Source organism: Coenobita brevimanus, chromosome 51, assembly GCF_032717465.1.
Source record: "Coenobita brevimanus isolate Jiangsu-jjx chromosome 51, ASM3271746v2, whole genome shotgun sequence".
Classification (NCBI taxonomy): Eukaryota; Metazoa; Arthropoda; class Malacostraca; order Decapoda; family Coenobitidae; genus Coenobita; species Coenobita brevimanus.
Genome location: NC_137004.1, coordinates 750,392 through 822,480, shown reverse-complemented (window position 1 = coordinate 822,480; position 72,089 = coordinate 750,392). Strand labels below are relative to the sequence as shown.

Here is a 72,089-nt window from a genome sequence, read left to right as displayed (position 1 = left end):
ACGATGAAATCCCAGACGTAGCATCAAAGAGCAACACCCGCGCCTTACAATGGGTTTAAGGCCCAACCTTTGACCCTTCCCTCTGCTCTTGACTCCTGACTATCTGTTCGTACAAGAGTTTAAGTTGACCTTGCCCTGTGACCCTGACCTGTGACCAGTCATTCTGGATATAAAATGAGCTAATTCTTGGCTAACCTTAAACTCTTCCACCAAGTCTGGTCGAAACTGAATAAAAACGTTGACCTTGCCCTGTGACATTTACCTTTAACCAATATTTCTCTGAACTGAATCACTTCATCCTTTCTTGTCTCAACCCGTCCACCAAGTTCAGTCAAAATCAGAAAAAAAAAAAAAAACTTTGAACTGCTGTTGCCTTTGACCCATGACCTTGGGGTGGGGGGTAATTTTAATCACTTGGTACTCTGACGGGCGTCAATCATTTATGCCAAACTGGTGCAATTCCAGCCAAGATTATTCCATAATCATGACAGCAGACATACTGACAGACGCACCAAAAACCTCGAATTTTCCAGCACGGCAACTAATAGTTATTATTACATGAAGTGCAAGTAAGGGAGAGGACAAAATCATCCCTTTGCAAATGTTCTTCCTGCAGAAACGTGAAAGGATCTTAACTGTTAGTAAACCTGGATCATAAAACCACACTCAGCCTTCACTATCTTATACACTCTGCTTCAGTATAAACCTGCAGATATTACGCACTTCATATCGGCAACATTATAGTGACTGCCTTTCTCTCTTCTGATGCCATATACCAGGGAAGTAATCGTGAACGTTAACAGATTATTGGTGTATATTTATCTTATTTCATACCAGCCACTTACCCCGGTATATTACTGCATGAGAGACGTATAGTAAATGGCAAAATGTTAATGTGACACCTTGCCTTGAAATCGGATCCTTTATTGCATCTTGTTTCACTCACCAGCATGCTTCCTTCAGCTTGGTTTCCACCTGTGCTTTACTCTATCTTTCATCTTCCTACAGTACCACTAATGATGATGATGATGATGATGATGGTCATCATCATCATCATCATCATCATCAGCCTGAGTCCAAGGTCTAGTGAGATAGTGCCTGCGTCAGTCCACTGCAGGAGGAAGGCCTCTCTTATCGTTATCAGCACCCCTGACACATTGCTTGTTAGTCTATTGTATTCACTCCTAGGAAATCTCCAAATTTCATCTTTCCATCTTTTTTTTCTGCCTCTTCCTCACTCTCTCACTGAGTTGCCGCTCACTCAATCTGGCTGACCTGTTATCTGTTCCATGAATGACATGACCTGCCCACATCTACTTATGCTTCCTTATTGTAGGGATAATATCCTCTACTTTTGTCTGTTCCCTTACCCAGGAAGCTGTCTTTGTTACTCCATGTGACACCTATCATTATTCTTTCCCTTACTGCAAGAGCACCATTAAGTTTACGTTTTGAGGATCGTGTTAAACTCCAGGCTTCCCAATCCATTACTTACAATAGGAAGGGCATACTGTTTTTTTTTTTTTTTTTTTCATCTTTTGACATAGAGGCAGTCGTTTGTCCGTTCTGTAGTTACTTGATATATCAAAAGTTTTCCTTGCGATTCCTAGTTGTCGTTTGTTTTTGTAGTCAAGATGTGAAACTTTATGAAATGCGTGCCACAGTTGTGTGTGTGTGTGTGTGTGTGTATATATATATATATATATATATATATATATATATATATATATATATATATATATATATATATATATATATACATATATATATATATATATATATATATATATATATATATATATATATATATATATATATATATATATATATATATATATATATATATATATATTTTACACATTTCAGTTCCGCATCTCCTGTTTTACTGGAAGAGACCAAATATGTAAAACGGAACTTTCGTCTTTTTTGTAGTCTTTTAAAATCTATTCTCAGACACCCCTGCTCAGATCAACTATCATTTTCTTCTTGCTCTTCCCCTAAATCGTAGTAAAGATTGTCTCGTCAGCAGATCTAAGAACTCTTAATCAGTTACCGCTGAGGCCATCTCCCTGGCCATTGTAATCTAAGTGTCTGTCAGCGTCCTCTGTCATGACCTGAATAACATAACTTGGTCGAGATTGTGTTTTGTCTCTTTGTGATATTTTTAAAATATTCTTTTGGAGTTGTCTGATAACAGTGATGTCTTTTTAAGTATCTTCTGGTGCATTAACGCAAGTTTCTTTCCCTAGAAATGCTCTTATCACTGCAGCTGTTTGAACTGGGTCAAACGCTTTCTCAGAACCAATAACTGCCGTGCACAAAGGTTTTGTTTAGTCTGAAGTTTCCTCAGTTACTTCGTAGTACCTCTGTATTAGATTAAACTTCGGATAACAGGGCCGTAATTTCTGGGGAGGGCTAGGGGGCATAGTCCCCCCAGTGTTTTCTGAATATTAATTTGTCAAAACTTCAGCTAAGATTGATGGCTTATAAGGCTGAACTTGAAAATAGAAAGGAAGAAAAACTTTGGGTAGTTTTGTTGAAAATTCAAACAAATCTACGTGTGCTTGATTGAATATTTCTAAAGTTGATCCAAACTGATCATAAACTAAATTGCAGTTGTACTTAGATGTTGATTATTTTATAATTTCGAAAAGAATAAAGTCAGGGCGGTATATTTCAACCTGAATCCTACCTCAGGCGTGGTAAGGGTGCAACAGAGTGCAACAAAAATATAAAATGGCCAAATTATTAAACTGAGTCACAGTTTGAGTTGAAAGTTCAGACTGGCAAAAAGTGAAGCCTTTTATTTAAACACCCACCTTCATCATTAAACATACATGCCTCATTAAACATCAGCTTTTAGGTAGAATCAAACTGAAAAATATCGGATGGTCTGCAAACTTAAGCATTTCAATTTAATTTCAAGTTTGTAGTACGGAGTTATAGACATTTGGTCTAGCCCTCACAAAATTATGTTGAAACTTACAGGCCTGAATAACCTCACATATTTCTTATTTCACGCCAAGAACGTGAAAAATCTTCATTATGTCTTTCCCTAAAGTCTAACATGTTTTAACTAAATCTAAACAAATACTCAAGTAATTCCGTACACAAAGAATTAGTAAAGAAAAACGAATAAATATTGATTCTGGTGGGAAACTTGTCATTAGCCTTTAAAGGAAAGGAAACCACACCAGAGCTAAACGAAATTTGTCTGGGAGTAGCAAAAGTAAAATATCTTAAAGTTCTCACATCTTGGAATGATTAATAATGACAGCAAAAAATATAAAGCATATTTACTACTGTGCAGGAATATAAATCGTTCATCTCCGATAGTTCACACCATCAGTGGGATTTTAACGGCGGTTCTGTGCTTGGGTCGCTTCCCCTTTTTGCAGTCTGTCCACATCTTCAACCCCCCTTCCCAACATTACTGCCACCATCTGACATTTCCTTTTTTTTTGTCTCAGTTAATGCCGTTGTCTTTGTTGTTGTGATCCAAGGCTCATCTGGACGTGAACCCAATGAAATGCAAGTTGAAGCTTCCCATTCTCCTTTTAGGGGTACTGGAAGGTAGTTGAGGGACGTTTAGCTTACTGGGCACTGGAGTTGTTCTGTTTGGTGTCACACCCTGAAAACGTCGATATCCCACAGCTACTCATTTAAAACTGAAAGTAAAGGATTCTGCGTGAGTCGTTATCGTTCATTTCGTAACTCAAATTCATATAACAACTCGGTAGGACACAAAACAATTTGCATGAATTTTGAAACTGATTCTTGCTGTAAATTTTTGAAAGCAAGGCCGGGTGTCAGATACGACAATGCAGATCCTCACGATAGAGTGGAAAAAGCATCCTTATAGATACCCTTGATTCTGAATCACACACACACACACACACACACACACACACACACACACACACACACACACACACTGACATATAAACAAACACAAGAGTATTCATAAACACACAACATGTGCCATAAACACCATCACAGTCGTAAACCTCACCACATGGTAAGCGTCAGACACGTGAAAGTATTGTCATGAACTCCACCAGATAGTCATAAACAGCAGTACACGGCCATGACCATAAACTCCATCATATGGTTATATAACAGCAGCACATGGTCATATAACACCACCACATGGTCATAAAACACCACCACATGGTCATATAACACCACTACATGGTCATAAAACTCCACCACACGGTCATAAAACACCACTACATAGTAAAAAAAAAAAGCACATCATAATAAAACACCACCACATGCTCATAAAACATCACATGGTCATAAAACACCACCACACGGTCATAAAACACCACCACATGGTCATAAAACACCGCCACATGATCCTGGTGGCTAAAACGACATGGTCATGAAACACTTTCAGATGGTCCTAAACACCACCAACTGGTCATAAAACAGTACCTCATGCAGTCACTATAGCACACATCTTCGAAATCTTCTGAATTACAATTTCTTGTCACGAAACGCACCAAATCACACTCTTAACTTACACAGGTACCAGTAGTTAATATTGTTTTGCTTTACATTATCATATATAACTTGGTGAAAGAAACAAGTATGTGACTGCCAGAGACGGGAAACTCATCTGCAGACGTGACGAGCGACGGGCACTTGTAGGTTTTGGAATTGTAGTGTCAGTGAGAGGACAGATTAATGCACTGACTGGGAATGGAAGTCGAGTTTTTGATTATCAGCCTTTGATAACCAGGATGTGATTCATCCTTCGATTTGAGCAGAGACAGAATTTTAGTCATTGGAAATAGTTGTCTCTCTCTCTCTCTCTCTCTCTCTCTCTCTCTTGCTCAGGCCGTTTTCTTTTCCTCTGAGCCCTTGCCTTCCCTCTCGAACGACCTCGATCGACTGTTTGACTGACCCAAACCTGGTAGATGGACTTTAATATTAGTAAATGCAAAGTGCTAAACATTGGAAACAGAAATGAAAATGCCAGTTACACCAAGAACAGTATTCTACTTGATAATGTCAGTCGTGAAAAAGACTTAGGAATTATAATAACAAATGATCTTAAACCGAGTAAACAGTGTACGGAGGTTGTTAAGAAAGCCAAGAAATTAATCGGATTCATTGGTAGAGTGTTCGAATATAAATCAGATAATATCATCCTCACCTTATATATTTCTCTAGTTCTCCCACACTTGGAGTATTGTGTCCAGTTCTGGTCGCCTTATTATAAAGAAGAAAATTATTGAGAAACTTGAAAGATACAACGAAGGGTGACCAAAATGGTACCTAGATTGAGAAACAGACACTACGAGGAGCGTTTAAAAGCCCTGAATCTCTTTACCCTAACTAAACGCAGATTACGAGGAGATTTAATTCAAGTATTTAAAATATTCAAAAGACACGATAACATGGCTGTCGATAAATGCTCCGCAGTTGATCATTCGAATTATACTAGAGGCAATGGGCATGAAGCTAAACATTTATTCTTTAACGGAGTTGTAAATATATGAAACAAATTGCCCCCCAGTGTAGTAAACTGTGATAGAGTACTAACCTTTATAGGTCGTTTGGATAAGTATGTCTTCTAACCCCCAGATTAATATATCTACTCCTGAATAAAACACTTCCGTGTATTTTTTTTTCCAGATCCCGGAGGATGTAACACGCAGAACAACATTGATAAATACTGTTTACTTCCTTTTCAGGCATACTGTATAGTTTAAATTAAAATTTCCTTTTCCTCTTTAATATGAAATTTCCATGACAGTTTATCTATGATGCATGGGGATCCTTCTCACTGTTTCCTGCCGGCTTCGACTGTAGGGTTTGGTGGGTGGGGGGGGGGAGCCTTCCTGCTTTTCTATCTTTGTCCTCAACTGGTAAAATAGTTTTGTTAGTTACAACCTTCCCTATACCAAGCAGCCAAGAAAGGACCAACAGGTTTGTTGCTGTTTGCTTTCCTTTGTACTCCCACCCCCTTGATAATGCTCGCGCTTCCTCAGAGGTGTGCTCCCAGAATGAGATTCATTGGATTAAATGGTGAGAAAATGACTCTTAGATGAAACATTCATAGCAACCTAACCCACCATGCGTGGGCAGTATTGTACAGATATGGAACAATTACAAACATATAAGTTTGTAACTTAAAGGAATGCGCTCAGTCAACAATCCTCCAGACCACGAATCCCAACCGTTTTTCAGTTTTAGGTGCAACCAGTTTGGAGTAATTTGGAGTTAAATCCCACCTCTATCCCCTCTCCTTCCTTTCTTCCGACTTGCTGCAAACCTCACAACATTTTGGGTTATTTCCTTGTCTGTTGAATCTCAACCTTTTCCATATTCTTATCACTTCTCTTAGCCCCTTCATAAAGGCAGACATTTCAGCTATTTTATTTTAACACCTTCAGACTTACTGATGCAACTTAGTAGTGATCTCTTGTTCTCTAAGGGTTAATGACACCAGCTTAACGTAGTTATGTTGACTGCTCTTCAAAGCTCTAACATCATATAGTGTTTCTTAGGATTATTGGGAGTTTATATGTTCTTGGGTAAAAGAGCCAGACTGAGACAATTCTCCGTCACACATACCATTTCTTATAAATTAGCATTATTTCCATAATCTATACTGCTGTAACCATTTACTACCTCCCTATCTCCCACACTGCGTCTCTCATTCGGATAAATTACTTTCAGACTACCGACAAGTTTTCATCGAAGTCACGAGGAGAAAAATATGAAGAGGTGTTTCCAGTTACCTTCCACAACAACAACACTATCAAAGTCTTCAAGCCAGCTGCCGAGAGTGACAGTCCTCTATTGGTGACCTCCAAGGACCAGGGTACCATAGAAAACGAGTGTAAAATCGTAACAACCAAAGAAAATGACTCGGTATCGCAGGAGGAACTTAAATTGTTCATAAACTTTTGCATTGATATTGACAGTGCTGATGCATTGGGTATCCCTTGCCATGCAGACAGAAAAATATACAAAGTGCGTGACCGATTCATTCATTTTGGTAGTAAAAGCTTTAATAAGATGCTAATATACAATCTAGTCAAATCTGTAATGTCCGAGAGCAGAAGGCATTACTCCCATTCCCTACCGTCGAGTGAAAAATACCTATCCCGTATAGTACAAAGCCGAGTTATAGCCGTTTTGCAAGAAAAAAAGGACACAGGGCGTCTGAATCAGTCCGGACTACAAGTGTTTCGCAATAGTTCCCTCCTCAGTGCCACAGAGAACGAGTCTTACCAAAATCAGATTCAGGCCCGAAGGCTCGTGGACAGTGTAGTGGCCGCGGAGGTGAGAGCTGAAGACAAACAGTGGCATGATTTTAGCCGTGAGGAGGATGAGCTGAAAGAGGCTATAGCTACTGAAATATTTGATGATCTCATATGTGACACTACCGATTTCTTGACTCTGATCTTGACACGAAAGATGACAAAATAGGCTGTGCCCTATTAGCATCATCCTGTAGGAATACTGAAATGAGCAAACAAACCTGCTTTATATCGCAGTCAAATGATGTTTTCTGAAACTGTTTATGTGATTGTAATCCAGTAATGTAAAGTACTTTATACAGAAAGTAACTTATTTATGTTAAATATGCAAGTAAAGAAGCAGATTACTGTAATATACTGTACATGTACAATCAAGGATGCATTGAGATGCAAAGTAAATTGTATATTTGTGAAGACATTAATATAGACACATTATTAGAACGTTAATTCTGACTGTTTCTGTCTCCGTCATGTCCCATGGCATCCACTTAACAAATCTACAATAAGATGGAGGGAGGTAATTGGCAGAAAGTAAGCAAAGGAGAGGAAAATAATAAACTAAAGCTTACTAAAAGGTGAGGTAGAGGTAATTTTTTCTTCAGGGTTGACCATACTTTTCCAGTGCATTTCTTACGTGAAAAGTTGCATGACCAGTGTATCAACGGTGTCAGGGAAATCAAAACAGATACTAACAGCACGCACTTCAGTTTGAAATTTGCTTAACAGGGGTCCCCAAACTGGCAATCATGGCCTCTTAGGGGGCCATGGCGCATTTTTCGGGGGCCATGGGTTAATTTCGGCATCTGGAGTCTCTAGCAACAGAATTTCATAAGGACAATACTGAGGCTAGATCAATGAGGTGATGAGAGAAGTAAAAACACGAGTAATGGAGAGCGGGATGGCGTTGGTAATGAATGGTGATGGATGGAATATCTCAAATTTGTTGTATGCTGATGATGCAGTACTGCTTGCAAGTACCGGACAAGAATTTGGTAGGTTAGTGGAGAGTTTTGCTGATGTCTGTGAGCGTCGTGCCTTGAGAGTAAATGTAGAAAAGAGTAAAGTGATGGTTATTGAGAGAGAAGGTGACTCTCAGTGCGATGTTACAGTGAATGGAGTGAGACTGGAATTGGTGAGAGAGTTCAAATACCTGGGTACAGTGATAGAAAAGAGAGAAAAATGTGCAAAAGAAGTTGAAAGTAGAGTGACACAAGGAAGAAAAGTAGTTGGTGCAATGAAGGCCTTGATAAGAAACAGAGGCTTGAATGTTGCAGCTGCACGAGGCTTACATGAAGGAGTGTTAGTGCCAACTTTACCATAATGGATGTGAGACTATGGTGTGGCATGAAAATGAAAAGTCAAGAGTAAGAGCAGTGGAGATGGGACTGCTGAGGAATGTATGTGGAGCACAGAGGGTGGATAGGATACGAAATAATATGAATCGTGAAAGATGTGGAGTGAGGAAGTCTGTGGACACCAGAATCGAAGAGTGTACTGAGATGATATGGTCATGTGGAGAGAATGGATAACAACTGAGTGGTGAAAAAAGTATATCTGAGCGAATTTGAAGGAGGGAGGAGGCGAGGTAGGCCAAGGAGAAGGTGGAGAGATATGGTGGATGAGTGTGTGAGGAGGAATGGTTTGGAAATCGGTGAGGCTAGGGAACTGACAATAGATCGAGCTGACTGGATGAGTGTTGTGAGAAGAAGTGCATGATCAGGGATTTGGCACCCCTTTTTAAAGTGGCAGCGTCTGGATAGACTCAGTCGGATACGTTTATGTGAAGCTACAGAACATGGTGAATGTTTTTGGTGTATCCGATAGACCCAGGATTCCTGGGGCTTGAATGATGATTGAATGGAAGCGTGGCCCACTGGAATGGGCAAATTTGGGCTGTCTGGACATTGCTACTCCTCACCCTGCCCTAGGGTGGGAAAGGAGGTTCGGATGATGATGATGATGATGATGATGATGATTATGACTTACTTACTTTCTTATTAATTAATCGCCATTATTTTTAAAGGAATATTACCACTCAGTGCAAGCCCCACCATCCAGGCCCATAGCCAGACTTTTCGGAGGTGAGGGGGTCGTGTTCTGCTGGATCTGGTCTTGCACAACAGCCGGCGGGTGAAAGGTCTGCTGCATGCTTGCTATGGGGGTCTGGGTGTATGCATATGCGACGTTGAGAAGCAGCACGAAACTTCTGGACAACGAAGAGTGACCCTTTTCGCACTGATTTAAAAAAAGGGAACGTGAAAAATGAACCTTTAGGCAGTTCGAGAGTTGTCCGACCCTCTGGACTCCCCTACCCCCTGGCTACGGGCCTGCCGCCCTGGGGAAGGTTGTCGCTGAGGGCCAGGCAGGAAGGGTACATGAGTGTACATGCATATATTATGTACAGTCGCCAAACTTTCCACCTGGGCCACCCCGCCACGAGAGGTGGGTAAGGGGTGCTGGCAACAGTGTAGGTTATCTGTTTGTTCGTGTGTACATGCTTGATGAAAGTTCGGATCATCACCTCTCGTTTTCCTTAGTGAACCTCAGTCAAAGTTCATCCCAGTAATCAGTCGACAATTTTTAGGCGATAGAATTTCAAAGGAGCTTCTTGAAAGTGTTGGATAATGCAAGTATTGAAAACAATAAGTAAACTAATTCAAAAGACCGCATCTTTACATATATTATATATTTAAAAACGTATTCTTTTTCATTATTACATGATAAACCCATGGCTAAAAAATGTCTACTGCATATTGGGGGGGAAGAACCGTCGTGTGACCGGCCCTTATGGTTGAAAAGTAGATATCTGTGTCTGACTGTTCGTTTTGCATTTAGCCAGTCCTGGGCCGATCTCGATTAAACCTATTGAAATACCATTCTTGATCCGAGAGATGATTAGACAAGTTAGGTCATTAATCGTTACAGGATTACTCATTGGGAGGATATTAATTTAAACTAAGTAGGAGAGTTAGGAGCTGTAGATGTCGGAGGTTGAAACTCGTTCGTTGAGGCAGAATACTGCCTCGAGTCAGCTAGTCATGAGTCAACCTTTCGTTAACAATAGAAAACCTAAGCATCTCATCACTTAATCATTACGTGGATCTCTGTGCTTGCAGTGCAAACACGGCAATTGTTTTAATAGTTGATATATATTAAATATTTGAAACAGTACTGTGGGTGACGTGGTAGTTAACGCTTCTGCCAGGCGATCCGTGTGACGTGGTTCCACCCCCGTCAGGAAAGATGGGTTTCTCCTATTAAACACCAAACCCTTGTGTTATGACCTAGGTCTTGGTAGCAGCCAGTCAACAACCAACATCACATATCCTCGCACTCCGGACCTCGGTGACGGGGGCTAAAGCGAGGTTCGCGGGATAAAAAAAAAAAAAAAAAAAAGTGTTCCAGCCTGTAATGATAATTTCATGTTCGTTATGTTGCATTTACCAATCACATAAGTAATATCACAGGCAATGGTGATATAAATGTCCAAACAATTCATGAATCAATAAAATTGAGCTTAAAATGACTGGAAGCTTTTACATACTGTGGTGAAGAGATGGTGTCTTCATCTTGCTATAATGTGAGATAATGTTGTTCGGTGAATAATCGATGAGCGTGTAAATGTGTGACCGCACACATAAGCGGCACCGCTCACAATCAGTTTTCCTTTCAATGTGTAATTCAGTCATACGTTAGACGAATGGACTATAAAGATGTGCTGTAATGATCATAGTCATATGAAAAATGGTACGGTAAATCATTATCATAGCTGATATAATAACCACATTCGACAAAAGTATGCATAAATTCTCTGCCTGCTGAGGTGACAGTATTTTAATCTCCTACCTCTTCGTGGTGCACCACAGAACACATGAAAACATCTGCCTGAAGTACTACCAACGAGGAAATAAGCAACCGTTAACAGTGTCTGAACATCATCCTAATGTTTATTGGTCAGTGTCATTCATGATGTGAATATGGCAGGCAATCTTACTTGTAACTGTATGTAGATGTTAGGTAAATGCATTCATCTTCAACCTATACTGATAATGGTATCAAGTGATAACCCTATGAAATGGAATTACTGATATAATGAGAGAGTGTGAGAGAAAGGCTTGGAGTGATTCCAGTATTTAGTGCATTAACATGTTATTGTAACAATGTAAAAACAACATAGAAAATAACATGTTTAGTATTGTTAAAAAATGTAAATATTTGGTAGATTGCCAATGGATCTCAAAAACTAGTTCGGCAGTTATTGTCACTGGCGGTATGAATAACGTAACCCCCTCCCCTCAACGTCCTGCACCTGCCCTGGACTTCACTATGCCAAGCTCCCCCCTTAAGCAGCTCTCCCACCGGCTCGACCAGTTGCAGGAAACCGGTCGCATGGAATTGTTGCATGTCACAGGTTGCACGGACCAAGGCCAAATATGTATAGTATAATATATATTATTGTATTATAAATAAAAGTTTATATTTATATAAGAATATTATTTATATTACTTTATTATAAAATTTATATAGTCATATATCTTTGGCCTTGGTCAGCGCGACCTGTGGCACACAACAATTTTCCATGCGACCAGTTTCATGCAACTGGCTGAGCCGATGGGAGAGCCGCCTTACTCCTGAGACATTTTTCTCACCACCTAACTCCGTACCCAGCCATCTAAGGGATGAACTCTGACTCTGACAGAGGTTCACTATGGACGAAGAGAGTTGATGATCCGAACTTTCGTCGAGCATGTACACACGAACAAACATATACACTGTTGCCAGCACCCGTTACCCACCTCTCGCGGCTAGGTGGCACAGGTGGAAAGTTTGGCGACTGTACATACGGGGCCGTTATTATAATGCTGACTAGTTACAAACACAGTAAGGACACACCACTTGACATAAAAAAGGTTGACAAACACAGCAGTAAAATATGCAAATTACATTGATCCTTATGTAAAGGCATGTTAGAAAAAATGCATTATGTACCCGTGTATGTACTCTGTCTGTCTGTCTGTTTGTCTGTCTGTCTGTCTGTCTGTCTCTCTCTCTATGTATATATAGATAGATAGATAGAAAGAAAGATAGATATAGATATATTCCGTTAGGAAAAGGTAAAGGTACTGGTAGGGCCACACGCCATGAGGCTTTTGGTCGATGTGCTCATATCCATAACCTAGGCCTTTTAGCCTGTGGTGGGGTTTTCACCCAATATCATGGGGTACAAAGCCACTGTATCACACAGGTTACCACAGTCCCCCCCCCCCAGGTATTATCCTAAGTGCTCATTTTACCCACCAACCCATTAAGGGTGGATGGACACCTGAGATTGGTGAGGCCCGCTGCTGGCACAGGATTCCAACCCCGGCGCTAATACGGTAGCTTTTCAGCCATGGTTTTCAGTCAGCAACGCTAACCGTTCAGCCACAGCTGTGGTTTTCCGGGAGAAAAAGAGAGTAACCTGAGGAACTGAAATGGGTAAGAAAAAAACATGGATATCAACACAGATCCAGATCTCAACGAAAAGAGACTGACAAATGCTGATGGTGTTGTGGTTAAATTATATGGGAGAGTATTTATTAACCGCTTACCAAGAGCAGCAGCAACCGTAGGGGCGCCCTACAAATGAGCGGCGGAACAGTAATGAGAGTAGTATAAAAGAGCGACAAAATATACTATTAAAAGAGCGGACGACCTGACTGCCTCATTATCCCCCCCATCTCCCTACCTGTCACCAATCCAGCCAAACTTACAAAGCCGAAACAAACTCCGAAACAAACAAAGCCAGTCAAACTCGTCTGTTACTTCCATACAACCTGTCATTGTGTCTGGTAATTCCACACAGTAAAGTCGTGCCAACATGGAGTTCACCGTTACGGAAACTAACAAGGGAAAAAAGTGTATAATTTATGAAGGCTACAAGTTTAGAGTCAACACAACATTAAGTGATGGAAGTTTTTCGTGGCGGTGTACAAATGGGAAGTGTAAAGCACGAGTGAAAACAGACTGTGAAATAGATAGCATTGTCCCAGTGCAGTTGCAACACAATCATGAAAAAGATGAGAGAAAACTTGAACGACAGCAATTACGTACAACAGTGAAAAGAAAAGCAAGTGATGACATGACAGCAAGGCCGGCAAAAATAATTAGGACAGAACTTTGTAAAGTTACGGAAAACAATCTGCAATCTGGTGATCTGAAATGTCTGGCACAATCAATATACCGTGAAAGAATAAAACAATATCCTGTTTTGCCTAAAAATCATGAGGAAGTCTATCAAGCTCTCGAGTCCATGAATACCACCACCAGCAAAGGCGAAGAGTTTGTGTTGGAAAATAACCCAGACGCTCAATTGATGTAAAACATGGTCGCTCTTTTAATAGTAAATCTGTCGCTCTTTCGAGAAAATTTTGTCGCTCTTTTAACATATAGATTCGCTCTTTTGTAAAACTCCGAACCGTAGGCTACCTCCGTAACGGTAGAGATATGCCAACACTTCCTAAGTTAACTCCTTTCCTACCGACACACACACACACCCACCCACACACACCCACCCACCCACACCCACCCACCCACCCACACACACACACACACACACACACACACACACACACACACACATATTTCTCTCTCTCTCTCTCTCACTCACACACACACACACACACACACACACACACACACACACACACACACACAGCCCTGGTATTAAAGGTTAACTGGCCTGGCTCCAGTGTGGGTTACATAAAACACACACACACACACACACACACACACCTAGTTCTCTCTCTCTCTCTCTCTCTCTCACTCTCACACACACACACACACACACACACACACACACACACACACAGCCCTGGTATTAAAGGTTAACTGGCCTGGCTCCAGTGTGGGTTACATAAAACACACACACACACACACACACACACACATACACAGCCCTGGTATTAAAGGTTAACTGGCCTGGCTCCAGTATGGGTTACACACACACACACACACACACACACACACAGGTATAGGCGAGGATGACACTTGCCAGCTCTTATAGTAGCTTGTATGAACACTGGGGAGTACGTCATGCTGGCCTGGCGTGGGTCTTACACACTGTTCCCCCCATCACAAGCGTAGGGCCCCGAGGCTAGGCTACGCGGGTCAAACACTAGGGGAACGAATAATCAACCGTTCGTCCCGGTGTAACATTGGGAAATAGACCCCAACCATTTCTGAATTTATCAGTAGGTGTATCGGAACTAGAAAAAAAATCATAAATTCTTTTCCTTTTTTTTTAATCAACTCGCTTAAAGGCAGCCCTCGGCGGCCTCTGCCCGAAGTCAAGTCACTGCCTAACTCGGGAACCGGTGGCCCGATTGGACTGGATTTTTTTTTTTTCTTCAAGTTAGGGCATTTTAACGGTACCTTACTCTAACAAAAAACGCTATATGCGCCGGTTTTTGCTGTGTAACGGTAACAAACAAACAGAAAACGGATCATTATAATATAGATAGATTGCTTCATGATTAACTCTTTCATCATCACTAACCCCGTAGGAATCTTTTTATGTCTACCGCCAGACGATATTATATTGACTCACGCTGTCTGACGATGTACTACAGTATGGAAATCACCATCGCGCCTAAAAGACTCTACTACTGCAGCACCAGGACTGCGGTTGCATACAGTTCTTGCGGTCTCCATGGGATTATTTTGAGTGGAGTGGAGACGTTTTAAACTAAAATATGGTCTGTTGATAGAAACTAACACTACAAATGTCGTCGTCCTCCTGTGAGAGTTCATACCTGCCTTCATTAGTATGGCTGCCTCAGGTACTGTTTCACTTGGCACCTCTGCTCTGGTCTTTCAAGGTTTGTGAGGCACATAACGAAGCCATACCTCGTCAGCTTACATCATGACGGTACTGCCGAGGTTTTGTTCTGCTGGTTTGTTCCCCACTACTGAGGATTTGTTCTGCTGGTTTATTCCCCACTGCCGAGGATTTGTTCTGCTGGTTTGTTCCCCACTGCTGAGGATTTATTCTGCTGGTTTATTCCCCACTGCCGAGGATTTGTTCTGCTGGTTTGTTCCCCACTGCCGAGGATTTATTCTGCTGGTTTATTCCCCACTGCTGAGGATTTATTCTGCTGGTTTGTTCCCCACTGCTGAGGATTTGTTCTGCTGGTTTGTCTTTCTTCACTGTTGATAATTTGTTTTGCTATAGGCTGTCCACTCTTAAATCGACAGAGACATTCCTCATATTGCATTTTACCTCACACAGCTCACTGGCAGAATCAGACACTATTGTACTACGGCTCTACATCCTTTCCACCGCACTTCTTCGTGACTGGAGCCCCGTTCTAGTATGAACATCTCACAGGTCATCCTTCAAAACAGAGAGAGGATGATTTTAGTCCAGAGAATGGTTCTGCTTCCCCACTGCTGAAGACTGGGTCGGCTGGTTTCTTTCTCTTCACTGTGGAGGATTTGTTCTACTGATCTGTTCTTCACTGCACAGGATTTATCTACTGGTCTGTTTGTCCCCAGTGATGATTATATAATTTTTTTCATTACTGAGAACTTAGTTTGCTGATTTACTTGTTCTTCTCCGCTGATGAGGATTTGTTCAGATTGTTTGTTCTTCTCCAGTTAGTAGTGTCTTGTCTTTTCACGGCAGTACTGCTGGGGATCTGTTTAACCAATCTGTTCACTCTGACAATTAATAACCACTGAATAAAATCATTTATACTATTAATACGTTGATGCCAGTTCCAAGTGATATTGTTCAACCTGGGAAAAGTCTTTATCATTGAAAGGATTAATGAAGACCGTTCAACCTTTCCATCTAACAATGTCTCCCCAACCTAAATATAAGGGCCTGACTGAAGCAAGAATAATTACGGAAGCACGTAATGAAGTGCTTAAATCTTGGGCCGCCGTATGTTTCGTGAACAGAATGAAACCGTTTGACATTAGCCTGATAAGCCATATAATTCTTAATTCTCCAGTAAAACGTTAATTGTGATAGTTTTTTAAGAATTCGTGGCCAAGGTTTGTCGTGAGCATAGTAAAATCGCTGGACCTTAACAGAATTATAATGATAACCAGGTAATTATCAGCTAAAGGGTGAACTGCTTTACGATCACGTAAGCAGAGATTCGGTCCACCATTGGTTTTATTTATTCATTTATTTATTTTTATCTCGTGATGATAAAACCATAGAAGTGCACTACCAATTGTTCCTTAGTAGCAAACGCTGCAGCTGTCTGTCTCAGTGTAATACTTGAAGCCCTTCATCCTGACGACGAAATGAAGCCTATATTATTTTTCCTGCTGGCAGACAAATATTCGTTACAACTTCGAACTTAAATATCTAGAATTTAAAAGTCTTCATAATTTTCATTTCCACCTCTATATGTGTATGTCTATATCTATCTATCTTTATTAGTCTATCTATCTATCTCTAACTACCTACTTACCTAGCTATTTTACATCAAACTTGACTGTTGTGGAACAGTGCCCCTCACAGGAAACACTCTTGGTCTTGGGGGACTTTTATGCAGTTACTGGCACAGACAGTGAGGGTTTCCATGGTCTGGAACCAGGAATTCCAATAGTTCTTACCTTCTGGATTTCGCAAAATCCAGTAAGTTAATAATTGCAAAATCCTGGTTCCAGCGGCGAAATCTCCACCGATGGGTTTGGTATCCAAAATACCGGAGGGGTTGCTAAGGAGATTGATTACATTCTTGTTAGTAGGCTACTCGTTGGAGGATCCTTCAGAACTGTAAGGCTTTCAGGAGTGCAGAGTTCTTTGGTACTGATCACAGACTTGTTATTGCTACTCTAAGGCTACAAATCAAAACTGAGAGGTTCTCAAGATGCCACCAAAAAAGGTTCCATTTGGAGAAACTCAGGGATGAGGAGTATCCATGTAATAACTGAAATGAACCTTAACAAATTAATCGTTGGTCTGACCGAGATTCGATGTCAGGACCTCGCGCTTCAAATGCACGCACATTACCACTGAGCCAAAAGGAGAATCCCCTGCTTTACCTCAGGGCAACACGGGCTATTATAGATTCCATTACATCCATGTGAGTATGTTGTGGCAGTCTCAAATCGGTTTGAAGTGCTCAATACTGTTAAGGATCCTGTTGAACGATGGGATACCTTTAAGCGTCCTACCCTGGCAGCAGCTGATGAGTGTATTGAAGACCACCCAAGATCAAGGAGGGGATTCATCTCGCAGGGTACACTGACGACGACTGAGGAGAATCGTGCTACCAGACTGGCTGGGGATCGGGAACACCACGGACTTCTGTCTCAATGGGCACGAATTTCACTAAGAAGGGACAAGGAGAGGCATGTCAGGGAAATCGCTGAGGTAGAAGGCTGTTTTCATAAAAATGACCTTCATCTCACCTACTGAGCCCTGAAGAAGCTCCATTCCAGACCCATCTCTCAGGTTTACTCTGTTTGGACGGCAGATGGACAACTGGCGTCAAGGGCAGGTGAGTATAGAGCTCGTCGGGCTGAATACTTTGAGCAGCTGTAGGCTATATGGCTGAACCTCCCAGTGGACAGCTTCTGTCAGCTAGTGTACAACAACTAACTGGTGTCCCACCAACTGACGAAGCTGTGCCTTCTCTAGATGAAATCAAGAAGGCAGTGGATACGTTGAAAAGTGGTAGAGCAGCTGGTGTTTGTGACATCCCAGTAGAATGGGGACGGAACCATGATCAGAGGGTTACATGCAGTCATAGAAGCCGTTTGGCAGACTGGTATAATTCCTCCTGACTGACAAAGGATTTGGTCACCCTTATCTGGAAAGGAAAAGGAGACAAGGGTGACTGTAGTAACTACCGCGGTATTACACTGCTCAGTGTGCCAGGCAAAGTTCTTGCTCACATCTGGGACCATTTGCTAAAGTTTCAAAGGCCTGAGCAAGCCTGTTTCACGCCCAAGAAGTCTACTCTGGACCATATCCTAGCCCCTCGAGTTCATGTGGGGACGTGTCATGAGTTTCGACAAGGTCTGCTGGTAGCCTATGTGGATCTCAAGAAGGAATTTGACTCAGTAAACTGGGAGGTACTATGGGAACTCCTGCGACTCTGTGAGATCCCCACAGGGATAATCTGATTGACTGCTGGTTTGAGTGCTGTCAAGTGTGTGTGTGTGTGGGGGGGGGGGGACATCCGACTTCTCCCGAGTAAGTTCTGGTGTAAGACAGGATGTGTCCTTGCTCCCACACTTTTCAACACAAGTATGGATTGGGTACTGGACCAGGCTGTGAGTCGAAGTCACTGTGGGGTAACAACTGGCAGTTTCAGAGTTACTGACCTTCATTTTGCTGATGACGCAGTTATCCTAGCAGAGTTGCTGGAGGCACTACTGAGTGTCCTCGAGGAATTTCACGAGAATGCAAAGCCACTGAGAGTAAATGTCTCTTGGGTCAAGACCAAGTCCAGGCATTTGGTGACTTGTTGGATGAAGCGGTTAAGTCTGTCCAAGCATGTTGTGAGGGTATGGAAGTCTTGGAGGTTTCAATTATCTTGGCAGTATGGTCCATAACAATGGTAGATCAGACAGTGAGAACTCTTGTCGTATTGGTCTGGTCTACGGTGTTATGGATTCACTCAGTTTGTATTCGGCGCTGTCGTTATTTGTGTAAAATTACGAATGTTTGCATCTACAAGGCGCTAATGCTCCTTGTCTTACTATAATTTATGGCTGAGAGACATGGACACTTAACAGTGACTTGAAGCGGCGAATTGACTCCTTTGGTACTGTTTTCGCAGGATCATGGGATATCACTGGTACAGCCGGGTGCATAATGAGTGACTGCTCTGTGAGACTGAATCGAGGCCTATTACCCACATAATACATCAACGCCAGCTCCGGCTATATGGGTATGTGGCCCGCCTTCCTGAGGCTGATCCTGCTTACAGGGTGATCTCTGGACGAGTTAACCCAGGGTGAAAGAGGCCAAGGGGAAGGCCACACAACTCATGGCTGGAGCAGGTTGATCACTCCTGGCGGGAGATACTTAAAGGTGGAGGAGTTGCTGCCTGGAGAGCTGCACAGAGGGACCCACTTAGGTGGAGTCGGAGGGCAAGTGAGGCTATGCGCCCCGCGGAGTCTGCTCCTTCTTGAACTTGATAATTTTCATATCCATCTCTGCATCTATATGTCTATATCTGTCTTCAATAGCCTTTCTATCTATTCCAACCTACCTACCTACCTACCTATCTGTTTATCTATCTATTTATAAAAGAAAACTATTTTCCTGTTGAGCATATTATTTTTTAATGTATCTGCTCGCTGTTGCTTATTACTAGTATCATTTTTTTTTCTTTGGAGTGTTTATGAAGTATATATATTTTTGAAGTCAGGAAAAAAAATTGAGCCATGAATTATTGCTAACATAATTATATTTCATAATCTTGCTATTCATTTGCTCGTTCAACACAATGAAATAATCAGCAATAAATTCCTTTGCAATCCTTCTTACCGGCTGAAAAGAATGATCATTAAGTAATGCAGTATATCAAGTGCCCAGACTGCCACTTTTACTTTCCACAACCTTGGTCTGAATGTCATAAAAAGTATTTTGTGTTGATAGTCCACGAGATAAAGCCCTCCTCTCAAAAAAGGAAAAACATATGATAACTGAGTTGCTCGGTCAGTGGGTAACGAGCAATAAAACGCTGAGAGCCCGTGAGGTAAACACCTGATAGAATAACAGATAATGATACAAGGTGACCCACATTCTGCTGTGTATTTCTCCTTACTACTTATACCTTGTTTATTCTCTCCTGAACTCCTCTTAATCCCTTCCATATGGTGTCGTTATTCTCATTTTGTTTGTGTCACCTCTTGCCATGATCAACCCAAGGCCAACTTTTCAAACAGGATGGGCTGAGTAACTATACACTTCATTAAGCCCCTCACTACCAGCACACTCTCGTAGCCTGAATAAAGCTCTTAGGTAACGACATTCTCTCTCTCTCTCTCTCTCTCTCTCTCAATAAGGGATATATTTTACATTATGAACCTCCTGGGCTGAGGGAGTTGAATCGTTCATTAATTTGTTACCATGATGTACGGTACTATAAATGATTCTTATACGCTGCTGGTACCACACACACACACACACACACACACACACACACACACACATTTCTCTCTCTCTCTCTCTCTCTCTCACACACACACACACACACACACACACACACACACACACACACACACATTTCTCTCTCTCTCTCTCTCACACACACACACACACACACACACACATTTCTCTCTCTCTCTCTCTCTCTCTCTCTCTCTCTCTCTCTCTCTCTCACTCACACACACACACACACACACACACACACAACTTCCCTGTGCGTGTGTCTTTGTGTGGCAACGCTGTGGTTTGTTCGTTGTGGGTAAATTGGGGAAGAATGTACTAAGGATCATTGCTAAAAATCTTGACATCAGCAAGTGTTAACCATATTAGTTATATTTCTCCTTGCTGTACACTTTAAACTGGTGGCCGTGTGTGTGAAGTTAGAAGGTATGGATAAGCACAATTATAAACAACTTAAAAGTCTCTAAATACGGAACACAATGCTTCGCAGGCGCCAGAGAGAGAGAGAGAGAGAGAGAGTCTATGAATGTATATACAACTACTGAATGTATGTGTCTCTGGATCTGTCTACGTGAGTTGTGAGTTTTTTTCATACTATCTGGTAATAATCCTTCATTTTCCTGCCGTCTTGCCGCTGGAGGAGCTGGTGTTTTACTTCTTTGTTCTGGCTCTGGATATAAACTAAAGTCACTAGTCCGTTCCCTGAGGTCCGAAGTCCTTCTCTCTGTCACCGACCTTCACATATCACCGTTTACCCTCCGTCCAACGCCTGTACATGTCACTACCCGCCATCTGGTTAGGAATGTCTGAATGTTGGCTGGTGTGGCGGTATTATCGGGTGTGTTACGTGGAAAAAATCAGTGAAGACTGTTTACGAAACATAGTTCGACAGACTCTTAAAACAACATCCCACTGCTACTATACCCTTCCCTCCCTGTCCACGACACCAACAACCTACTTTTCACCATTCGCCTCCTCTCTGTAAGTGTATTTGTAACTGAGAGACAGAGAGAGAGAGAGAGAGAGAGAGAGAGAGGTGCATAACGATGGCAGCACATACCTTGCCACTTGATTCCCCATTTACCTTCCCAGTGGAGGTAACTTGCCAGCTGGCGCGTTTGCTCTCTCCCTCTCTCTCTCTTTCTGTTGTCGAGTGCTTCGCTGAAGAGTGGGAAAGTAGAACGACAGAATGGGAGAGAGAGAAGAGATTAGATATTTGGATTATCTTGACAGTCTTTTCATTACTCATTCTGTTGGACATTTTCAGGGTCCTGCTCCTGTTTTCACTCTCAACTGGGACAGGATAACAGAACTACCCCCCATCATGACGGGGTTATTGTTGGAAGCAGTACCATTCTTACACCTCTACACTCACTCTCAGATAATAACTCGTCTGACGTAAGCACGAGTACGAGACGAAAGTTGGTCCGACCATGAATGTATAGTAACTCCCAATTTTCTCCTTTCAGCACTAGAATTGTCCCAGCCACCAGTGTTATTTCCAATATTCTCTTGTCCTCCATGTCATTTATCTGAGAACATAAGGAAGTGAGAATATGTCGACCCCCTGGGGGTTGGGTTTTTTTTCAAGAATACTCCGCCAGTATCCCTGCTTGTCGTAAAAGGAGACTAAAAGGGTTGGCGGAGGGTTAGTGCCCATCCCCGGAAAACAACTAATTAAAAAAACAAACAATAAGCCTCGGACAAGGACTGACTAAACGATGACGACCCAGGACCGGACAAAGGACTTGGTAATAGCTACGTGGAATGTAAGAGGAGCGAATGATGAGGTGAAAGAGAGAGAGATTGTCCAGGTGCTTGAGGGTGCAAGAGTGGATGTATGTGGAATGACTGAAACAAAATGGAGAGGAGAAAGTGTGAGAGAATGGGAGTATGGATGGGGTATATGTGCAGGAGTAGGTGAAAATGAGAGGGCAAAGGAAGGAGTATGTATAGTTCTGAGTAAAAGATGGAAGAAGAGCATAAGAGAGTATGGATCAGTTGGGTCAAGGATTGTGTGGGTAAAGTTGAAAGTTGGAATAAAATGTGGGCGATTGTGTGTGTGTGTGTGTGTGTGTATGCACCAATGCAAGATCGTGCTAGCAGAGTGAGAGAAGAGTTCTGGACAAATGTGGAAGTGTGCATGCAAAAGTTTGGAAGGAATGTGAGAGTGTTTTTGATCGGTGATATGAATGATAAAGTTGGGAATGTGAAGGTGGATGGAATAGTTGGTGAGTGGGGTGTGCCTGCTGCGATAGATGAGAATGGGAGTGCGTTAGTGGACATTTGTGCTGGGAGGGGGTTGGTGATAGCCAATACCCTCTTCAGGCATAAAATGATCCACAGGTATATATGGCGAGTGATGAGAAGGGTGGCTGGTGAACTGAATGAAAGGAAGGCAATGATTGATTATGTGTGTGTGGATAACAGGATGCGAAGATGTGTAATGGATACAAGAGCTTATAGAGGTTGGGGGAGTGGACTTTCTGACCACTACTTGGTGGTGGCCAGAATTAGGATACAAGTAAGATGGAGGAATAGAAGAAGGGAAAGACGAGAGGAAGGAGTAGTTGCAAGGAGGGTGGAAAGGTTACGAGAGGATGAGAAAAAGGCAGAGTATAAGAGAGAAGTGGAGGAACGATTGGACAAATATGAATTGGAGCAGATGGGAGACGTGGAAGGTGTGTGTAGGATATTTACAGAAGAAATATGTGCAGCATGTGATGTGGTGTGTGGAAGGAAGAGAAGACGGAGGGGGGTGCAAGGAACAGCGTGGTGGACTGAAGAGGTGAGACAGGCTGTGGCACAAAAGAAGAAAGCATACAATGAATGGATGAGAAATAGGGGCGTGGAAGAAGTTGAGAGGAGGAAGAGAGAGTTATATGTAGAAAGAAAGAGAGAGGTGAAAAGATTAGTAAGAGAGAGTAAGAAGAGAGTGGATGAGGAATTTGGAAGGAATTTGAGTGTAAAGTGGAGGGACTGTAAGAAAATGTTCTGGAAAGAGGTGAAGAGAGTAAGACAGGGTGGAAGTGAGGTTAGCAGGGGAGTGAAAGATAAAAATGGTAGATTACTAGTGGAGAAGGGAGAAAGAGTGAGCAGATGGAGAGAACACTTTAAGGAATTGTTGAACATAGATAGTGAAAGTAATGCGAGTATAAGTGGCTGGGGAATGACTGGGAGAAGGAGGGAGGTGAGAAGACAGGAAGAAATCAGTAGGATAGAAGTTGTGGAAGCAATGAAGAAAGTTAAATTGGGGAAAGCCCCAGGAATTGATGGAGTGTGTGGTGAAATGCTGAAGCATGGGGGAAAGATAGTAGTAGAATGGATGTCAAAGATGTGCAGATTGGCCTGGGAGGAAAGTACAGTAGAGTCCCGGAGGATTGCAAGTCAGGTAGCCTATAATTATTCCCTTGTACAAAGGAAAAGGGGAAAAAAGGAGTGTGTGGTAATCACAGGGGCATTTGTCTTCTTAGTATAATAGGAAAAGTGTATGGTAGGATACTTATTGACAGAGTTAGAGAAAGAACAGAGGAATTAGTTGGAGAAGAACAGGGAGGCTTTAGGAAGGCAAGAGGTTGTGTAGATCAGATATTCATTCTTAGATCTTTAGTGGAAAAGTTTCTAGAGAAGGGAAAGAAGTTGTATGCGGCTTTCATGGATTTGGAGAAAGCATATGACAGGGTGGATAGACAAGGATTGTGGAAAGTATTAAGAATATATGGAGTAGATGGAAAGTTGTTGAATGCTGTGAAGAGTATGTATGATGGTGCTAAGGCTGCAGTGCATGTGGATGGTGAACTAAGTGAATTATTCTCTTTGGAGGTTGGGTTGAAACAGGGATGTGTCATGTCTCCATGGTTGTTCAATCTGTTCATGGATGGGGTAATAAAAGAGGTACAAGGTAGGGTAGTGGATGTTGGAGTGGCCCTGGTGAGAGAGGATAGTGTTTGGAAACTCCCTGTACTGTTGTTTGCAGATGATACTGTGTTGTTGAGTGAAGACGAAGGGGAGCTGCAAGGCTTGGTGGATGAGTTTGGGAGAGTGTGCAAGAAACTGAATCTAAAGGTGAATGTAGGGAAGAGTAAAGTGATGGTCTTTGAGAGAGGTGAAGTCAGTGAATGTACAGCGAGGTTGGATGGTGAGGAATTGGAAAATGTGAGTACGTTTAAGTACTCGGGTAGTGTGATGAGTAAGGATGGAGGTTTGGAGGGTGAAGTGCTTGAAAGGGTACAGCAGGGAAGAAAGGTTGCTGGTTCCTTGACAGCAGTGATAAGAAGCAGGGAAGTAAGCATGGAAGTGAAAAAGTTACTACATGACAGTATTGTGATACCAACTCTAACGTATGGTAGTAAAGCTTGGACGTTGTTGGAAGGACACAAGTAAGAGCAGTGGAAATGAGTTATTTAAGAGGAGCCTGTGGAGTCACATGGAGAGACAGGCTGACAAATGAGGATATAAAGGAGCGTTGTGGTGTGGATGTGGATGTGATAGGAAGTGTTATGAGGAACACACTGAGGTGGTTTGTCCATGTGGAGAGGATGGAGGGTGAAAGACTGACGAAGAGAGTGTATGTGAGTGAGGTGGAGGGGGGAAGAGGGAGGGGGAGGCCGAGGATGAGATGGAGGGATGGGGTGGAGAGGTATATGAGAGAGGGGGGTTTGAGTTGGGAGCAGGGCAGTGAAATGGCTGGGGACAGGGCGACGTGGAGGCGATTTGTTTGTGGCCACCCCAAACAGGATTGAGGCGTCTGGGAATAGATAGATAGACAGATATTCTCACGATTAATATAGGCTAATTTATATCTCAGCCTGTTTCCGTCTCCTTCTGCTGTTGTTTAAAGGTTTGTGAGGGAAGATGCCTCACATCCTAAGAGACGACGTGGTGGTATGACTGCAGGGAAACTAATGGTACGGCCTTTTATTTCCATGTGTTAGGCCTTTAGGGTGACCAACACACAACTGGCATTCAAGCGAGGGTATGGCCTAATTTTGTCGTCATGGTGAACGGACGATAGCCAGGTACTTCACTGGACACTGGAAATGTGCCGGACGGAAAAGGAAGTTCCACAGGAAATAACCTGGGCACTTGTATTCAGTATTTTTCATTATTAATACCGATTAACTGTATTATGTTCAATGCTTTTCACTAGTGTCGTTTGATTCCCCATCTTGATGTTCTGCAGTAGCATCTGAGAACAAACTAAGAGAAAGTGTAAGAAAATTGGTTGGTCAAAACTATTTTAGAATTATTTTGTTGTCCTTATTTTAAGCGTTAACTTAATTTTTTTATTCCTCCAGTCTGAGGACGTCATTGTTATATTATTCCAAGTCACCTTCAGAATAAATATGTTCAGAGTAATGTACATTAGCACCAGTCTCGATCCATAGTAACTGTTTTATCACTAATCATATTACAGTTTCACTCTCATCACTTATAATTTTGTAACCTTACGGATTAATTTCATCCCATTGCTAAAAATGTAGGCTATGCATGCACTCCCCTCCCCCCTTCGCCGGCGTAGCCTCTGTCGGACCGGTTGAGTGACACAGGGACTTAGGACAGGGGAGCACCGGCGCCCTTCTTGCCACGGGTTGATCTCTCTGTGATCCGACCCTCCGTGATCCTCCTGGGGTGGTGGTGAGGCGGAGGCTCGGTGGTAGGGTGAGGGGTGGCGGCGGATATTTCACCAATATTAGTCACTTCGTCACTTTACCTCTTCCATATTCAGTATATCTTTGTATGTGTATTGTAAGGAGTTCAAATTAGGACAATAGATGTGTTAAGGTATAGTGCCGAGTTTTTATGCCCTGTTCCTTGTGAGTGTTCTACTTCCGGTCTAGAAAGAGGACCCCGCTCAGTCGCTGGTGTCTTTAGGACGAGAGGTCGGACTAAAAACACCCAGCATAACAATAACCTGCGCATACCCAATCAGCAGCCTAAGAATTGATGTGTCATACATATTGTGAGATAGTCTGTTTGTTCTTGAGAATAAGATTTGTGAATATACGTGTTAGCTGTTGCCCCGAGTCTTTATGCCCGGTTCCTCCTGTATTTGTGGTCTAGCCTCGTTTTAGAAAAGAACCCAGCGACAAGCCAGGCGTTTCTAGGACGGGAAGCCGCCCTAGAAACACCCAGCATAACAATCTGTATAGTACAGAATAGGTTAACTGGTTTTGTCATCATATTTACCACTACGGAACTTTAAATTCTGGCGCCTTTGAATAATTTCAATGCGGACTCAATAATGGAAAAAATTATCATTACGTTGAGTATATAGTCACTGAACTTGATTTACGAATATAATTAATTTATTACTCAATGGCAACATAAATACTATTGTAACAACTTCAGCTAAAAAAACATGTACTATAACCATTTGGATATCTCTTCGGCACAGTGTTGACAACTTGACATCAAAAACAACTTCCTTGAAGCTCAGCTGAGTCAGCTCAGCGGCCTCAGCCTTGAGTTGACTCGAGGCCAGCCCCAGTGACCGACTGATCATCACGGGGGTAGTGGAGGTTGCATCCCAGGCTGAGCAGTGCGGCTGAGCGGCATCGGCCAGTAGGGTACCGGGCTCTGCGAGGTGTAGCTGGCGAGTTGTGTTGGTTATTTTGTGCTCAGTATCGAGATCTTCAACATGTCTTTGTTAATTGATTCCCTTATCCACTTCTGCAACTTGACCACGATTGGTCTGTGTGGATTCAACAAGATTCCACAGATTATGTCGATCATCAGGGCCAAATCTACCAAAGGGTTGAGCCTGGCAAGTTTATTACTGGAGCTAACTAGGTGAGTGCTTTCATGTTTCCTTCAGAAGCATCTACTTTGCTCCTCTCGTTACTGTTACCAGTACATGGTGTTGCTCGTCATACAGTGTTGATTATTTTTCAATCAGTGGTGATGCAAGGCAGTGCTCAGTACTACAGGTAGAGATAATATACCATTGATCTCAACTCAGTACAAGCTTTTATTTACTGCTTGCCAACGTACAGTTCTGTCAAGTCAGACTAGATAGTCATTTACACCCTGGGTTCTCAGATGAGGGGGATTTTCCCTTGGGAGAGAAATTTGGACATTCCAGTGGAAGGGAGGGGATGAACATTAAGGCCATATTAGCCTTTTTGTGGTGGTAGGTGATGGCAACCATAAACCACTCACTTGATGTGATGCTGCCTACTTCTTACTTCACCATTTTTCTTTTTGTATCCTCCTTCTTCCCGTTTCTTCAGTTTTTCCTGTCATGTTATATTACTCCCTTCTCCTTTTCAGGTGGCATTACATTGACAAGCCTAGTGGTGCTGGGTGGTATCCATTTGACCAACCCATAGTGTTCCCTATGTGTCAGCCAGTGGGTTGGTGGAGGTTTAGTGTCCGTCCCCGTATAACAAACTCAAAGACAAACAGGCACCCCTAATGGCATTGTGGTGTCTGACTGTGAATAGATAGTATTGTTGATGGACAGACTGCAGGAGAGGGTTTCTCACCATAACAAATGATTATGAGAGGGATTGTCCATAATTGTCATTTAATTTATGACACCCAGATTCTGTGTAAAAATGATTTATATTACTAAAGATTGTATAATTCATTCATGACACCCAGAGTCTGCAAAACATATTACACAAGAACATGGAGTTAGGTTTATTGATGGTGATGGCGTCAAATGGAAGGCGGTGAGTTGATTCAAACTCATTCATCGTCAGATTGTTCAGGCTCATTAGGTTAGGGTAAATTAGGTTTGGTTGAAATAGGTTAGGTTGGGATAGCAGGGACGAACAACGAGTGATGAACTGACTTAGCAGCTGAAGGAGCCTAAAACTCTGACATGATGGGTGGCAGCTTACCACGGTTTGGATGTATAACTTTATTTTTTTTGTTTGATAGTCGATATCCTTAAAATTATGCATTTCCACAATTTTTAAAGCTTTCACAATGATAATTATACATTACTGAGAAAAAAGTAACAGTTGTAAACTTTGTGCATGGGAGCCCACCTACAGTTTCACCTTGTTGATTATGTATTTGATAGATTTTATGATCAAATTCCTTTTTTTTTTTCTCCTAATTTGTTTTGGGATAATGTTTACACTCCCATGTTACTGGATTCGCAAGAAATATTAACAAGAATCTGGTTAGTACTTGGATGGGTGACCGCCTGGGAACACCAGATGCTGTTGGCATCCCTACGTCAAGTGGGGTTGGTGGAGGATTAGTGCCCCTCCCTGTAAAACAATTAACTCTAAGCCCTTGGCCACCCTGTCTGGGATACATGGCGTCTGGCAATGAATGAATGAATGAATGTGTTGCTCGGTTCTGTCAACTTCAGTAACGTTTCTTCCACAAATAAAAAATAAGTGTGATATTGTGGGGCTCTAATGTATGCCTGTGTTGGTGGTTTGCGTATGTTCCATCCAGTAAATACAGTGTGTCTTTCTTTTTTGTGTCATTCTGGTGCATTATGATCCTGGTTCAGCCAATCAGAAGTGTGGAAATGGGTGTCCCAGGTTTTCAAATTTGAAATCATTTTCAAGATGGACTCTGCTTGTGACTAAGAATAAAAATGGAAATTGGTCTCGGGTAGGTTAAGTGGTGTTTGGGTAGGTTAATGCCTAAAGTGGCTTGAAATTCACCAGTTTCTTTACACTCCCTTAAAAAGATCTAGGTTGGAGTAAACATTTACAAAACCATAGCACCACAATAAAGACGCATCAATAGCTTGCATATTTTTTATTTATGGAAGAAATGTCACTGAAGAAAGTTGACTTAGAACTGTGCATCATATTGATTTTTGTAATTATTTTGTAGGAATGTGTTATGGTTTTGTAAACATTTACCATGCTTTGTAAGAATAAGGTCCAAATTCTAGTCCTGCAATGATTATCACCGGGTACTTTGTAAAAGTATGAACAATCTATCTATCTATCTCTCTATTGCCAGATGCCATAATCCCATAAGGGGTGGCCATTTGACTTTGAGTTATTTGTTTTTTTGGGAGGGGCACTAACCCTCCACCAACCCACTTGTTGACACGTAGGGAGCACGTATGAGTTGGTTATACTGTATGGTTACCCTCCAAAATATTCCCAAGTCTTTGAAAAAATCTCCACAGTACCACTAGACTTTTTGGCATTATTTGTTTAAAGGTAGACTACTGCTAAATGTAGGCCGATAATTCTTGAAACCAGAGTGACTAAAAAATAACTCCATGGGGGGGAGGGTGAAATTTTCCCCTTTAGGAGTTGGGATGTTTTGGGGGACATCAAAGACTTTCTAACTAGCCAAAGTAGGAAAAGGCTTAGAAAAATCTGGGAACTTGTGGGTTGCACAGATTGCACTGCATCATCATATGGACCTACACCCACTCCACTCAATTTAGTTGAGTTTCACAGATTGCATTGCATTATCACATAGACCTACATTTTCTCCACTCAGTTTAGTAATCTTATCTTACCTGGTTATCTTATCTGGTGGGCTTCCTGAACCCTGAGCCTGCCCAAAGGAAGGGCCCACAGAAAATATGAAATGAGTAAGAAAGAGCAAAGCAAAGATATAGGCTGAAAGGTGCACCATATGCAGCTAAGAAGTAACTACTTGCAGAAGAGTGCAGTGGGGGGGGGGGAGGCAGGGGCAGATAGCAAGAGAGAAAAAATATCATCACAACAGTTAATGGAACTGGAACATGGAGTCGCCGAGATGGGAAGTGAGAGCTACATTAAAAGAAGCTAGGTCCTGAATAGGAACAACAGAGTCAGGCAGGGAATTCCAGAGAGATACACATCTGATACTGAAGAATAGAGTTGTACACCATGGAGCACAATACAGTGGACTTAATCCCGTGTGGTCTAGCGGCATATGCATCACTAGAGCATGAGGACAGGAAGCACTGAGAGGCCACAAGCTTAGGAACAGCACTACAGCAATATGTGAGGCATGGGAGGCCACAAGTCACAGCGCTAGGGTTTTGCCACCATGTGGTCATGAGCAGAGCACACAGATACTCCTTCGTTATATGAGATCCACAGAAGAGAATGAGAGAGTGATGGTAGGCTTGGTGTGCCTGATGGGCCACTCCCACAACACATTTTTGATTGGCTGGCACATTTTAGGGTTTTCCCGGGCACCAATTGGGTCCTGTGTCTGAGCCGGATGATATGCCTTACCACTGGATATTGCATAGGACTGCTCATTGCTTCCCCTTTCGATGCCAGATATTGTTTTAATAGAGCCGAACAAATAGTGACGGATATTGCGTTGGGTGGGTTATTGCAGCGATGGAGAATTGAGAGCAGGGTTGGCATGTTTTAAATCAAGTGATTTAAAACATGCTTTAAATTAGCAATTTTTGACACTTTAAACATGTCATAAATGTCAAAAATGCATAGTTTCACAAGCAGTTTTATTTACTTACTCATTTATTTCACATGGTGGCAGAGTTTTGCAGGGCAAATTGATCAAAATGCACTAAGTACAGCACAACTACTGTTGTTGACCCTTCTGCATGGGTTGAGCGAATCTTCTCAACATTTGGTCTTGTCCATACAAATACAGTAAACTATGTGAAATGTTCTTGGAAATGAAAAGGCAGGAAAGTTGGTCACAGTTTTCAAACATGTAAACCAGTGAAGTTAGTGCAGTGATGTAAATAGCAAACTAAAGAGAGTTCATTGTAATACATAAACATACCGTAGCTGTTATGATTGTACAGTTATTGGGAGAGAAAAAAAGACTCACTGATAAAATAATTCCAAAATGTTTCAAGGATTAAGAAAAATTACAGTACCATAGATTTAACATTTATTTCTTTCTTTTTAAAATCTTCAGGAATAGCAGCAGATAATTTTATATGGTTAATTTTATCTTAGCTTACAAAATGAATGGGAATTAATACTATATTAAGACAAATTTGGCAGTACTATATATTGCCTGATTACTGCTCCATCAAATCAGGCATACTGTCTTCTTTCACTCTATCTTCTAATGAGCAGCTGCGAGAACTAATGATTGTAGTACAGTAATTCTTTCATTTCTTCCTGTCAGATTGTACTGAATACAAAGAAAACTCATTACATTTTAGTTTTATTTATCCTTATCTGACATTTATACTGTAGCCATGATATTGTGGGGCAGTGTGAAATAGAGCTTTATGTAGCGGTAAATTTTCATGGGTTTTCATATGAACAGTATTTGATTTTTATTTTTGTAAATTTGTGGCTTTCTGAATTTGTGACATTTATGACATTTAGGCTAAGACATTTATTACATGATTTAAATCATTGTCTTGTCATAAATTGTTTAGCTATGACAAGGTTTTTCCAACCCTGATTGAGAGAGTGCTATATGTATGAAGATTGTTCACAGAGGTCATTGTCATACATAGCTACTGTAGCCAGAGTTCAGGTTAACGAGACTTTATATAGTGAGGGTTTACTGAATAATGATAGGGTTGTTGTTAGTGCAGGCTTCAGCACAGATTTGTGTGCTTCTTTTGTCAAGATGTTCTTTAATAGGGAAGACTCTGGTTTCAAAGTGTACATGGGCTGTGGAAGTGGGATATGTTCAGCCGTAAATGATGCATAGAGCATTGTTCTGTGTGGTCATCAGAGTGTTGTGTTGTTGTTGATCATCCCCAGTCTGTCTGGTTGAGGAGACCATCAGCTGCTGGCAAGCAACCGCTCCTTCAGGGTCGTCCCGTGCAGTGGACTCATGGTCCATTGGGACTGATGGTTTTTCACTAAAGCGAGGAATGAGGATTGATGTGGAGGTTTGGTTCCTGGATGGATGTCACATTAATGTCTCCGCCCAGTTAACAGGGGCACCATAGCAGGCTCTACTTAACCCCATTGTATGGTTATATGGTTGCCACTTGGCATTGTAAATAGTTTCTGGGTTGTAGGAAACCAGAAGGCTTGTCACTCAGTGTAGAGCCACCTGAAGTGGAAAGAAAAGTAATAAAAGTTACAGAAAGGAGAAGGAGGAGAGAAAGAGAGAGAGAAGGGAAGGGAAGGAAGAAGTAAGTAGCACTACATTATGTGAGTGGATAATGGTCTCCACCACCTACCACTAAGTATCGTAGTAGGTGTTAGATAGGATGGGGGCACATGCCCATTCCCTGTAATTTCCATGACAGTATTGAGTGTGGGGTCACTGCCTCTTGATTTCTTGTATATATATGGTTCTTCAAGGTGAGTCCATTGTCATAGGTCACTGCTATAATTTTGGTGGAGGAAGTGTTTGTACAGTACATTATTATGAAAGTTGTGTGTTGACAAGGTGCTTAAGGTATTTTTGGTACGGTACAGTGTCAGTTTATTGAGAAAAGGTGTGTCTGTAGCTTAGTGGCCAGAAGCGTTTAGGCCCTTATAACAGTTTTCCCAAACTGTACTTGGTTAGTGTATTGATTTATGGGGCAGTTCTAGAAGTTGCATTATATGAGATGTTAGTGTACCCTGTTGAACTTTTTTTTTATTGTAGTAGTATTTATGTACCTTTGTGCCATGTTGTGCTGTTCAAAAGTAATGTTTTTGTGTTGCTGATGTAAATTAAGTCTGTACTATTATGCTTATTTTTGTTTACCCTTTTTCTTCACCAGCTATACTATCATGCTGAGCTACAATGTGTACTCTGGCTATGCTCTCAGCTCCTACTTTGAGTACACACTCTTGGTCACGCAAGATGTGGTGATGCTGGCAGTGTTCCTGTCCTTCACTGCCAGACTTACACCAACTGTTATCGTTCCTGCATCTGCCGCATTATACTTTGCTTATTCCATAGCATCTGGCATCTTACCTCATGCTCTTATAACAACATTGGTGGTAAGTAGTTTCATCTTGAGCGTTGCTTTGCTATAGTCTGAATGTGTTTGTTTTTTCTGTAATTAGTTTAAGCTCTTTATCAAGTCCACAATTTCTACTCTGTATTATTATCAGTGTGTTCATTGTGCGGTACCAGCCACAAGCATGAAGTTACAGGTTATAATGTATGCCCAAAGCCATCAGAACCAAGTCAGAGGCAGTATGAGGACATGTATCCCCATCTTATCATTCATACCATATTGTATCATTTACTGTATATAGGCCCCAATTTGCTGGCATGCATCAGCCTTGATCACATAATGGTTGCTGTCCAGTCTGCTCTGTTTCTGGCAACCTCTCTATTACGTCCCTTATCCCTGAGGTCACACTCTATGACCTTGTCCCAGGTCGTTTTTGGTCTGCCTCACACATCTCTGCTCTCATCTCTGTGCCCAGTTGTCATTTTCCATCCTTTCAACATGCCCAGACCATCTCAGTCTACCCCCTAACAACACCAGTGCACTCAAGTCCCATCCTTTCTCTGAGCTCCTCATTTGCAATCCTGCCCACACCCCCCCCAATTCACCTCGCATTTTAGGACATGCAACACATCCATCTCATCATTGTGATTCATGCACATTTGTGGCTACACATATCCTTTTCCTTTACTGCCCAGGTTTTGCTAGCATTCAGCACTTCTGACATGCTGCATACAAAGCTCCCTAAGCATGGAGGGAGCCCCCACTGTGGTGGGAGAGGAAATAGCTCTGGGCTTCCTCCACCCACTCCTTACCCTAGAATGGTGAAGGAAGGTAGTGGTGGACAGTGAGGATACTGAAGTTGCCTGGAGATAGCATTATAACTGGTTGTTGAATGAGGGGTTTGAGTGGAACAGGAAAGGTTTGGAGTCAGCAGATCCAGAGTTTGGTCTTTGGCATTTGTTTGTGTTACTGTGAGCAGGGCACTAGGCAGGATGCAGTTGGGGAAGGCAGCAGGTGTATCTGGGTTGACTGCTGAAACAGTGAAGGCCTCAGGAGATATAGATGTGGGTTTAGTTAATGATTTGATAAATACGATTATATATGAGTGTGTTGTCTCAGTAGACTGGCTGAAGAGTGTGATTGTGAATGTGTACAAGGGGAAGGGTGATGCCCTAGAAAGAGGATTTTATAGAGGCATATAAGTTTTGGACCAGATAACGAAGGTAATGGAGAGAGTCCTAGGAGGTATGATAGGGAAAGAATGAATGAGGATGAGATGCTCTGTAGATTTATGCCAGTCAAGGGATCTTTGATGCCATATTCATTGGCTGCCAGTTTCTGGAATAATATGTAGGAAAGAAATGGGAAAGTACGTAGGAAAGGAAAAGAAGCTGTGCTTTGTTTTTGTTGATTTGGAAGCCTTTGACAGAGTCCCTAGGGAGGTGGTAAAGTGGGCTGTGAGAAAGCTTGGAATCAGGGAGTGGCAGGTTAGAGTGGTTATGGTTATGTATGTGGGTGCTTGCAACCAGGTGAAAGTGATTGGAGATGAGTGATGAGAATTTTTATGAAAGTTGGCGATGAGTGATGAGTTTTTTGTGAAAGTTGGCATGCATCAGGGGTCAGTCTTGAGCCTCTTATACTGTAGTTTGTCATTATGCATGACGGTCTCTTGCATGACGTCAGAAATAGGCTTTCATAAGAGATGTAGTATGTTGATGACTTGGTGTTGATTGCAGAGAATGAAAGGGAGATGGAGGAAAGAATTAGGAAGTGCAGAGATGGAATGAGGCACAAGGGTTTGAGAGTAAATGTGGATATATCTAGGGCTGGTGGCCGTACTATCAGAGCAGAGGGAGAGTGGGTGTGTGTGGTTAGCCACAGGGGTGTGGGTAGCAGCTCCATCTTGTGCGGGATTTGCGATAACCGGGTGCATAAGAGATGCAGTGGTATTAGAAGTAGGCTATGAGATAGTACAGTACTAATTTTATGATCAGTACAAGGAAAATAAAAAGAAATATAGATGGAGGCATTCACCATCCACTCACTCGATGTAGTGTTGCCCTTGGGTGACTTCCCCTTCCTCTCTTCCTTTCTTCCTTCCTCTTTTGTCTTTACATCCTTCATTCTTTCCTCTTCCTTCTGCCTACAGGTGACTTTACACTCTCTCTCCTGTCTTTCTTTCCATCATTGTTTCCTCTTCTTCTGCCTATGAGTGACTCTACACTAAGTGACAAGCCAAATTTTTTCCTGTACACCAGGAAACCATGTACTACGCCGGGTGGTAACCATACAACCAAATTGTGGCGCCTGTTGGTTTAGTGGGTAATTTAGGCACTCCAGTTGGATTGAGCCTATGCAGGTTTATATCCAAAGAGTGGTTGGGGTTTATTGCTCACGTAATGCCACTCAGGGATGAATGAGGCTGATCACTCTCATCTTAAATGTTAGGACCATGCCTAGCCCCAGGCTCCTATGCTCCCTATGGGGCAACATAGGATTGGATAATGGATGGATGGTTCCAGCACTGACCTTTGTGGAACTCTGCTAGTCACTTCCCTCCATGATGAGTAATTACCCCTTAGTACTGTTCACATTTCCCTGATTCTGAGAAAATCCTGCATCCAACTGTACAGATTACCTTGGATTCCTCCTTGATGGTACAGTTTCCATAAAAGTCTTTGGTGCGGTACTCTTTCAAACGCTTTCTTAAAATCTTAAACAGATACTGTCCACCCATCCCTCTCTTTTCTGTAATGTTTCTGCAGCTCTGTTTCAGTAACTTAATAAGATTTGTAACACATGATCTTCCTTTTCTAAAACTGAACTCTCATTCTGTTACATTGTATTTTTCCGGATGGTTTTCCCAAATTTTTCTTATTAGCTTTTCTAGTTGGTGGTAGGTGGGGGCGCTTATCATCCACTCACTCAATGTAGTGCTGCTCTCGGGTGGCTGCCTTTTCCTCTCTTTCTTCCTTCTTTCCTCTTATGTTGTTCTTTCGTTCATTCTTTCTTCTTCCTTCTGTCTGGGTGACTTTACACTGAGTGACAAGCCAGTTTTTTTCCTGCACACCAGGAAACCATTTACTCCGCTGGGTGGTAACCATATAACCAAACTATGGCAGCTGGTGGTTTAGTGGGTAATGAAGACGTTCCAACTGGATTGAACCTGTGTTGGTTCATATCCAGTGGGTGGTTGCACACAGGATGTGTGAGGCTAGTCACTGTCATCTTAAATGTCAGGACCAACTTGCCTAACCCCGGGCTTCTATGCTTCTCATGGGGAAACGCAGGGTTGGATGATGGATAGATGAATGGAGCTTTTCTAGTACCATGCTTACAGCACTGGTCAGGGATACTGGTCTGTAGCTGAGTGGATTCTGTCTTTTTCCTTTCTTGAATAGGGGAACAATGTTTGCTTTCTTCCAGATATCAGGTATATAGTTTACTTGAGTTAAGGATTTCTTGAATATTAAATATATTGGTCTGCTTAACTCTTCTGCACATTCATGTAGCACCCAACCTGAAATTTTGTCAGGAGCATTTGCTTTTCCTTTGTCAAATTTACTTAACTCTTCCTGTAACTCTTGTTCCAGTATTTGTATATCTGGTAATATGTGTAGGCATGCATTTTCCTTATCCCTCTCAGAATTACTTTCTTCTGTAAAAACTGATTGGATGTTTTTATATCATCCTTCACAAATATCTTTTTCTTGGATATAAGTTATCCCCTCATCCATGATGGACTGTATTTTATCTTTAACTTTGGTTTTGCTCCGGTTGTCGCTGTATAAAAAGCATTTGTTGATCACTACTTTTATTTATAGTGTCTTCCTTTAACTGCATTTGAGCTTATCTATTCATCCTTGTATAATAATTCTTGCCGGTTTATAGTTGTTATATGCGCTCTCACTGTTGTGTCTTCTGTATGTATTCCACAACAAATCTCTTTTCTCTTTTGACATTTTACATTCTGTGTTAAACCACTTCTTTATCCCTGTTTCTTTGCCTTTGTGCTGAGGGATATAATTTTGGACTCCTGTTTCATAAAATTCACAGAATTTTATATATATATATATATATATTCATTCATTAATATATATATATTTTTATGCGAGGAAGAAGGAACCAAAGGCTATGAGCCCACAGTAACAGTTCCCTCCAAGAGAAAAACAAAATACAATAGAGAGCCAAATTCAAGATACGATCATTTTGAGATGCCTGGACACACCGCGTTTGAAAGACTGGAGATCATAGGCAGCAGGAAATACAGACAGAGGGAGACAGTTCCAGAGCTGACCTGTTGCATAAATGAAAGACTGGGAGTAACGGTTAACTCTTGCATTAGAGAGTTGGACAGAAAAGGGATGAGAGTTTGCTGCCAGACGGGTGCTACGCGCCCGTCGTAGAGGTGGAGGAATGCAAGCAGACAGTTCAACATCAAACCCCCCAAATAAATGATAAATAAAAATTATCCTTCCCTCCTCTCCTCTCCTCTTACCTCCAATCCCCTCCCTCCCCTCCCCTCCCCTTCCCTTCCCTTCCCTTCCCTTCCCTTCCCTTCCCTTCACCTAACCTCCCCTTCCCTTTCCCCTCGCCCCTTCCCTCTCCGCTGAGCTGTCAAATCTAGCAAGGGAAATTGGTCATGAACCCCCCAATAAAAATATGATAAATAGTATAAATTATCCTTCCCTTCTCTCCCCTCTTCATACCTTCAATTCCCTCCCTCCCCTCTTCTCTCCTCTCCTTCCCTCCCCTCCCCACCCCTCCGAGCTGTCAAATCTAGTTTTCGTTTCGTTTCATTTCGTTTTGAAGGCTCCAACATGCTTCCATGCATCGGCATAAAATAAAATGTCTTTTTCAAGTGGGTTTCGACTAAAGACAGCTAAAATAATTGTGGCGTGGATATCTGTATGCAGACACCAATAAATTACAGGTAATGATTCAAAAACATGTGCCATAAAGCGTAAAAAATACGCAAAATATTCGAGGCCGGGGAGGTGCTAGGGGGTGCGGGTAGGGGGTGGGGAGGTGGGGGGAGCTGGTAAGGCCAGGAGGGGGTGGATGGGGATGGAGGGACACAAAGGAAGGGCCAAAGTGGAGTACAGGGACATGGAGGGAGGGTAGGGGGGAAATACCCTCCCCCCAGTTGACTGGGGGGGGGGGATGGGAGGGATCCACATGGGAGGGGGGGATGCATGAGGAGGGGGTGGGAGGGGTTGTAGTGGTGGTAAGAATGGTGGGAGGTAGGGTAGTAACAAAATAGTGGAGTAGAGGGACATGGCGAGAGGGAGGTGGGGGGTACACCTCCCACTGCCTGGTTACGGGCCTGGGTCCCCCCTCCGGTGTGTCCAACACCTAGTTCTGATTGGTTAGAAGCCATCTACATCACAGCTGGGGTGGAGCCAGCTGCTGCCAGTTTTTTGTGGACGTTGTACAATCGGTGTTGCTCGTCCTCTTAAGAAATTGCGCAAAAAGCCCGATCGATGAGATTAGCACTTAAGGGTAATATTCAGCTCAATCCTGCATCGTACTTGAACATGCTTGGGGTTTCATTCACTCGGGACTTATCTTGGAAAGATCATATTAGATCCCTTGTAAAATCTGCTTCCAAGAGATTAGGTATACTAAGCCGACTCCTTACCTTCTTTACCCCTGCACAGTTGTTGACTTTATACACGGGTTTTATTCACCTGTGTAGAGTACAACTCTCATGTGTGGGAAGGCTCCCCACATAAAACTCTTCTCAATAGGATGGAGTCAAAGGCTTTTTGTCTCATTAACTCTCCTTCTCTTACTGCCTTCCTTCAACCTCTGTCTCTTCGCCGCACTGGTGCATCTTTATCTCTTTTCTGTCGCTACTTCAATGGTCACTGCTCCTCTGACCTGTTTGCTTGCATCCTTCCACCACTACGGTGGGCACATAGCACCCGTCTAGCAACAAACTCTCATCCCTTTTCTCTCCAACTCTTTAATCCAAGAGTTAACACAGCCCTTCCTTTATGCAACAGGTCAGCTCTGGAACTGTCTCCCTCTGTCTGTATTTCCTACTTCCTATGATCTCCTGTCTTTCAAACGCAGTGTGTCCAGGCATCTCAGAATGAATGGATCTTGATTTTGGCTCTCTTTTGGATTGCTGTTGTTTTTTTCTTGGGGGTAACGGTATTGCAGACTCCTGGCCTTTGGTTCCTTCTTTCTTGCATTAAAAAAAAAAAGTAGTAGTTGTTCCATAGGCAGTCTGGCCGAACAGCCCCGAGTCCCTAAGGAAGACAGCGGCCAAGACCGAGCTTTCCCAAAGAGCTCTCAAGGAGTGTATGTTGTGTTGTGCAATACAGTCTTCCATAATGTGCTTAATAGTATGGGATGCTGTGTTGCATCCTGGACAGGCATGAGTGACGGATTACCCAGCCTCTTCAGATAACACAAGGGCTGGATGATGCCCATATTTCAGCCTAGCCAGGTGGACCCGGTCTTCATGAGGGAGATACGATTCAGAAAGGTGGATATCAGGAGGCTGTGCATGCAGCTGTGTGTTGTCTTTAGGTGACTGAATGGAGTGGCGAGTGATTTGAGTATGGATATGCTTCTGGAAGCTGGTCTGTCTGAGGCAGGCAAGGGGGGAGAGATGACAGTATTTGTGTATGATATCATGTGCTGGGTGTTGTTTTGACGTTCCTTGGTGTGTGTGGATGTGCTGCCATGTAGTGTAGTGGATGGTGTGGCTTTGTGGAGGCTGCAACAAGAATTTGGGTGCTTCTCATGTCTAGATGATCTTTGACTTTGAGGACTTTGGTTTCTTGGTGTAGATGGCCTGTGGGTGTAGTAGCTGTGCAGCCTGTGATTATTTTTAGGGCCTTGTTCTGTATGGTCTGTAGAGTGTTGTAGTGTGTTTTAGTGAGGTTAGACACCCAAGCAGGGCTTGCATAATTCATCACTGAATGTATATATTGTTTGTGTACTGTGGTAGTGGTTTCTATGTTGTGTCCAAATGTTGTATGGGCAAGTGACCTTAAGGCATTGAGTCTTGGTGTTAATTTATCTTTAATGTTTTGATGTGTTGTTTAAGTGACATTGATGTATTGTATGTTACACCAAGGATTTTGTGTGTGTGTGTGTGTGTGTGTGAGGTAGGGGAGTGTTGTTTATGGCGAGATGTGGAATGTGACTGAGTTCTGCTGTCTAGTTTGTGAGAAGGGTCACTGTAGATTTGGCTGGGGCTATTTTGAGCCTGTTTGTGGTGAACCATTCGTGTAGTATATTGAGGTAAGGTTGGAGGATGTGTGCAGCTGTGTTTGCATATTGGTGTGTATAAGTGGTGTGTGGGGTGTGGGTATGTCGTGCATGTATAGGTTAAACAGAGTAGGTGGGTATGTCGTGCATTATAGGTTAAAGAGAGTAGGGGATAAAACAGATAATTGGGGGAAGTTGTTGGTGAAGTCTCTGATGTTCGATGACTGACCAGCAAATGTTACATGTGCACATCTGCTTGCTTAATAGTTTGCCAGCCATCATTTTGTGTTATTATGCATTTTTGTGTTGAATATTTTGTTTGTGAGGTTGTGGTGGGGGATGGCATCAAAAGCTTTGCTAATGTCTAGTGTGACTACGGTAGGAGTGTTCTGTGTGGTGGCCTAGCTGAATTGATGCCATCAAAAACTCTGTGTGTAAGATGTGTAAGAAGAGTGTTTGTGGAGTGTAGTGACCTAAAATCATGTTGTGATAGGGCTAGGGGGATGTGAGGTGTAACTATTTGTAATACCAGTCATTCAGTGACTTTGGAGGGGGTGCAGAGGAGTGTGATGGGGCAGTGTGAGGATGGTAATGTGGGGTCTTTGTTGGGTTTGGGGATAGTGATGATACTGCCATGCTTCCAGATGTTGGGTATTATGTTGTGTGAGTAGCTGTAGTTTGATATGTTGGTGAGGGCTTGTATGCCTTATGGTCCAAGGTGTTTAAGGTGTATGCCTTGTGGTTCAAGGTATTTAGGGTATATGCCTTGTGTTCCAAGGTGTTTAAGGTGTATGCCTTGTGGTCCAAGGTGTTTAAAGTGTATGTTGCTTATGTTGTCTGGTCCACAGGCAAATGAGTGCTTAAGGTTGCTAATGATGTGCTTCGTCTGATACGTGAAAGGTGCGAATTCTGGGTCTGTGGAGAGTTGTCTCTTGTGTCGGATGACATGTCGGTCATCGCGATGGGGATTTTGGTGGCTGACTTGTGAAAATTGATTGATGAGAATGTTTAATTGTTGTCTGTTTGAGGGAATGGTGTCTGTTGTTGTGATGGCAGTGTGTCATTGTGTAGTGTTGCTGTTGGAGAGTGTGATGTTTAGTATTTTGTATAGAGTTGCTGGTGTTTGTTTTGTGATCAAGTGTTTGAAGATAATTATTCCAATGTAGTGTTTGCTGTTCTGGTATTTTATTGTTTATTTGAGTGTGAGTTCTTGTATTTGTTGTAAGGTGTATTGTGTATGGGGTGTTGGGGAGTGTCAAGGTGTGTCGCATTGACTGATGATGCTTTGAATTTCTGGTGTGAAGTTGGGGTTGTGTCTGTTGCCTCTAGGGATGTGTCTTTTGTCTTCATTTTGAATGATTACATTGAATGTATGCACAGTAATGTCGATGTTTGTGATGGATGTACTGTTTAATGTTTCAAAGTGTTGTTCTGTTTCAGTTGTGAAGGCCTCCAAGTTGGCTGTCTTAGAATTAGTGTATGTGTGTCTGCGTCCAGCTAGGGTGATTCTGGTTTTGGTATTGTTCTGTATGGTCTGCAGTGTTTGTAGTGGGTGTTAGATAGGATGGTGGCCCATGGCTGGGAGGCATAGGACATCACTGATCCAATGTATTGTAGTGTAAGGAGAGTGTTTCTACTGTATTTGTTTCCCAGAGTCAGTCCCTATACTGTAATTGCCCTGAGTAAGTTGAGATTGGAAGGTAAATTTGACCAATTACTAAGGAGACCCATTCCTTCCACACAAGTAGGCTGACCACGTTTCATGTAACCATGATGAAGTGTTTGAGTTGTGGGAGTGGCCAGGTTCTAGTAGATGAAAACATGTTGGCTGTAGTACAGTAGTATTTATCCCCATCTTCATTAATACCTTAAAAGAGCAGGGAGGAGGCATTTTAGATGTTTAAGATTATTTGTAATAGCATGGGCATCTTGTTTAGACCTTGATTCACTGTTTTTTGCTCAGTTCCATGCTCGAGGGTTATGCTTGTGTGGCAAGTTACTAAGCATGTGCTGTAATTTCTTTTTAAATTTAACCCCTTCATCATGAGCTTAACCCCTTAACCACTTTGTGACAAGCTTAACCCTATAACCTTTACCACGAGCGTCTTCCCCCCAGCACCATATCCGAGTAGTAGTAGTAGTAGTAGGAGGGGCTAGGAATCTTTAGACAGGCCTCTGCAATCCCCACTAAAGCATTGGCTCTTGACATCCTGGGTATGTCCTCATATGCTTCTTGCCTGGAAACGATGTACAGGGTATGTCATCATGGCAAAGGGGTTCATGGTAATACCTCCCTGGGTGGTTGATGAAGGTATAATGTGGCATGCAGTTACCAGTAATGATAATTATGTACTATGTAGTGATGCTGCAAAATGAAGTATTCATTTTTTTCCTTAGATTGATGTTTAATTATTGTTGGTGTAGTGTAATTTGATTTGGTGTGAGTAAGTGGATATTTGTTAATCGTGCCTCATTTACGGCAGGGTCTGACCACCCCTATTGCAGCCAGCAGCAAGGTGATGGCGCTGGTGACCATCCTGCGCAATAAGAACTCAGCAGCAGTATCTGTCACATCATGGACCATCTCCACTTATACCTCTCTCAGTAAGTTCTGATGTTTTATGAAGTGTAGCACTTGGGTTTTTGTATATCATATCCCCATGACACTATATTTCTGTTGCATATCTTTAAGAAATTGGTAGTGTAGGATGAACATTATATGTTTAAGAGGAAATTGATCATCGTAATATCAAGCATGGGGCTGTGGCCAAGCCACAAGCCTCAAGGTCAAGGCTGTGGCTTTTAGAAATCAGCAGACCTCTAGGGAGAGGCTGAGACTGACCTTTCTGAGTAGATCTCAAGGCTGAGGCTCATTTTTTTTTTTAGCATGCCTCAAGGCAGAACCTGATACTGACTCACTTCATCTGGCCTCAAGGCTCAGGCTAAAGATGACAATTTTCAGTAGGTCTTGAGGTCATGGTCAAGGCCAGGGCCTTTTATGGGAGGCCTGATGAGGCCTACATTTAAATGTATATATTATGCCATTGCTGCTGTTATAAGCTGTTTTTCCAACCCTTTTAAAGCAAAGTTTTATAGACTGTTAAGAAGGCTAGTGTGTATGTTTTTCTTCTTCATTGGCATAACTAAAATAGCATGCAGCAAATAACTTGTCATTCCACCGTGAATCACGTTGTTTAGTGCCTCTGGTAATTATTTCGTTGTCCCTGTTCAATACCCAGTCAAGTACAGGCATACCTCGCCATACAATTACCTGCTATACGATACCTTGCCATAGTGATGTAAAAAAATTATCACTGCTCCCCTTCTATCAATGTCCAGTCCCTGGTTGTCTGATGATTTCATTTAAAATTGATTCTGGTGATATTTTACTTAAATTTTGTGTTTAGGTTGATTTCTAAATTGTTTTTAGACTTACATTAATGTGTTTTAGTCATAGGTGAAGTGAACACTGTCATTTTTGGGTACAGTTTACTAAGTTTGATTTTTTTCCAGACATTTTTGATGATTTCCAGATATCATTTTTGGGTTTAGGTGAGTTATAAACTGCTTTTAGGCTAAGTTTAGCTTGTTTTAAAGCGGTTTGGGGGTTTAGGTGGGCTAGAAACTTGTTTTTGGACTTGTTTGAGTGGGTTTTGGACTTGGTTGGGGGTATCCCAAGGCTCTCCAGTGCATCCCTGATGAATGATACCCTGACTCGACGATGAGTATTCCCCAGTGCATCCCATCATTATAATGAGGATGTCCTGTGTGTATATATATATATATATATATATATATATATATATACAGTAATCCCACCACTATCCGACGTAATAGAGCCAAAGGCATGTCCGGAGAGTGGTCCTGTCCGGATAGTGGGCACCAGCCTCCTGGACTTGTACTTATGGACCCTAACTCAGAAAAATACCTATACAACTCCCTTTGGACATGCATAGCACCTATTTAAGACCCAAATCACACCAATAAGGGACATAAAAGACTGAAATAAATGTAAAAGAACCATAAAATGAGGTTTTTGAGGTAGGTTTATACCATATTAAACATTCAGGGTACTTACAAGTCCCTGGCTCCTGGACTGGTAGTTATGGACCCTAACCTAGCCTAACTCAGAAAGACACTTCCGTACTGCACATGCATAGCACCTAAGACACTACATATTCACACCAATAAGGGACATAAAAGAGTGAAATGAGGTGTTTGAGGTAAGTACAGTATGGAAAATACAGTACAGTACAGTATGAAACATTCTGCCTACTTACAGCAAGTCCATGCCATCTCGATGAATAACCGCCTCCTCTCAGACTCTGACAGTAAGAAGGATTTCTTGAAGCACCTGCAGTACACTGTTCATGAAGTCTTGCACTTAACTTTGTCATTCTACTCAGAAGTCCATTCTCTTCACACTGCACACTCTTGTCGTACTTATCCTCCATTGTATCTTAATAAGTGTTGCACTCAGCACTTTAAGTCTTTCCACTCATAAAACCAATTTCAAAACAAATCACACAAGTTTATTTACGTTAAATTTAGTCCAAAAATTGTTTGTCTTTTCACTCAAATTTCTGATTTCTTAATAATACTGTATGCACTGTTTTTCTTTCACTGCACAACACTAAATTCCCATGTGGTGTAGTTGAGAAGTTCTTGCCATTTAATCACTGTCAGAGTCTGAGAGTATCGCTGGGAGGTGACCTAGGGGTGCGTCGCTGGGTCGTGGTGATGGCATACCCACTGCAGACGACTCAGAAGATAGACGCAAACTCACGTTGAGCGGTGACTCCACCGTGGCCGATGTGCTGGGCTGTGGCTCGGAGCATGAGGGCCTGTCTTGAGGAGGCAATGGAGTGGGGCCAGGGCTCGGCACAGCGGGGGTCAAAGGCCTGAAAAAGCTGTCAATCATTGATTGACACAAGGAACGACGATTCTGATGATTTATGATGCGCTGCCTGAAAGCGCGCACTTCCTCCACAAGTCCCAAGGGCCCCATCTCCCTGTCGCAGTCTGGGTGTTCCAGGTAGTCCAGAACGAACTCTAGGTGTTCCCAGAGTGCGCTAAGCTTGGGGATGGCTGGAATTGTGTCATGCTCAGAGGAGTCCGCATCATCGTCGCCGTCCTCGTCGGAATCTTCAAGCTGGATACTGACACCTGCAACTGAAGATGCGATCTCGATATCAGACAGGGTCTGATACCCAGGATTGCCCTCGTCGTCATCCAACCACTTGCGCACTTGGTCCACATCAACATCGTTGCCGTGCGTATGTAGACGTGCATGGAAGTCATCTATGGCGAAACCTAGGAAATCCTGCTCCACATCCATTCTGAGAAGCAGACGAGACCAACCATTTTGTAGAGTCTTGACAGGGATTTCCTTCCATGCACTGGCCCAGTTGTAAATGGCAGACTTGATGTTGTAGTGGCGAAGGTTTTCCAAAGTCCGCTGGCCTCGCGTGTCCCGTCCCTCCCTGCGCTCGTCCTCGTCCTCGAGAACAACCATCACCTCGTCCAGGAACTTCCTTCGGTATAGGCACTTCATTGCCATGATTACTGCTTGGTCCATTGGTTGGATGAGAGCAGTAGTATTAGGTGGCAGAAACATGCACCTAATGCGGCCATTCTCAGCCACCAAGTCCTTGTCGCACGGGTGGGCAGGTGCATTGTCGAGGAGAAGGAGGGCCTTTACCTGGTCGCGTGGGATTACCAGTTTCTCCGTCTGGTAATTTATGACCTCCTTGACGAAATGGTGGTGGAACCAGTCTTTGAAGATGTGGGCTATGAACCATGCCTTCAAGGAATGGTACCAGACGACAGGAAGGACATCCATCACCCCACGAAGACACTGAGGTTGCTTTGCACGGCCAACAATAATGGGCTTAAGCCGGTGCATGCCGTTAGCATTGGCACAACACAAAGCAGATAGCCATTGCTTGGAGAGCTTGCAGCCAGGTACACGCTTCTCCGTCTTCTCAGCTAGAGTGTTTGTAGGCAAAGAGTGATAGAATAAACCAGTTTCGTCAGCGTTGTAGACTTGACCGAGAGTGAGGCCCTCCCTGTCGATCAAGCCCTTCACCTTGTGCCGAAACTCCTCTACTCCATCCTCATTAACGTCCAAAGCTTTGCCATGAGACTTATGGTTGGTAAGGCCATGTCATAACTTGAACACGAAGAGCCAACCCTCGGATGCCTAGAAGTCTAGGGCGTTGTGAAGCCTTGCAAACTTCTCAGCAGCAGCCTTCAGCTCCGTACCACGTACCAGCACACCAGCAGCACGTTGCTGTCGATACCAAATCAACATGTAGCGGTCAACTTCAGCAAACTTGGGAGTAAACATCATCTTCCTCTCCACGTTGCGTTTGCATTTCGATGAGAAGTCAGCTGTGTACTGCATGAGTTTGTCTCGGGATCTCTTAATATCAAACAAAGTAGATCGGACCAGGTTGAACTCACGGAGGATGCGTGACGAAGACCATCCCACATCTACTTCCTCCAGTATCTCCTGCTTCTTCTCCAGAGTCAAAACCACTCTCTTCCTCTTCTCAGGCGGCAGGGCCATCATCACACATACGAAGGAGAGGCGCGAGAGCAGCAGGAGTGCCTGCAGCATGTAAGGCACCACCACAAAAGCGAGCAGGTGGGCAGCCATGACGACGAGCGTTCACTCACGACAAGAGACGGGTGGAAAGTGGGGAGGATGCAGGGGTGCTCTAGCGGACGTCGGAGGAATGACGCACCACAACAAAGCTGTCCCGTGCTGCGCGCGCTAAGTTCAAATTACGGGCGGGATTTTTTTTTTTTTTTTTTTTCTTCGAAATTTTTGCGGTTTTCGGACCATTTTGGGAATATTGGATCCCGGGACGATTATGTCCGGTAAGTGGGGATGTCCGGAAAGTGGGCGTCCAGAAAGTAGAGGGATTACTGTATATATATATATATATATATACTGGTATATATGTATGTGTGTATATATATATAGAGAGAGAGAGAGAGATCAGATATTCATTCATAGATCTTTAGTGGAAAAGTTTCAAGAGAAGGGAAAGAAGTTGTATGTGGCTTTCATGGATTTGGAGAAAACATATGACAGGGTGGATACACAAGGACTGTGGAAAGTATTAATATATAGAGTAGATGGGAAGTTGCTGAAGGCAGTGAGGAGTATGTATGAGAGTGCTTAGGCTGCAATGCGTGTGGATAGTGAACTAAGTAATTTTTTCTGTTTGAAGGTTGGATTGAAACAAGGATGTGTCATGTCTCCATGGTTGTTCAATCTGTATAAGGATGGGGTTGTAAAAGAGATACAAGGTAGGGCAGTGAATGTTGGAGCAGCCCTAGTGAGAGAGGGCAGTGTGTGGAAACTCCCTGTACTGTTGTTTGCAGATGATACTGTGTTGTTAAATGAAGATGAATGGGAGCTGCAAGGCTTGGTGGATGAGTTTGGGAGAGTGTGTAAGAAACGGAATCTAAAAGTGGATGTAGGGAAGAGTAAAGTTATGGTCTTTGAGAGAGGTGAAGTCAGTGAATGTACAGTTGCCCCAAACCTATCAAAGCCTTAGTCAGTTGCCCCAAACCTCCCCATTCTGAACCAATCAATGTGACCAGATGGCACTACATTAGGGCAGACTGGGATGGATTTAGAAATCATCTTGCTGATACTCCATGGCAGTCTCTCTTCTCTGCTGACATCAGTTCTGTCCAGTCTTACATTAATGACCTATTACAGACTGTTAGGGAATTCTTCATACCCAGAGGACAGTTTACTAAAAGACTGGACTCCATAAAATGGTTCAACAGCAATTGTCCCAGAGCAAGAATCCAAAAGTCTTGAGCATATAACTCATACTTTAGGTTAAAAACTACAGAATCCCATAGTCAATTTAAAATTGCCAGAAACCATGCAAGAGCAGTAATAAATCTTGCAAAGTCAAATTTTCCTCACAACTAAGCATCCAGACTATTAAATAATCTTAATGACTATAGAATATTCTGGTCAACTCAGGGTTCTTTCAGTCATAACATTAACAGGTCATCACCCATTGTTTCACTAAAGTCTCCAGATGGAAACACTATAAATGACCCTCGTGGAAAGTGAACATCCTTGCTAGTGCGTTTACCACAAATTATACCTTAGAGGAAGTCAGTCAGAACGCTCCTATACTAGAACTTGACTGTCCCGAAGTTGTTCCACTGTAGATACAAACTAGATTAGTAAAATCCATCCTAGACAATTTACCAACCAACAGAGCCTGAGGTCCTGGTGGAACTTCTCCAATAGTTTTGAAAAAACTATTGGAGAAGTTGTTCTTACTAACTTGAAGAACTTGTTCTTACTAAATTATTCACACTATGTAGTTGTACTTTTTCTTACTGTAATTCTTGGAAAGAAACCAATATCCATCCAATTCCCAAGAAAGGAAGTTCCTCTGATCCGTTTGATTACACACTAATAGCTATCACATCTCTTGGTAAAGTGTGTGGCTGTGACAGAAATTTCACCCAACTGCATTTCCATATGTGAATTTTGTACCCCGTCAGTCACTTCTCTTCCACTCCTTCCCTCGCACTGATATTATGTTCTGTTTGATTTTGATAAGATTCTTGTTTACCTGATGTCAGTTATAATCACAGATTTGAATTTAGCCCTTGTGGCATCAGATCCACAGCTGTTTTATGAGTTCTGCGCACCCAATGACATTGTAGTGTCCGATGTTTTGGCAGTCTTAGTTTTATCATCACATGTTATGCTATGTACCGTAATATGTAATTCATGTGTTTTTGTCTTCTTGCAGCCCGTCTTTTCACCATATATGTGGAATCTGCTGATCCTGCACTCCTGTTGAACTTTGGTACCTCTACCTTTTTAAATACGTGTGTACTCCTGGCAGCCATTATATTTAAACCAAAGGCAAAGAAAGAATAAGGATGAAATAGGTATGAGTTAGTACTTAGCACTTTACTACATATGGTTGTTAAATGCAATTAGTTTGTAAGTCTAATAATTTTTTAAAACACAAATACAGTATTTTTGTTTTTTCTGGATAAATGTGCCATTGTTAGATCCTTTCTAGTTCTGATGTGAAAGTTGTGAAGGGCTGCATGCTTTGTAGGAATATGACAGTTGGGATAGACAGTATGAAATCACAAGGCAGCTATTTTTTTTTTTTGTTAGTATATCTCTCCTAAGCTGAGTAAAATCCTCTGATGGTAGCTGTTAAAAACAGCAGATGTCGTCAGACTTAAAACTTTTTAATGCTCCTTGGTCAGCTTACTTGAAAAGTGACATTAAATTTTGTGTACAGGTATATGTTTTGTCCCCAAAGGGGAGTACTGTATATATATATATATATATATATATATATATATATATATGAGGCACGCGTGCGAGTTTGTACCAAGTGACATTTTTTTTAAAAGCCAGAAAGCGCGTTTAAAGTTTGCGAATATTGAAACAATCATAACTCCTTTGTTTTTAAGGCTAGAGCCTTCATTCAAAGACCAAAATGAAGGGTAAAGAATGCCGAATATGCCCATGTTGTTAGTCATTGAAAATAATATACACAAATATACGATATATGTATATTTTTTTTCGAAATGCTGAAAATCGGTGATTTTTAGTATACAACTTCAACGAAGTATAACTTCGTTAATAATAATGCTAGAGACTCCATTAAAAAAACATAGTAAAGAGAAAAGGATGCAGATTATGAATATATAAACAGATTTTGGATAAACCAATTAATGCAAGAGAAAACACCTGATTTCCAAGTGCGACAGAATTTTCACTCAAAGTTCATGGTCAGAAACCCATTCAGTACATAGTTGTTAATGGACATAAAGACATCAAATATGCACTAGGGGGTGGTGATAATGCACTAGGCCACCACGTGCATTATCACCACCCCCAGTGCCCTCAGGTAGTGTCACACATCCACCATTATCACCAGCGTCATCACTACTATCACCACCATCACCACCAACCCCATCACTTTCACCACGACGAACTATGACACCAAAAGCCCTATCACCATCGCCAGCATCCTCACATAATGCCACACTAGCTGCACCATTATCACCATCATCACTATGACTATCACCGCTCTCTAAAGCAGCCACACTGACACCACATGCTTTATCCCCAAGACTAGGGCGAGCTTTGTGGGTGTAAAAAAACAGCCACTTTAAAAGACTTGGAGCCTTCATTAGGGCCACTCTCTTGCATCCCTGAAGGCCCAGCGGTAGGGTCATCAACATACTCACTATCAGAAGACATTAAGAGCACAATAAATACATTAAAAAAAAAGGGGGGGGGAAAGTGTAGCTTTTGTACGCGGAGAATGACACTCGAGGCAAAACTAGGCCTTCGCAGTACCACCAACAGCATGCGCTGGAAACGCTGAAAATAGCACGTAACCACCTCATTAGCATAAGAGTTTCTGGGTTAATGAGAAACAATATTGACCTTATTTAACATGTCTGAGCATTGGCAAAATTTACTTAATAATCTGGTACATAAATTGAACTTATATTCATGACAGTTGTTAGATGTTAACAATAACTAACAATGTATAACAAGTGGATTGGCAGTGACTCACCCTGTCGGTGTCGCTTGGTACAGACTCGCCCGCGCTGGTGGTCTGTCACTCATCCTCACCTCACAAATCGATTTCAGTGTTGTATTTTGGAGGACTCTCAACCTTATGTCTAGTTCAAAATTGTACCAAGCGACATGCCTGTGATATAAAAGAAGGGTCAAAATAGTGATATAACATGAATATATATATATATATATATATATATATATATACACAGTAGATGCTCGTTTGAACAGACTAATTCTGCCAACCTTTATTCCATTATGTCAGATTTTCCGATAATTGAGTTTGTAATCAAAGCTCACTATGAGGGAAACTTTTTCCGGTATTTTGAGGTACTTTCTGCTAATTCCCTGAAGCAAGTCGGGTTCCTGACTATGTGCACCCTAACCTAGCAAAATATGCTAAATCTCAATGGTACACATCAGTCTGAACCCAGAATTAACCTGTACTATACTTAGGGGGGAGAGGAACACCCCTCTCGCTGGCCGATTTTGAACTTTTATCTTCCTGGCTAAATGGGCTTAATACATCAATATAAGATCCCTGGCACTAATAAAAGTAATCACTGAAGCCAGAAAGTTTGTTGAACCGAGTTGGGTTGGTGCCACTCAACCTCTGAAATCTTTGAGGTTACTGAGAGCAGAGCAGCTGTGAGCCTGTGAAAACTGTCACTTGCCCCCGCACTCCTAAGACAGTGTTGTAAGCATAGCAGAAAAATGTCTGAAGTTAGTGAGGGACATTACTACCTTCCATTTTACTTTGGTTGCTTGCAATGACTTCTCAATGCTGTAGGACGTAGATCGACATGACTGGCATTTTAGAGGGGGACGTATATCTATGGCCGTAGGGCGGTGTGGGTTAATACCCCCCCTTAAATGCATCATTGTGTACATAGATAGATAGAGCCAAGATTTCGGGGGCATGAATGATGAGTGAATGGAAGTGTGGCCCTTTGGATTGGGCAGACTTGGGCTGTGTGGACATTGCTACTCTCACCCTGCCCTAAGGTGGGAATGGAGATCCGGATGATGATGAAACGATGATGTATACATGTAAACAGTGATACATACAGTACTGACTATGCACACATAAAGAATAAGGTGAGGATATTACTGTGCCAAATATTGTAGTACTGTATAGTAAATAGGGATAGTAAACTACAGTAAGGCTTACCTCCAAAAGTAGGGTTTCAGCACCTGCTGCAAAAATATGCCTGACACAGGTAGCTATACTGGCTCCCCCAAACTGTGTCAGGCCTGGGTGTGGTTTAGTCAGTCAGAGTCACCCTCCATCAGCACTCGAGGTGGTATAGGGGTGACAGGGGGGCTGGGGAGCATCAGGGATGGCACTCCATCTTCTTAATTATTTCCAATTTCTGGCCAAGAGAAAGCCTCACTTTCTCCTTCTTTTACTGAATCTTAGGTATGGTTCATAAAAGCTTTGGTTCACTGAAAAAAAAAAAAGAAAAAAAGAAAAAAAAGAACAAGAACAAGAACAAGAACAAGACAAAGAGGAAGTCCAGAGTACTAAGGCAAAGCCGCATATACTCGAAGCAGTTATTTACCCTTGGGGAATCATGTAAAGACTGCATTCTTGGCAGGGACATGTGGCAGCACAGCACACCATCAGTCAGGGGAGTGTTTCCAGTATGGGCTCAATGACGTGCTTAATTTACGGGACTTTTTCCGGTAATTAGGTGGTTTTTGGAACGGAAAAAAAAGATTCTGTTATCTCGGGCTTCCACTAAATCGGTGTTAGTTAAATCAAGCATCTACTAGATGTGTGTGTGTGTGTGTGTGTGTGTGTGTGTATATATATATATACGTATATATATATATATGTATATATATATATGTATATATATATATATGTATATATATATATATGTATATATGTATGTGTATATATATCCTGTCTTTAATTTTAAAAATCCACAATGCCATACTATCACCACAGCGAAATCTGTCATAATTGTAGGTTTAAGAATCTTTCTTGAGTCATTGTTATCTACAAGAATATTTACATTTGAATATGGTAGTATCCTGTATGTTGTAGGCTATTGTTATGAAAGCCTCTGGGAAGTGTAGTCTTCAAATGATAAGGTTTCATGCCATCATCATTATTTTTTATTTCACATCTGTTTTCCATGTAGCGTGGGTCAGATGGCTTCACCTGGTGGCAGTTCACATTGTTTTTGTCTGTGCCAGCTTTCTAGTAGTACCTCGGTCTGTAAGGTTAGCGCTTACCACCTCGTTGCAGGATCTCTGTCTGTTTCTTTCAACAGCCTGGTATGTCAGTCCTTCAACACTACCTCATCCAGCTCCCCTGGTTTACCCTCATGATATGTCCAGACCATTTGTGTCTCCTGTTTACTTTCTTTCTGATATTTTCCACTTTCAGTAGTTTTACCCACTCTTTTGAGGATGTACCATCATCCAATTTTATTCCACTTGGGCAGAGAAGGAAGAGGATTTTCATCGACTCAAACTTACAGAAATGACAGTGGTTAGGTGGATGTGCAATGTGTCCTTGAATGTGAGGACTTGGGGGGATAGGCTTATGAAGGCAGAGCTAAGAGGAAGGATGGGACTGGAGAGTATTGGTGTGGTGATAAGTAGGGGTAGATTGAGATAGTTTGAGCATATGGAGAGGAGGAAGGGTGACAGTTGGGTGCAGAAAATGAGAATTGTGAATGTTGGGGGTAGGGTTGCAAGAGGCAGACCGAAAAAGACCTGGACAGAGGTCATAGATGTGACCTCAGGGATAAGAGACCGAATAGGGAGGCTGCAAGAGATCAAGCAGCATGGAGAGCCCCCATCAGGGAACCAAGGCTGACATTTACAAGCATGTTGGAGCCTTTATAAACAAAACGAAACGACAAAATCGTCCCCACACAAACATCAGCAGACCCTCTTCTGCCTCCAGGTGCTCCCACACAGCACTTATAGCAGAACAGTATATCACAAGCCCCACTAACCCCCCAACATCCACCTGACCTCATCAGCCTCCAGATATTCCTACACAACACCTTTATCGAAACACTGTATTACAAGTCCCCCTTCCCCCAACATCCATCTGTCAGAGTTACCTTTAAGTAGAACTCACTGGGTTTACCTAGCAAGACTTGGATGAAGACATCACCTAGCCCTCCTAAATTAATAGATCTGGGTTGGATGTTATCACAGATGACGCATGTCCTGCTTACAGAGTGGACCCAGATAACACAGTATACATAACACTGCATGACACATGCTACACTGTGATGCAAGCAAAACATTAATGGCATAGGAAACATATGAGACAACCTCATGTGGGTTGTTGTATATTTGTGTTTGATGGGTCTTGTTGTTCAGGTGGACCAAAGTTAAGGAACAGCAACAACACCACGTAACCACTGGATCATTTTCATGTCTCATTTCTCTTAATTATCCTCTCTTACTCTCCAGGTTTCACTTCCATACGATAAGACACTCCTTACAAGTGCCAAATACTTTTGCTGTTGTTGATGATGAGAACATGTGAGATATCAGGATAGGAAGACTTTCACCATGTTGGTTGTTGCATATTTGTGGTTGATGGGTCTGCATGTTCTGGTGGACCAAAGTTAAGCAACAACAACAACAACATCAACTCCACATAACCATTGGATCATTTTCATGTCTCATTTCTCGTTAATATCCTCTCTTACTCTCCAGGTTTTGCTTCCATACGATATGACACTCTTTTTTAGGTGCCAAATACTTTCCCTGTTGTTGATGATGAGAACATGCAAGATATCAGGGTGGGTAGAATTTCCCTGAACCTTTTCTCTCTGTTTTGCATCTTTGCAGTAATGCTGCTTGGCACCCTCCCCTGCACTGATGACATCCCCAAAGTAGTAGAATTTTTCCACAATCTCCATTAATTTAAATATCATCATGGGTCATATTGGTGTAGCATTAATTGGTGTGGCTATGCCCCCATATCTCCTCACACAAGAAATACATCACCATGCTGAAGCTGCTACTCACTTCTGTAAATCTCTTATGTACCTACTAGATTGCATCCAGTATAAAATATAATTTTCCTATCCACTCTTCATACATACATCACATGACAAGTTTGCAGAATCCATAATTAGTTGATGCCAGACCCACAGATCATGATTTTTATTTTCTTAGTGTTTACTCCGAGATCTTTTGACTAAAAATTTGAAAGGCTTTTGCGCATTTGAAAATCAGACTTAGTTATTTAAGTATGATATGCATATTGTTTATGTATGATAAAATATCAGATGTCAGTTTAAAGTTATTTTAAAGTACAGTACACTGAGTATCGGGTAGTAATAGTGATGAAAAAAAAAATGAGCATAACTACAGTATTTTAAATCCATGGTGAGGTATCATACCTCACAGCTTTAAGCCGTGGATTGCGCAGTTACACCTTTTTTTATCCCACCTCGTGGTGTTCAAAAAATGGAAAAAAAAAATTCTTTTTGGTTTATTATAAACTTCAGTATAAACATCCAGGGCATCATCTGGTGAAAAAAAAAAAGTACTGTATATATATTTTTCTCTCTCTCTCTCTCTCTCTCTCTCTCTCTCTCCGTCTTTGCACGGTTGGAAGTTGGTCGGATTGAAAAAGGAGTTAATTAATTGCCTAGGCTACTTACATAGGTTAGGCTGCCCCTACCAGAGCCATTACATTAGCCTAGAGAGGTCAGCCACCTAAATTATTGGGATTGTCTCAAACACCTTGGCCTATAGCCTAGCCTAGGCTACTCACAACAAAGGAGGAGAGAGAGAGATACACAGCAATATAGGCCTACACATGGAAAATTTTTAAGAAACTTGTAGCCCACCTAACCCCACAAACCAAGAAATCCTCCCCTACACAGTTCACTCAACATGTGATAGAAAAACACTCCCAACCCAAGCTCCGGAAAGCATAAAGACACTCAAACATAAGTAGCTAAAATAAATAGGCTGCCTTTGTGGCAGCAGCGAGGCTGTCCTTGGTGTGGGACTTCACTTTCTAGCAAACATATTTATGCGGCATTTTCTTCTGCTTGCTGGGTGACTCATGAGGTAAGCTGCCATTCGGATTCATTCATCCATCCCTCATCCAATCCTTCGTTGCCCCATGGGGAGCGGAGGAGCCTGGGGTTAGGCAAGTTGGTGAGAATATCAAATTATTTTTTAATGATCAGAAACAGAGGAGAATGGTAATATGTCGTGAAACGTGTATTTTTTTTTTTCCTTGAATGAATGGTGAAAGTTTTCGATAAATAGTTTCATTTCTCAGACACCATTTTTATGCACAGTGGATCAAAACTTCACATGACCTTGTTAAGTCGACATTCCTCTAAAACCTGAAACCAACAGAAGCCGAATCCCTGCAATAATTTCGGAGATATGGGCCTTTGAATTGGGATTACTGAATTGGCGTCGTGGCGAAATTACCCCCATTTTACCCCATCATGAGGGTCTTCCACTTGATATGAAAGGTTAAAATAACAGTGAAACTGAATTATTATGAACACCTGTGCCATTTCTGTTACTGAAACTGAATTATTAGGAGGAAGGTGTGCCATTTCAGAATGTTGAAACTGAAATACCTGTATGAGAACATCAGCTGTTTTGCCATTACAAAATGTTAAAAATCATAAGTTCAGTCCAGAAGGAGTGTTTGTTCAGAACCAGTCAATACTGTATTTGGTAAACATAACAAGTCTTCCACTTTATCTTGGAACAGAATGGTGTTGGCTCTTTGTTAACTGCAAGTTGTGTCGTATGTGATATAGGTTTACTTCATGCCATCACGGGTAGCTATAAAAAAACATTATGGTTAAGTGAATTGTTAGTTATGTGAGTAAATGAGCTTTATAAATTGTGAAACATGACACCTTAATTCTGAATAATAAAATAGATGAATATACTGTAAGTAGAGTATGCATCTTTTACAGTTATTGTACCAAACTGTACAGTTTTGACTGCAAAAACCATATGTATATTTAATTTAGCTGCAGTTGTTTAATTGATGAACAGCCAGTAATATAAGCTAGATATTTCAATCCAAATTTTTTGACTGAAATATAATGCAGAAGTAGGTGTGTGACTCTCATAAGCACTTCTTTGCAGTGATTGTATGCAAATATGTTTTAGATCTTGATACAAAATCAGATGGATAATTGAATTCCACCAGCTACTGATTTAGCAATAGTTACATGTCTCCCACTGTTGTTGTATCCCCAGCTTCATCTGCTACATGAGCCTGGTGGACTGCAGGCTGACACTGTCCTACTCCTGCAGTCCACCAGCCTCCCTTTGGGGAATAGTGAAGTAGTAATTATTGCATAACCAGGTAGTTGAGTCACGTGATTGTATCAGTGCTTCCATATGAAGGCATTGAACTCATTTTGAAACGTGAAGGTAACTTGTTAAAGTTTGTACAGCATGCGCACACTGGGATTTAGGTGTTGTTGAAAATATTAGTGTTATATTTTCATTTTTTGTGTTGCTATAACTAAATATCTCAGTGGTGGGTGTTGCCTTACTAGATTACTTTAAACACTCAAAAAGTACATATAGTAACAAAATACTATAATTTACAAGAGTGCTACAGTATGAGGCAAAGATACATCTGTAGTTCAACCCAAGAGTACCTGACTACCCATTATATGGTCGTCATTTTGTAGACCCATAGGTAGTGCATGTTTGTTTTGCTTTCATCCTTTGAGTGTGACTATTTTACAATACAGCTATAAACAGCATGCCTGCTTATATAATTGCCTTCCATGTAATTTTTAACCACAGTAATATGGGAACTCCCACTGCCTGCCATAAATGGTACAGTACAAGAAACCTTAAAGACGTTTTATGGGAAATATAGATACGAGTCTTCACTCTTCTACCATGTCCTGGGAAGGTGAAAGATGATAAATGTTCCCATGTGACTTGAAAACAGTTGGTGTAATGTTGATATTTTTGTACCTTTTTGTCAAAAGTAATCATTTTAGCTTTACAGTATAGTACAGTACTGTTATTGTATTTTATTTCAAAATGCTATGATCATTCAAAGGGATAAACTTATGCATATAATGATATCCAGAAGAGGGTTTAAGTCCATCTGTACCTGTTGTATGTACACTATAACACAGGTTGAGTACGGTATGTGGATAAATTGTGTCCATGTCAGACTAAAAATTGTCTTCTCAATAAATATGAAATTCAGATGCTATGTGGTTATACTTCATCCACAGTATTATTCATCCTAGGCACCTCATTTCCCTGCTCAGTGTGATGTGCATCGGAGCTCTAGTAGGGTACCTTAATGTGCTCCATGGTGCGTGGACTTTTGGTTGCTGGGTGGGTGCCGCATTAGTGTCTCCATTCTGTTCTGCTCTCTCCCCACTCCTTAGGCCCCCATTGCTGCCTCAGCCAATTTTGCAGGGTCCTTTTCTTCAGTTGTACCCTCCGTTTCCTAGCTCGCTGTTTTCGTGGGGGGGCTTCAGAGACGTCGATTGAGTCTTGACGAGTGGAGGAGCTATGGCAAGGTCTACTCTGCCCTCTTCCCTTTTCTTAGGTCCTTGTCGCTGCCTCAACTAATTTTGCGAAGCTCTTTATCTTATTCTACTGCTTCTTCCTTCCTTTTCCCCTATCATTGCCAGATAGTGGAGGTCTTCTGGTGATGTTACTAGTCTCCACCCCTTTAGTCATCTCGGGCGAGGCTGCTTTCTCCCCACGTGTTTGCCGTGCGTGTCACCCCTTGTATTCCCTACGCCCTTCTATCTGGGAGTTGAGTCCGCCATGGAGCAAGGTGCAGTTCCTTATAGTGGGCAACATGCCCCTTTGGTAGGGGGGTTGGAGTAAGACAGGTGGTCCAGTGTGGCCCCACTGGGCAAATCGGCTGGCCTTGTGTTGGCTCAGTCAGCCTCGGCTAGGGTCAAGTGGGCACTGTTTGGTGGACACTGCATTGGTCCGTGGCTGCCACTCCACACCAGTGTCCACATATACCTTTCCAGCTATCCCCGGGGCTATTGGGTGAGTTAGACCCAACATTTGCCTCACCTCGTTGGGCTCCATGGTGGGTGAGCGATGGGGTGGTGAAATCTACCATTTACAGTTATACAGATAATATCAATTCCTCTGTCTCAGTTACGGTGATGACCCAGGACTCCCCTTTGACCATGGCCCTGACTTCCTTCTGTCCTCCTACATGTTCGGTTCCATTAAACACCTCATCCTCCATGCCTGCTGTGTCTTCCACTCCTCTAGCTCCTGTTCTGGCTACTTCAGTCAGCCCTCTTCCATCGTCACACTTCGCCCTTACCTTCCTCCTTCACCTCCTGTCTCTATTCCTGTGTCTTCTGTCTTCTTCTCCCGACCTCGTCCTTCTTCCTGTGTGCCTGCCCTGTCCCTCACCTCCTCTCCATTCGGTTCACAGATGTGGTCAAAATTTTTCAAAATTCACAACATGACTGACGACCTCTCACTCCACCTCACTCTACTTCGACAGGCAGGCAGGGATGTCACCTTTTTGTCCCGTCTGAATGGCTCCTGCCTCCTTGTCGTTCACAGTGCTGCCCAAGCCGAGAAGGTGGCATCCCTAGTCAACAATTCAGGACAACCTATCTCTGTGTTCCCAGATATCCAACTTGATTTCGTTTACCATCTTCATTGTCCTTTGGCCAGAGGGCATTTGCAGAATGCTCTGATGACATTGAGCTAATTCTTTCTGGACAACACCACCCAATACACTCAGTGCACTATTATACGATTCCTCCTAGTGGACGCTGACAAGAACCAGCCAATATCGTAAAAAAAGTCTTCTCCTCGCCATCTGCCCCCTACTGTCATTACTGGGGGCACTGTTCTCCAGGTGCATCAGTTTATTCCATCTTCTTGCCAATGCACATCTTGTTGGCGTTTTGGCCACCCTGTCGAATACTACTGGTCAACTGCAGTCTGCGACAACTGTGCACTTGCCAGTCATGCTTCCTCAGACTGCATTTCCACCATCCGGTGCTGCCCTAACCACCAGGGTAGCCATTCTGCCACCCATCGGCAATGTCCTGTCTACCTCTTCGAGGCAGAAGTGTCTAGCGTCTGCTGGAAAACTGGCCTCTCCCCTTGTGAGGCTCGTCGCAGAGTTCGCAGCCTCGGTCACCAACCTACCGTTACCTATACACTTGTAGCCCGTCCTCCTCCCATAGTGACTTCTAGTACTAGTACTATTTCTTCTTCCCCTTCTGCACTTGTTGCTGTATCTGTCCCCTCTTCCCCTCAGCCCACCTCTCGTCTTTCCACCTCTCACTCTGTCCCTACCCCTGTGACTGTTGTCTCCTCTTGCCTTCCTCCCAGCACTCCTATTTCCACCTCCCCCTCCTCTCTACCTAACCCCTCATCTAGTTCAGTCCTCTCCTTACAGACTCCTCCTGTTCCTGTCTATATTTCTTTCTGTTTTAGATTCCTCTACCCTTACTTCCTCTCCATCCCCCTCCATGCCTTTTCCCTCTTCTCGTCCTTTCCCCATTCCCAACCTCATCCCACCTTTCACTCCTCCAGTTTTGTTTCTCACACCCGCCGTTTGGCGCCTCTGGCCCAACTTAACATCCTACCCCTGTCAACCTTTAGTGGTAAGTGTAGTCTGACTATAACATCAGACTCTAAGGCCTCTTCTGCCCATCCTCCTACTTTTCCAGCTTGTAAAGTCCGTGCGTCGAGTACCCACCCCTCCAGACCTATACACCTTGCTGCGTCAAAATGCACATCTGAGCAGTCTCCTTAGTCCCGTCCCTGGACCGATCCACCGCCGCCTACTTGTGGCGCAAAATCCTCCTGCGATGACGACAGTGAAACCATCCCCAAGATTATGGATTATATTTTAACTTCCACACCAGATTCAGTGATCAATACTGTATCCTCTCCTTCCACCCTCTTTGTTGAAGTTCATCCTGTGCCTCCTGACCTCCCTCCCACTCCTCTCCCTCCTTCATCTCCCCCTCCTTCACCTTCTGTTCCTTCTCTTTGCCACCCTCCTTTCTCACTTCTTCCAGCACTCCTTTATCTCTCCCGATGCTTCCAGGCTATGGTGATTGTCCCGCTCGTCCACCTATTCCATTTCCTGCCCCTATTCCTACTGTTGTACCGACTCGGTAATGTACGCTACTATTCTGTTATATTTTACTTCCTGTGTATGTTATCTTTAGTATTTACTTCCTTTTATCTTTCCTAGATTCTATTTTTCTGTTAGGTTTTATTTGGTGTTTTAAAGTTTTAATATGTCAATTTTACAGTGGAACAATTGAGGTTTTACGGCCCATCGCATGACCTCTGCTACCTTCTTGTGGTTCACTATCCGTCCTCAGTCTTTTTACAAGAACCTGGTTTGTCTTCCCCTCCTGTACCTGTACCTGGCTATCGTTTCTTGTTCTCTCCTGCTTCTGTTTCTGTTTCAGCTACCTTAGTCCACCATACAGTTCCTCATGAACATCTGTTCATTAACACCATTGTTCCATGTCAGTTTGTTCGTGTTTTTCTCGGCCGTTGGATTACTGTGATTTCCATTTATTTCTTTCCCTCCCAGCCCATTGATTTTCATGTCTTATCTATTTCATTGTCCTAGTTACCCACCCCAAATTTATTGTTAGGTGATTTTAATTGCCGTCATGCTTTATGGGGAGTTACTGTTACTAATTTTCATGGCCGCCACCTGGAGTCGTTCGCTTTTATTAACAATTTGTCATTGAATACAGGAGCATCGACACATTTCGATGCCAGAACTCGGACATTCTCGTGCCTCGATCTCTCCTCCTGTTCGCCCACTCTTCCTCTAGATTTCCAATGGTCTGTTCGATCCGATGCTTTGTATAGCGATTACTTCCTATTGTCCTGTGCACAGACCTTCTTGTTGGTGCTGTCTGAAAGCTGGGTGGCTGTCTTTTACTTCTCTGTCGGTTCCCTCCATACCCCCTTCCTCCTTTCTTAGTGTTTTAAATATCCTTACCTCTAATGTCTTAGTTCTGAGTGCAGCTTTGACTGCGATTCCTAGGTCGTTCCGTCATTTTACCTCTAAATGTGTGCCTTGGTGGGACTGATTGCACCGGGACACTCTGTCAAACGTGCTCATTGAAAAAGTTACCTGCGCAAACGCAACACCCCAGATGAAGAGTGCATTTTTTTGGTTTAAAAAGTCCCGTGCTTCTCGTCACAAGACTGTTAAACACGTTAAACGCCGTAGCTGGAGGTTATACATTTTCACTGTAATGCTTGGTGTTCTGGGGTCGGCTTCCCGTCCCTCTACGCCTAGTGTGTAGCTGGGTTCTCTTTCTAGACCGGAGCTTAGACAAATAAGAGAGAGGCAGGACACAAAAACTCAAGACAACAACCTTACACGTGTATTGCTAAATTCTACAAGTGGAACGGTTAGATGTCACGAGAGTAATTATTCTGAGCAATTATAAACCTTAGGTCTACATCGTCGGTGTTAGTATCACGCAGGATACTATCTGAGACAAGATCAGGTAAAGTGAATAGCACTACGATCAGGAGTCCTAGCGCAGTGAAACCAAATACTGTCGCTTGGGAGAAGTCCAGGTTTTATCTATTGGGTGGAGTTCTGTTTGTTCCTTAGGGCCGCGGCATGGTTATCACTGTTGGCAGTCTAACTCGTTTGTCTTTTTTTTTTTTTATGCGAGGAAGAAGGAACCAAAGGCCATGAGCCCGCAGTAACAGTTCCCTCCAAGAGAAAAACAAAATACAATAGAGAGCCAAATTCAAGATCCGATCATTTTGAGATGCCTGGACACACTGCGTTTGAAAGACTGGAGATTATAGGCAGCAGGAAATACAGACAGAGGGAGACAGTTCCAGAGTTGACCTGTTGCATAAATGAAAGACTGGGAGTAACGGTTAACTCTTGCATTAGAGAGTTGGAAGTTTCTAACACAAGCTACAATATATAATGGAAAAATGACAACACCCACCCACTCAGCCACCCACCCACACACACACACACACACACACACACACACACATCACTATAAAACAAAACAAACAGGTAATATGAACACAAGATTGGTGTCCTGTACAACCAGTTATTAATTGATTTTTTTTTATTTGTTATCAGTACAAGAAACGTAGCACGGGATGCCATAATGCCAGAGGTGGATCAGGGGAAAAAATCAGGGGGGTTCCAGCGGCGTAGCCAGGTTTCAACGTACAGGGGGCCGAGGTGGGACCATGCCCTAATTTTTGGGGAGGCCCATTGCTACACCCCAGCAATCATAAAATGCATGGGCAAGTATTGTTCCAGTGCTGACACTCCGACCTTTAATATATCGGACCAATGGCTAACGATGTTGGTCCGACTTATATCAGTTATCCGTTTGCACCCCGGGATGTATCGGTACAATACGCTGATTCGTAATGGGCCAGTGATGGGTGCCTTAATCGTGCCTTAATCGGGTGTAAGTAATAGGGCCAGTTTACAAGTACGTGTGTCAGACTCTGGATAGCTCAAAATTAACAGATCTTGAAACTGAGTTTTTCATCCCTTGAGGGAATAACATTGAAAACTTTTAGCCTAAAATACGACTTAAAAAAAACAAAAACACACACACACACCAAAAAAAACAGTATTCGAACCTTCGTCCTGTGAACGCGTACCGTACAGCCCACGCATCTGACAGCTGATATAGTGAGTGGAGCTTCTCTTACCCAAGTTAGGTACATCTATAAATACACACTACGGTATGTTGCCAGCTCAGGATCTGCCAAGTGAACGAATGTCTGAAATGAAACAAATGAAATTAATTGTCTGGTGTTGGGCTCGAACCCGAACCTCTAGCACATGAGGTATATGCATCTTACCACTGAGCGAAATTAATCAATTTAAATTGACCGCCTTATGCGGGGCTCGAATCTGTACCTGCCCTTGGCTCATGAAATGTGTGCATTTTACCACTAAGCCACGGACGAGCTTTGTACTGCCTAAGCAACTCTGACCATTTTATAGACTCAGTTGTATATATTTTGTGTATACCAATGTTCCTTTAATATTAATGTTATCAGATATGATCTAGTAAGCTGAAAACAAGTTCAATTCCACAAAAACATTACCCAAAATAAGACAGTTGCCTGTGGAAAACTCCCGTCTTTCGAAATTTCCATCATTCATTCATGCATCATCCAGTCCTACGTAGCCCTATGAGGAGTGTAGGAGCCCGGGGCTAGGCAAGTTAGTCCTGACATTTAAGATGAGAGTGACCAGCCTCATTCATCCCTGAGTTGCATTACGTGAGCAATAAACCCCAACCATCCCTTGGATATAAACATGTACCGGCTCAATCCGATTAGGGCGCCGTAATTACCCACTAAACCACCAGGCGCCAAAATTTGGTTATATGGTTACCACCCAGCGTAGTAAATGTTTTCCTGGTGTACAGGAAACCATTTGGCTTGTCACTCAGAGTCACCCACAGGCAGAAGGAAGAGGTAAGAATGAAGGAAAGAAAGACAGAAGAGGATGGAAAGAAAGAAGGATGGAGGAGAGGAAAGGGCAGTCACCCGAGAGCAGCACTACATCGAGTAAGTGGATGATAAGCACCCCCATTTCTATATTATATAAAATATATTTCAATTATCCAATATATGAAAATGATCTATGATGGATGATGTACAGTTATATCACTCAGTTGTTAGTTCCTTGATTGGCTTGATCAGCAATACATAGATTGGCCCAACATTTTCTTACCATTCTTGACCCAGTTTTCGAAAAAAGTTCTATTTATATATCCGTCCAATACATGTTTTACATCAATAGGCCACAGCAGGACCGGCCTATCCCTACCGAAGTGGGGACGATACAGCCAATGTATCTCTACCAAGTGGCTTAGGTTGTCTAGTAGAGACTGTATGTAGGGTGAGAAGTGCTTGTAAGTGTAACTGTTGTGTTGGAGTGACTTTGGATGTGTGTGTAGCCTATGAACCAAGTGTAATCGGTCCGCGCAAGCCGATTGGGTGCAAGCATACTTTATAGTATGCGACACTGGTTCAGCCACAGCACCCCTTGTGTCCGCCAATGCAGTACGTGGCCGGGTGAACACTCCCAAAGTTTATTACCCTGGCGGTGCGCGAACCCTCGTTCTTCAGTGTACGAAAACGCACATTTTACCACTGTACCTCCTTTATATATATATATATATATATATATATATATATATATATATATATATACACACACACACACCAGGAATTGGTCCAATGTATGGTTGCCGTTTCAGCCCAGTGTCGGAAAACAAGTTTTATTTATATATCGGCTCAACACAAGTATGGCCAGGAATCGGTCCAATGCATGGGTGCCGTTAGTCCCGTTATATGCCAGTGCTGGCCCGTCATTTCAATGCTTGCTAGGACGTTGTCAACAAATTAAATAACCTGAAATCTCATATGGGGGACCACTGGGAGGCCAAGGGGCTGACTGGGGATGGGGGGCTCGGGCGCCCTTGGGCTCACGGTAAATACGTCACCGGGGGTTTCAGAACCATTCTTCTACAGTAAATCGCGCGCCTCTAACGCATGTCAAAGGAGGCGCAAGGGGCCCGGGAGCTTCCTTGGGGGGGGGGAGTGCATTCTGATGATACTTTGATGGGAAATAACTGAATTTTCAGTGTTGGTGGAAAAGATGATTCTCGACGTCAAATTAGAATTTCAGGTACCTACAAAATCACCTTTCCAGAAAAGTGTTTATTTATCAGATTAATAATGATACAATGCCAAAACTTTACAGTGGCTTATTTTAATTTGAATGTCCAGGAAATGCATCTTTCTCTGGTGGTAGGCTTACCTTGTGAACTCATACTGCAGATGATCTGTTGTTTGTAGAGTTCGTGTTTTAAGTGACAGATTAAGTGGGTTTCAATGGCACCCAGAGAACCACCTCCCGCCCTTCATCCGCCACTGAATTAAAAAAAAAAAAAAAAAAAAAGGGCACGACGATTCCAACCATACTATAACAAACTCACGATTTCAAGGCAAGTAATTTTGGTACATACGCAACACAGTTAACTGCTGAGTTGTGACTGCAAGAAGTTATTGGAAAAAGACAAAATATACCTATATTGGGGTATTTCAGGATGCGGCCGGGTCGCCCGAGGCAATGTTTACCGAAGATGTCATCGACTGGCTCCGATTGGATGCGTCAGTGTACCACGTGACAAAACATTGGGAATCAAACCTCACTCGCTTTTGATAGCCATCTTTCCAATTTAAAAAGGCGCGTTAGGAACGTTAAGTATGGCCGGCTACTGGCAGACGTCGCCGAAATACGCATTGTAAATCCTCATTTATAGCTTTCAGAGTTAAGTTTGTAAAAGTGTCCAGTAGCTAGGGTAATCCAGAAGTAATAACAGGTAACCTGTGAGAGACATTTCAATGGGAAATATGGAAAGGCCGGGTCCGTTTGGTAAACAGTTAAGGAAGAGTAACTCTATTTTATAAGTAAGTCTCACCCTTAAAAGAAATGCATTGTTCTCTAATTCTAGAATTCAAGTGAGAGAAAACGAAATCAACACAAGGAAATGCATCATACATGTTGAAACGTCTCTACTGTAGTGTGTTGTTTCCTTTCCTTTTCTCTCCTTGAAGTTGCGAAAAACAACGTCTATTTCAAAACATACTGGCTGTGAATAACTTTAAAATGAAGGTTTCTGCCAGGCTTTTTATACTCCATGCACACTTACTCTGTCGCGGGTAGCCTGTGGCGCAGTGGTCAGCGCATTCGGTTCACAGCCGGAAGGACCTGGGTTCGAATCCCGGGCAGGACGAGACGGATGGGCGGTCTCCTAACACCCGTAGCCCCTGTTACCTATACAGTGAATAGGGACCTGGTGTAAGTGGGCAGTTGTGAAGTTCCCTCCAGGGAGTGGTGGGTTGGACTGCTCTGCCTGAGTGATGACCTTACGTCAGTCTGTCACCATGAGTGTGATGAATGTGCAGTTGATGTAGCAACCCTCTGAGAAATAGGTAGGTGAAGATGTTAGGGAGAGCTAGGGGGAGCTGACAGGCCTGTCCCCGGCTCAGGATTCCAGGCAGCCAAATCACCACTTTTATATTGTCAGGAAATTCACTTTTATATTGGCACAAAATCACCAACTGATATTAATAGGAATATATGTATGTGTGTGTGTGTGTGTGTAATTCACCGGGTCGGTCAGGATCACTTGATGGTCGTGATCGTCACCTTTTACCCTCCCGGAAGGGAGCTGAGAGCTCATATAGTCCGATGTAAGGGCAAGGCTGTGACCTTCACACAAGCACACACCCGTCCCCTTGCTCCAGGGGGACAGTAACCACCCACTTCGTCAGTGACACTTTTTGAAGTGACACTTTTCGCAACCTGAGCGAGGCGCGAACTCCCGTCCACCAGTTGGCAAGCGAGAACATTACCACTGCACCAGCGAGCAGTGTGTGTGTGTGTGTGTGTGACCCTAACCATCCACTCGGTCTATTTGTAGTGCTGCTCTCGGGTGCCTGCCCCTTCCTCTCTTCCTTCCTTCTTTCCTTCCTTCCTCATCTGTCTTTCATTTTTTCCTCTTCCTTCTGTCTACTGGTGACACCACACTGAGTGGCGAGGCAAATGGTTTCCTTTACACCAAGAAGCCATTAACTACGCTGGGTGGTGACCTTATAACCAAACTATGGCGCCTGGTGGTTTAGTGGGTAATTAAGGTGCTCCAATCGGATTGAGCCGGTGCAGGTTCATATTCAAGGGAAGGTTGGGGTTTATTGCTCACATAATGCCAGTCACGGATGGGTGAGGCTGGTCCCTTTTATCTTAAATGTCAGGACCAATTTGCCTAGCCCTGGGCTCTTATGCCCTTCATGGGGAAACACAGGATTAGATGACGTATATATATATATATATATATATATATATATATATATATATATATATATATATATATATATATATATATATATATATATATATATATATATATATCCCATTGGAGCCCAGTGTCCGGAATATTGGACAGATCTGGGATTTTTCAAGTCTTTATAAGGTAGGGAACCCCCGGATAGGGACCTATGAGCTTCGCGATTATGAGCCGATAGGCGGAGGGCGGTACGCTCAGTACCCTCCCAGTGCCATGCCTCTCCCAGCACCCCTGGGATTCAATGGAATATATATATATATATATATATATATATATATATATATATATATATATATATATATATATATATATATATATAAAACTGAAGCTGTTGTATATGATACCTTCATTTACAATAGTCTCCCCTAAAAAGTGATCTGGTGACAGCAAAAGAGAGAGAGAGAGAGAGAGAGAGAGAGAGAGAGAGAGAGAGAGAGAGAGAGAGAGAGAGAGAGAGAGAGAGAGAGAGAGAGAGAGAGAGACCGTCCCAGGAGCGGACGTAATAACTTCAGGAGGTGATTTCTAAGGTCATTCTCAGACATTATGTATCCTACGAACATACAATATGTCTGATTAGCAATTATTGTCATGGAGCAAAATGTATTTAAAATTTGAATTGTGGTAACGGAAGACCTGGCCTATTTCACCAAGTGTTTCCAACTTCATACTTTTGATCGTCTATGTTATACTGAAAATAACATTAACAACATTCAACGAATGGATTACGAACTGTCAAGCAAAAAATCAAGTGATGAGGAAAATATATTTTTGCACCACTTGGTGATAACGAACAATTTCTTTCTTTACCACCTTCGTATATACGTACGTTTTACTTCACTTTCGTAACGAATCATACATACAGTACGCTAGTAGAATATGGCTTAGAAGAGGGATATTCAGGTACTTTAGAAGTAAGGCCGGATTATGAGAATCAGATTGAAAGAAGGGCCATATATTTATTTTAGCACCATTTTCTCCTCTGTCTAAACCCTAATGCATAGAATGAAACGAAAAATTCATATATATTTTGCTTTTACATTTTCCAATAAGCTACAGATAAAAGAAAAATGCATTTTTCCCGTTTGTTTGTTTGTTTGCATTCTTCCGAGTTTGTCAAAAGGCCAATGAAGAACGACTGAAGGGCTGGATTTGGCCCACGGGCCGCCAGTTGAATAGCCCTGGCTTAGAATGACGCCAGGAATCAGCTTCTAAAGTCAGTACAACTCTTGGGACGTGGTGACTGATTTTGAACATATATATATATATATATATATATATATATATATATATATATATATATATATATATATATATAAGGCACATCAAAGCGTCAAATTCTCAACCCGTATGAAGCTTATGGGCGAAAATGCATGGTCGGCCGGAAGTTTGAGGTGGCCAGACATTCCAGGTGTGCCAGTACCACCTCGATCATCCCTACGCCGCAGCTTTCAGTGCACGACTTTGTTCATTACGGGAACTCATTGTACTCAACCAATTGAAAAGAATAAGGAAAGTAACAAAGTTTCACTGTTCGAGGGCAGGTGCGACTAGGTGTCACTGGCAGCTTCGTGGCCTCTTATTATTACGCCTCCTCCACGCAGATATTGTCTTGATTGGTTCTTCGTAGGTTTTGAGGACCGACATAGTTTGCATCACTAAATCACAAGACAATAAATGAGGCGTAATATGCATCACTAAATCTCTCTATCTATCTATCTATTGCCAGACGCCTCAATCCCGTTTCGGGTGGCCACAAACAAATAGCCTCCACGTCGTCCTGTCCCCCGCCATTTCACTGCCTTGCTCCCAACTCACACCACCCTCTCTCATATACCTCTCCACCTCATCCCTCCATCTCATCCTCGGCCTCCCCTTCCCTCTTCCCCCCTCCACCTCACTCACATACACTCTCTTCGTCAGTCTCTCACCCTCCATCCTCTCCATATGGCCAAACCACCTCAGTGTGTTCCTCATAACGCTTCCTATCACATCCACATCCACACCAAAACGCTCCTTTATATCCTCATTCGTCAGCCTGTCTCTCCATGTGACTCCACAGACTCCTCTTCAATAACTCATTTCCACCTTCTGGAATTCTGTTATTAGTGTTGGCTGTTGTGCCCAGTTATGGTCATCTTATTCCAAAAAAAGATATAAACTTGAGAGTATAGCGAAGGGTGACAAAAATGATACCTAGCATGAGAATTAAACCATTGGAAGAGCGCTTAGGAGCCCTGAATCACTTTACCTTAACTAAGCACAGGTAATGAAGAGATTTAGTTGAAGTTTTCAAAATGTTAATAAATACCTCACACTAGACAGGTTGAATTATGCTTTAAATAATGATATAAAAATAATGGAAAACGAAGCCAGTCACAGGAAGATAAGCACTACTACTTCAATGGAGTTGTACTTTTATGAAACAAATTGCACTTCAGTGTAGTTAATTATGATACAGTACTAACCTTTAAAACTCACTTGGATAAGTTTGTGTATTCTAACCCAAAGCTAAGTATGTTTACTCCCAAATATACATTACTGTAGTATCCATGACTTTTCTTCAGTTTGTTGGACTATCTATCTATCTATATACCTAGGCTGCTTCCCCCAAGGAAAGGGAGGTAGCCGAGACAGGACGACTCACTCTCCACTTACTCATCCATTCAAACACATTCATTCGCATCTTAGCCCCAAAGGGGAGAACGGACAGATCCTCACCGCACCACACCGCACAAGGGTCAACTGGGCAATGCAATCAGTGACATCCGCAGCAGGGCCCGACAGCAGAACTGGTTTACCCCTGCCACATCATAACAGACCCATCCCCTTACCCGCACCTGTTGGACGACAACAGAAAAACATCGATACACTATGTTGACATAACATTACGTTCTTTTTCCAGGTAGACGGTGAAGAAGATGATTTCCTTTCCCTCTTTCCTATGGAATTTCCATGAGAGCTTTGCTGTGGTGCATGGTGGTCCTCTCGCTGTTTCCTGGGGGCTTTGGCTGAAGGGTTTGGTGGGTGGTAGGGGTGCCTTCCTGCTTTGCTATCCTTGTCTTTAATCCATAGAATAGCTTTGGTAGCTATATCGAGAAGGCGTTTATCACAATTAATATTTCTAAAATGAGGTGAGGAATGGCTAGGTTGTAGGAGTATTGGGTGACAGGAGTACTAGGAGAGAGGGTTGGTGGGAGCCAGGGCTGGAGGGGCTGGTAAGACGATGGCTGGAATGAGTAAGGAAAGGTAAGGGTGAGGGCTGACAGAGATGATGGCTGGCAGGGGTGAGAATTGGCAGAGGTGAGGATTAATAGGGCATATAGGGATAAGGGATGGTAGAGGCGAAAGATGCAAAGGGTGAAACCTGGCGAGAGTGAGAACTGGAAGGGTGGGGACTGGTACGTATGAAGTAGTGAGGGTGAGGTTTGGTAGTGGTTAAGGTTGGTCGAGATGTAGGCTGGTAGGGGTCGGAGTTAGCTACAGTGAGGCCTGGTAGGGGTTAGAGCATATGAATGAGTTCTGATGGAGTTGACGGCTGAGAGAGCTAAGGGCTGGTAAGGATGAAAGGGTGGTAGGGGTGACGGTAGGGATGAGTAGACCCATCAACCGCAGGCAAGCAACCCCCCACGCCTGTAGAGCTGGCCAGTGCGGTGAACCGACGTTCCCTTGGTGATGAAGATTTGGAAAGTGCACGAGTATGAAAGTTTGGTTCCTGGATGGACGCTGGATTTGCGTCTCCACACAATTAATAGAGGAACCATATTAGAACACAGTTCATCCCGTTATTACCAGTTCCCGCCCTGGAGGGGCTTGGAGACGGGTATTGTTTTCACTCAGTTTGTCTGTTTGTTTTTCTGTCGTCTGTGAACAACTTTGCCTGAAAACTGCTGGTGTGATTTTGACTAAAATTACAGGGATAATGGGCTATGACCTTCTTATCACCTGATTAAATTTTGGGCCAAAGTGGGCCAAGGACCAGGCTGTAGGCCCCCCACCCAAAAAAAAAAAAAAGTACCAAAAAGGGGGGGATGAGTAAAAGTCGTTTTTTCGCCATAACTCCTTTCAAATTCGTCATATCGATACGAAACAAAAACCAAGGTGCAACTCTCAAATCTGCATCCGATAAAATGCCTCATTACATCAGGGGGGTCACCCC

The 72,089-nt window shown here is 42.6% G+C and overlaps 2 protein-coding genes across 2 annotated transcripts in view; both read left to right on the top strand.

Moving 5' to 3' along the window:
• The window catches only part of LOC145400279 (uncharacterized), an 11,488-nt gene extending 3,872 nt beyond the window's left edge, over positions 1-7,616 (top strand). The window contains exon 3 of the mRNA XM_080272837.1: positions 6,691-7,616. Within this exon, the coding sequence (XP_080128963.1) occupies positions 6,691-7,446 (756 nt within the window). The 3' untranslated portion in view covers positions 7,447-7,616. The remainder of the gene's footprint in view (positions 1-6,690) is intronic.
• Positions 7,617-27,043: 19,427 nt separating this feature from the next.
• On the top strand, positions 27,044-49,340 carry LOC145399966 (solute carrier family 66 member 3-like). Its single transcript, XM_080272461.1, has 4 exons — positions 27,044-27,195; positions 32,996-33,218; positions 42,889-43,009; positions 49,210-49,340. Exons 1-4 carry the CDS (start codon positions 27,044-27,046, stop codon positions 49,338-49,340), a joined length of 627 nt encoding a protein of 208 aa, XP_080128587.1.
• The last annotated feature ends 22,749 nt before the right edge of the window (positions 49,341-72,089 follow it).

Coding starts and splice junctions, on each gene's coding strand:
- LOC145399966 (XM_080272461.1), top strand. CDS start 27,044: ATGTCTTTGTTAATTGATTCCCTTATCCACTTCTGCAACTTGACCACG. Junction 27,196..32,995: donor TTATTACTGGAGCTAACTAG/GTGAGTGCTTTC, acceptor TTTCTTCACCAG/CTATACTATCATGCTGAGCT. Junction 43,010..49,209: donor CTCCACTTATACCTCTCTCA/GTAAGTTCTGAT, acceptor GTCTTCTTGCAG/CCCGTCTTTTCACCATATAT.